This window comes from Equus caballus, chromosome 2, assembly GCF_041296265.1.
Source record: "Equus caballus isolate H_3958 breed thoroughbred chromosome 2, TB-T2T, whole genome shotgun sequence".
Classification (NCBI taxonomy): domain Eukaryota; kingdom Metazoa; phylum Chordata; class Mammalia; order Perissodactyla; family Equidae; genus Equus; species Equus caballus.
The window spans coordinates 35,085,265-35,155,196 of NC_091685.1; the positions used below are offsets into that span (position 1 = coordinate 35,085,265).

General features: G+C 56.0%; 1 protein-coding gene across 1 annotated transcript; it reads left to right on the forward strand.

Moving 5' to 3' along the window:
- Nucleotides 1-4,827: 4,827 nt before the first annotated feature.
- Nucleotides 4,828-29,341, forward strand: TAS1R2 (taste 1 receptor member 2). The gene is made up of 6 exons (XM_023635318.2): nt 4,828-5,009; nt 6,797-7,097; nt 9,402-10,175; nt 13,943-14,152; nt 26,547-26,670; nt 27,822-29,341. Exons 1-6 carry the CDS (start codon nt 4,828-4,830, stop codon nt 28,748-28,750), a joined length of 2,520 nt encoding a protein of 839 aa, XP_023491086.2. The 3' UTR covers nt 28,751-29,341.
- Nucleotides 29,342-69,932: the final 40,591 nt, after the last annotated feature.

Genomic DNA, 69,932 nt, shown 5'->3' on the forward strand with positions numbered 1-69,932 from the left:
GGCTCAGAGGGCCCATCTCCCACCTTCCTTGAGGTGCCTGTCCACCCCTGCCGCACCCTGAGCCCCAGTGGCACCGGGTTTCCAGCTGCCAGTTTCGTCCCCAAGGAGGCAGGACAGGTGGGAAAGAGACACGGGAAAAGTGGGCCGGGGGCGGGGGACAGAGAAGCCGATGGAGGGACGTGCTGATGGACACAGAGACAGACAGACTGGAGGGCATGATGGGGAGAGGAGCTGATGCAGCCCTCAGTCCCTGGGGTCGGCCCCTCCGGGGGTCCCCCCAGGCACCGGCCTTCCTCCCCCAACAGCAGGGGCAGAAGGACATCGAGGGCAGCCCCCTCCAGCTGAAAGCAAACGTGGCCCGTTCCTTTCCGTGAGCCCCGGGGAGCAGATGCCAGGCAAATGGGCAGCTTCTCCAGGGCCCCCCGTTTCCACGGCCTGCCCCCCGGGTACTTTGCATAGTCCTGTCCTGGCTCTCTGTCACCTTGGCAACCAGTGGCCACACAGGTGTGACCACGGGGCCCTGGGGACCTGGGCTGGGCCATGAGGGGGCAGTTGTGTGAGTCTGGGGCTCTGTGTGCAACCCGGAGGAGAATGGCGATGACGTGGGGCTCCTGGGCATTTGTCCCCAGGGCGGCCAGTGCCCCAGCCTCATCCACTCGCCCCTGTGAGGTGATGTCAAGGCCAGAGGGGACCGCGGGGATCATCTAGCCCAGGGTCCGCGGATGAGGCTCGGAAATGAGGCTGTGGCACCCGGCTCCGGGTGCGCAGCTGCAGGCGCTGGGTGTGCATCAGTGTCCGGGGCTTTGTCAGAACCGCAAAAGGACCCTCGCCCCTGAAATGTTAAGAAACACCGAGTCCATTTCACAGCGGGGGAGACTGAGGCCTGGAGAATGGGGTGGGTTGTTGGAGAGTAGCCTGCAGGTTGGAACAGAGCTGGACCAGAACCCGGACTCGTGACTCTCCATCCAGTGCTCCTTCTTGAGATTTTGGTCGTCAGAGAGCTGGTCCGTCCATGCTGACAGCCCACGCTGAGGAGCTCTCTGTTGAGGGGGACCCGTGATTCCCTCCTCATTGGGCCCTCAGTTGCCCCCACTCCCGGTAACCCCATTGCGGCCTCGGATTCCTCCAATCCACAGACTGGCCATGTGGCCTTGAATAAGTTACTGTTCCACTCTGAACTTCAGTCTCCTCATCTGCAAAACGGGGACATAATGGTAGCGCATCAAAAGGCAGTGAGAATAAAGTGGGACGATGGAGCACACAGAGTGCTCCGCGAAGGGCCTGGCGTGTAGCGAGCCCTCGGAACACAGTGACGATAGAAATAACGTGTGCTCCTTCTCACCGTCACCCTGCCATGCTACGTGGCACAGACCCTGCCTCCCCCCAGAGTTCTTGGCTGGCCGGCGTCCTCCGCCCCCCTCGACCCCCTCTCCCGGCCTGCGTGGCGTGGGGCATCGCAGAGCGGTCCTGACATGCCTTTGACTTAACTAGAGTGGAGAGAGAAGCAACCTGCTTTTCTGGCCCTTTGGCGACTGCCCCTCTCCAGACCTCAGTTTCCCCATCTGTAGAATGGGTAGGTTTGTGGATCTCGCAGGTGCTGGCAGCTCTGACGTGACACACCACACGATGATGGATGGCCCCAGTGCCCCAGCACCTTCCAGCGCCTGCTGCCCTCATGAGGGCCCTGATTTCTGTCTCTACACTGCAAGCCCTATGCCTCACTTAGTGTCACCGGCTGTCCCTTGTCCCACGCCCGGCCCTGCCACATAGCGGGCTCGGCCAGTGCCCGTGGGATTAGTGGCTTCCCCAGCCACTCGTGTTCTCCATCCCCACACCTCACATCCTGGGGTAGGGGCCACACCCCGGGGCTCAGGTTGATTTAGACGCCGTCTGTCTCTGCCCTCCCTGGACCCCTCAGCTTTGCTGAATAGCCTGACTCTGCTGGGGCCCCCAAAGCACCCAGGGCTCCCAGCAGCCGGCGTCTCTGTTCTCCCTCAGAACTGAGCCGGGCTGACGTCACGCCCTGGAACCCGTCCTTCCCCGACGTCTCGGACTCGAGGTGGGACCTCACTGCGGGAGGGCAGCCCACCCTCCCCACCGCCGGCAGCCGTGGCGGCGACAGCTCCTGGAGGCAGAACAGCCAAAGTTGCATAGTCCAGCTTCAGCACCTGTGAGCTGTGTGACTCTGGAAGTTGGCTAACCTCTCAGCCTCAGTTTCCTCATCTTAAAAACGGCTGCTTTGCAGGGTCGTGGGAATGAAACGAATGATGCATATGAAGTGACAGCACCGTCCTGGCGTGTGACGAGCCCGGAAAAGCTGCAGTGGCGCTGTTGTCCTTGCAGTTCCCGGCGTGTCTGGAGGGCAGGTGGCTTGATCTCAGAGGCTCCCAGAATGCCATCCTAGGAGGAGCCTCCAGGGACCACTCTCCAAGGAGGCCAGTGTGGCCGTGGCTTGGGCACATGATGGAGAGTAGAGTGGGCTGCAAGGGAGGGACAGAGGAGGACGAGCTGGGACCAGGCAGGGAGGCCTCGAATGCCACGACCAGGAGCTCAACCGTGCCCGTGCAGGCTGTGGGGAGCCCCTGGAGGCGTTAGAGCAGAGGAGCGATGGATGCGGGCAGTGCTTCGGGCATTTAAACTGTCCACGTGAGGCGGACAGAAAGGTCCAGAAAGGAGGTGGGGAGGGTCTGAGCTTGGGGTGGGCAGAAGCGGGGAGGGGTCGGAGAGAAGCTGGAGGACAGAGGGTGGACTGGGCTGGGGTTTGAGACTGGTTCACGCGGAGGGTGGATCAGGGCAGGCCACAGTGGGTCTCATCGTGCAAAGGAGGAAACTGAGGCACGGGAGGGGAGAGCCAGGCCCAGAAGCCACACCTCCAGGCACCTCATGCAGGGCTTTTCCTTTTGTTTTATGGGTTGAGTCTCCGTCTCTCTCCCACTGGTTTACATAGGCCCAGAGAGGGGCAGGGACAGGCCCAAGATCACACAGCCCATCAGGTGTCTCTCTGCAGGAGCAGGTGACCTCTCCCTGTCATTTACGTCTATGTCTGTGGGATGACTCCACCCCAGGAGAGGTCAGGGGCAAGGGAGGCGTGTTCCTTCCGGAGCTGCTAGAGACACTCAGAGTCTTCCAGGGACTTCGAGAAGCTCTGTGCTCTTTCAGCGGGACGCAGAGCCTGTGGGGCCCCCTGTGGCAGTTTGTTTCATTTCAGAAGGGACAATCTCGCACTTTGGCAGATCCACCTGTCTCCAGGGTCTGCTCTGCACCCCGTGATTGCACATGCCACTTTATTTAATCCCCACGTGGATCCGATGAGGCTGGAATTGTGGTCCCTATTTCAGTGGGGGGAGGAAACAGAGGCTCAGAGAGGTTAAGCAACCTGCCTGTGCTCACACAGCAAACAGAGCTGATGTCCCATCAGGTCAGCCAGAGTCAAGCTGCCTCAGGGTTCCTCAGGTGTAGATGCCCCATCAGTGCGAGCCAGTCAACAATGTAAGGCTGTTAGGGGGGCTCAGTGACAATACAGACCTGGCAGTTATTGCAGCTCAGAGCAGGGTGGTTCCTGTGAATTGGGGCCCAGGATGGCTTCTTGGAGAGGGCGAGGCTCAGACTGGGCCTTGAAGGGGGAACAGGGCTCTGCTGGGGTGGGGCCGAGGGAGAGCGCTGGGTTTTCAATCACTGTTTTGTACCATGGAGCCTCCCCACTGCCCGGGACTCAGGAGTACTTGGCAGGCCTGTGACAGACCATCTGAGCTGTGCGTTTTGTGACAAGTCCCCTAAGGCTCCCACTATGCCACACACAGTTAGGGCTGGAAAGGACCAAAATGGCATCACGTGGACAAGGGTCTCTGATTCAAGTGGGTCCCAAATTTGCTGGAGCTGCCTCCCTCCATCCCGCTCCTCAGGGGGTAGTCACCTTTGACCTTAGGAACTTTCAACTTTCCTTTCTGCTAACACCCCTGCCCCTGGGTACTGGGTCCCCCACGGGGCACCCTAGGGGCTCACTCTGCAGAACTTGCTGACTGATGGTTGCTGGTGGAGAGACGGCGGCCTTGGGAGGGAGGGAGGCCACCCCTCCTGCGCCCCCACCTCCTGGTCTCCCGGCTGCTGCTCTGCTGCTCTCAACGAAGCAGTGACCTCGCAGTGTGTAGTGTGGCGTGGTGATTCAGAGCCGGCCCTGGAGTCTGATGGTGCCACTTCCATCCCAGCGCTGCTGGTTGTGCAACCCAGGGCAGGTTTCTTAACTTCTCTGTGCCTCGGCCCCCTGGGGTTAGGAATTGTCCCGGTTACTGTGAGCATTCAGTGATGCCGAATGACAAGCGCCCGGCATGATGTCTGGTTCTTGCTGACTGTGGCCATTACTTTTGGCACAGCTACTGTGGGTCAGATGCCATGTGTATGTCACCACGTGCCAGGCCCAGATTGGTCGGGCTCTGAAACTTGGGGTCCATCTGCCAGCCTACTGTCTCCTGATGTGAGTACCTATGTCCTTTCCTCCCAAATGTTTGAAACGTCATGGGGACAAGACCTGTCCCCAACCAAGTGTCAGGAGGCTATGGTGTGGCCGTGTTAGCAGGACACCCTCTCTCTCCAAATGGGGTTCCCCCAGACCACCCAGGCCCCACGGTGCCCTAAGAAGGACCATCCTATTCCAGCCTCCTCCCCCTCCCGCAGAGCCCTCGAACCTTTCCACCTGTCGCAGGTGCTTTACCCGCCCCCCGGACAGTGGCAGGACCGTGCCTATGTAAATGTCTGTGCAAATGTCCTGGTGTCAAGCTGCCAGCTCTCCAGTGAGGCACAGCCATCTCCCGGGACCCCCACTTTCCAGCCATGGGACCCCAGGCCAGGGCGGTCTGCTCCGTCCTCTTCCTGCTGCAGGTTCTGGCTGAGCCGCCTGAGAACTCGGACTTCTACCTGGCTGGCGATTACCTCCTGGGCGGCCTCTTCACCCTCCACGCCAACGTGAAGGGCACAGTCAACCTCAGATACCTGAAGGTGCCCAAGTGCAAGGAGTGAGTCTCCAGCTGAGGCTGGAAGGTGGCGTGGGCTGGAGTGGGAAGCAGGGGCTGGGCCTGGGGAGGCCAGGCCAGCACCGAGGGCTCAGGATGCTCCTCCTTGTTCACCGCCAAACCCCCATCCTGGGTGCACCCCACTGGCCCCCAGGGAGATCCCACCCAGTCCACGTTACGGAAATCGTTGGCAATTGTATTCTGAAATGCTGAGACCTGATTGTCACAATGTCAGATCTCTTAATAAAGAGTGATAGGATGTTTGAGGCTAGAGGAGCCTTAGAGACTCTCAAAACCATCACTTTGGCAACTGGGGGCCTCCCAGGGGGCCCGCGTCAAGGCCCAGCCTGGAGACCAGGTGCCTTTGGGAGGCAGGATGCGCTTTTCTGCAGCAGGTCCTCGGACTGGAGAGGAAGGCTGTGTTTTCCCAGGGCTGTGGTTGGGTGGGTAGGAGTGCTGTCAGGACTGGAAGGGATTTCCTTCGGCAGTGCCCCCTTCCCCTGTGAGCCCCTTGGCATGGCAGCATCACTCAGAGATTGGGTTGGCCATCTTCCTGCACGCATGGGATCCCGGGATTAGAGTGGTGACCTCGTGCAGAGGGGAAGAAGGCATTCTGGGAGTGAGGCACAAGGAGGGAGAGTGGAGTAGATGGTGAAGGGCTGACTATAAGAAACGCACAAGTTATATGATGTTGGGGAAGGCTGTGTAACGGCTTGAGAATTGTGAGGGTGGTGGTGCCGGTGAAGACACTAAGCATGATGTTGGATGTTCTGATGCTTGCCATAATGGTGGGGAGTCCAACGAAGTGAGGGTGGTGAGGGTGATGATGCTCACCATGGTGATAGCAGTAGTGCTGGTGATAATGAAAATGGTGGAGAGTATGGTGATGATGAGGGCGGTGATGGTGGTGATGGTGAGGTTGATGGTAGTGATGGTGATGATGGTGGTGGTGATGGTGGTGACAATGATGGTGTTGATGGCAGTGATGGTGATGGTGGTGGTAATGGGAGTGATGGTGATGGTAGTGTTGATGGTAGTGATGGTGATGATGGTGGTGGTGATGGTGGTGACAATGATGGTGTTGATGGCAGTGATGGTGATGGTGGTGGTAATGGGAGTGATGGTGATGGTAGTGTTGATGGTAGAGATGGTGGTGATGGTGGTGGTGGTGATGGTGTTGTTGATGGCAGTAATGGTGATGATGGCGATGGTGGTGGTGATTGTAGTGATGGTTATGATGGTGATAGTGATGGTGATGGTGGTGTTGATGGTAGTGATGGTGATGATGATGATGATGGTGGTAGTGATGGTGGTGATGATGGTAGTGATGGTGGTGATGGTGATGGTGGTGGTGGTGATGGTGATGATAGTGGTCCTGGTGGTATTGGTAATGATGGTGACAGTGATGGCAGTAGTGATGATACTGGTAATAGGAATAGTAGATGATGATGGTGAGAGTGGTGATAATGATGATGGAGTGGGTAGTCGTGGTCACATTTGTGGCTATTGGTAGCGTGGTGATGGAGGTCATGGGTATGGTGATAGCAATGGTGGCCACAGAGATCCTAGTGTCAGAGGTGCTCATAGGGACGATGGTGATCCTAGAGACGTGATAATGGTAACAATGATGTGATAAAAATTCCAGAGTCTTCTGGAGTGGCTCGTTCTTAGGCAACGCCTTGGCCTTCCTATGACAGGCAGGAGGGGCAAGGTGACTCTCCCCTCCCCCGCCCTCCCCTCTCCTCCTCACTGTGGACTTGTCCCCACCCCCACCCTGTGGTGGCCCCCAGGTATGAAATGAAGGTGCTGGGCTACAACCTCATGCAGGCCATGCGCTTTGCGGTGGAGGAGATCAACAACCACCGCAGCCTGCTGCCAGGCGTGCTGCTGGGCTACGAGATCGTGGACATCTGCTACGTCTTCAACAACGTGCATCCCGTGCTCTACTTCCTGGCGGGGGAGGACTATTTACTGCCCATCGAGGACGACTACAGCTCCTACGCGCCCCGCGTGGTGGCCGTCATCGGCCCTGACAACTCTGAGTCCACCATGACCGTGGCTCACTTCCTCTCCCTCTTTCTCCTTCCGCAGGTGAGGCCCTGGGCCCGTGGAGCAGAGGCTGGGGATGGGGGGCTGAGGAGTGATTGTCCAGAGGGCTGACTTCCCCCCACCATCACAGGGGGTGGAGGTGGGAGAAGACGCAGCATCAGGACCACAACCCTGATCCAGGAAGGCAGCCTGGACTGTTGGTTCAGGGCTCCGGCTCTGGAGGCAGACAGACCTGGGTGTGCATCTTGGCTCCGAGTCTTGGCCATTGTGAGGCCTTGAGCAAATCTCTTAATTCTTCTGAGCCTCAGTTTCCCCACCTATAAAAGGGGATGCTAAGAGTCCTATCCCAGGACTGTCTGAAGATCAACATTCAACCTACGGAAGAGTTTGCAGGTAGGGAGTCCACACTGTCGTGTAAAGCATCTTGCACAAACACAGAAACTCAGAAAGTGCCCAATATTATCCTAGCTCGTTGTCTGCTGCATAGCAGGTCCTCAGAAAAGTGCCCTTAGTATTACTGCTCTTACTAGATTGAAATGGGCTAGTCCAGAACTGGCATAAAATATCTATTCATTAAAGAGCAGCTGGCACTGGACCCGGCACACAGCAGGTAGTTACAAATACTGTCATTTTCACTCTTGTATTTAGTGTGGAAAGCATCTGGCCCAGGGGCTGACACACAGTAGGTACTCAATAAGTGTTAATATTCTCATGTGAAGCATCTAGTCCGGGACTGAACTCGTTGTTTCATTGATCTCATGAGGATTTATTGAGCACCTACTGTGCCGGGTACCGTTGGAGGCACTGGAGGTGCAGCTGCAAACAGACCAACAGAAGTCACGGCCCTAGGCAGCTCATCTTGGGGAGAGACAGACGATAGACGCGAATGCATCAGTGATGGAGGATGTCAGCACGCGAGACATGCGATGGCTGGGAGGGGTTAAGCGATAAGGGAGATGGAGGGTGTCGGGGGACCTGCACGGGGGGAGAGGGGGACTGCAGTTCCAAACAGAGTGGTCAGGGGGTCTCACTGCCAGTTGCACAGAGACCTGAGGGAGGTGAAGGAGTGAGGGAGCCATGTGGGCCTCTAGGAGAAGAGCATTCAGGAAGAGGTGCCTGGTGTGTTCAGAAGTGGGAGCAGAGGTAGAGCAGGAGGAGATGAAGTCAGGGAGATGAGGGCTGGGCCAAGGACGGGGCCCCTTAGGGGCCACTGAAGACCTCTGGCTTTTCCTGAAGAGCTGTTGGAGGGTTTGAGCAGAGGAGTAACGTGACTGACCTGTGTGTGAGCAGGACACCGTGCTGCCACATTAAGGGTAGATGAGGACATTGTGGTAGCCCAAGCAAAGATGATCGTGGCTGGACCAGGATGGTGCGGGAAGGTGGCCGGCTCTGGATGGACACATTTTGAAGGCAGACCCAGTGGGATTTGTTGATGGGTTGAATGTGGCATGTGTGAGAGAGAAGAGCCGAGGAGGACTCCACAGTTTGGGGCCTGAGGAACTGGAAGGATGGATTCGCATCCACTGAGATGGGCAGGCTGTGGGCGGGGCAGGTTCGGAGGGACTGGAGTTCGGGTGGGATTTGTTGAGTTGGAGACGCCAGATGGGCAGTTGCAAATAGGAGCCTGAAGTTTAGGAGAGAGGTCCAGGCCAGGGCTGTTGGGAGTTGTCAGCATGCAAAGTATTTCAAACACTTTTAAACTACTGACTGGATGAGATCACCAGGGAGGGACAGCAGAGGGAGAAGAAACCAGGACTGAAGGCAGACCCTGGGTCCTCCAAGGTTAAGAGGTCACAGGGAAGAGAAGGAACCAGCAGAGGAGATCGAGCGACCAGCAAGTTGAGAAGACCAAGAGGGTGAGGGAGGAAATGGGACTAATCTGATGGTGGTGATGGTGAGGAGGAAAGCACTATGCTCAGGGACACACAGTAGGTGCTCAGTAAGTGTTACTAGATGGTAGGAATGACAATGATATGAATCATAGGCTGGGCCTGGCATGTCATGGGTTCTCATTAAATGCTGTGTGCTGATGACCATCATGATGATGGTGGACATCACCAAGACCAGGGTGCGGCACATAGTAGGTGCTCAATAAAATGTTACTACAATGATCATCATGATGATGCTAACATAAAAAACCTAGCTGGGGTCCGGCACACAGTAGGTTCTTATGAAACGTCACTACAGTGATGACCATGATGACGATGGGGTAAACCACCCACCCCTGGGCGTGGCTGGTACTCCGTGCTCCTTAAACGCCACCAGGACGATGTGGCAGGTGGAGCCCCCGTGGGGCCGTGGCCAAGTGGGGCCCTCACTAATGCCAGCGGCCCTCCCCTCCGGCAGATCACCTATAGTGCCATCAGCGACGACCTGCGCGACAAGCTGAGCTTCCCGGCCGTGCTGCGCACGGTGCTGGGCGCCCATCACCACATGGAGGCCATGGTGCAGCTGATGGTGCATTTCCGCTGGAACTGGATCATCGTGCTGGTGAGCAGCGACGACTACGGCCGCGACAACAGCCAGCTGCTCAGCAAGCACCTGGCCAGCCACGACATCTGCATCGCCTTCCAGGAGGTGCTGCCCATGCCGCAGCCCAACCAGACCGTGACGCCCTACGAGCGCCAGCGCCTGGTGGTCATCGTGCAGAAGCTGAAGCAGAGCACGGCGCGGGTGGTTGTCGTCTTCTCGCCGGACCTGGCCCTGCACAACTTCTTTCTCGAAGTGCTGAACCAGAACTTCACGGGCGCCGTGTGGATCGCCTCTGAGTCCTGGGCCGTTGACCCGGTCCTGCACAACCTCACTGAGCTGCGCCACACGGGCACCTTCCTGGGCGTCACCACCCAGAGGATGACCATCCCGGGCTTCAACGAGTTCCGTCTGCGCCGCGCCCAGGCCAGGCAGCCCGCACCCAACAGGACCAGCAAGGGGGCCACCTGCAACCAGGAGTGTGACACCTGCCTGGACACCACCTCATCCTTCAAAACCATCCTCACTCTCTCCGGCGACCGCACGTCCTACGGCGTGTACTCGGCCGTGTACACCGTGGCCCACGCGCTGCACAGCCTCCTGGGCTGCAACCAGACCAAGTGCCGCAAGGAGGTGGTCTACCCGTGGCGGGTGAGGCTCGGCCCGGAGAAAGCGGGGGCCCCAGGGAGCAGGCGCAGAGTCCATGGCCGAGGAGACCACAGGGTGCCTGCTGCTCTGCTCTAGCTTCTCCCTCCCTTGGCGGGTTCTGGATACACAGGTGGGAGATACCGTGGGGCAGGCCCAGCTCTAGACGCATGGAACCAAAACTCCCTCCTCGTGCCTTTTAAAAATACTAATTTAATCATCACCATCCAAAATAGTCTGCTGTTGGAGATTCGGGTGAATGACCCTTGAAGGAAGTCCCGCGGGCAGTGGGAGCCCCGGGTCCCCTGCCATCCCTCCAGGCCTGAGGCCCCGGCGGTGGGCTTGAGTTTTCCCATAAGCCCTCCCGGGCCGTGGCCAGGGTTGTGGACCGTCGCAGTGTCCCGGTTCTGCATCACCATGATTCAGACCCGGAATTTAAATCTGTATTTTCTTGACTTACACACACACACACACACACACACACACACACACCTACCCCGCCCATCAAATGTAAGCCTGGGAGAGCAGGCACCTGTCGGTCCTAGTCACACTCACCCTCCTGCGAAAGCTTCGGGGGTGTGGAAGGTTTTGCTGAGGACCGGGAGGAGCAGAGGGGATGTCTGTCAGAGGCGTGCACTTTGTACCTTGCTCTCTGGGCTTAAACAATTCACTGTCTTTTCATAGTTGGATGCCCAGCTGCCCAGGCTGTTGCTTGGCCTCTCCCCCAACCCCTGTGTATGTCCCGTCTTTATTCTCGCCTTCCTCCCTTTTGTGGGTCACCCCATCCCCAAACACCTGTTCACTTCCTTAACTTCGTTAGCTCTTAAAAAATCCCCTCCCCTTATTCTATTTGTTTGTAGGTACCTCTCCACCCCATAATCTCAGAGCCTAACCTTGCAGCCCTACATGCTTATCTCAAAAAGGTACAGCAGGCAGTCAGAGGTGCCACCATGCCTGGGGGGGACAGGGGCATCACCGGGTGGCAGGGGTCAGCGAAGGCAGGGTTCAAGGAGTGGGGGAGGGCAGACACTGCACATTCCAGGAGGGGAGGGGGGCCTGGACAGGTGGTCGGACCAGTGTGGCGGAAGAGTCGGGGGAAGGGGAGCTGAGGTGACCGTGGAGGGCATCAGGGCCGGAGGGAGCGGTTGGGGCTTTGTCCTGGATGCAGCAGGAGCCTGCAGAGAGTTCACGCTGAGCACTACGATGGTGCTGTTGAGACAATCCAATAAGCCAGCTTCGGCTTAGGGTGGAGGGCGATAGAGGCCAGCCCCGAGCAGGTGCGTGGCTCCACGAGCTGGGCGACCTGGGCTCCAGCCCTCCCTCCCATCGCCCTAGCTGGACCCACTTGCGCAGACCCACAACCTGTGAAACCGTACGTGGCGTCCTTATGTGCCCCCACCAAGGTTGGCTCATGCCAGGCCACCCTGTTTATTTTTGTCATAACACTGATCCCAAGTTGTTGTTATTGTGTTTATTTATTTGTGTCCTTGCCTGTTGTCTCTTCCCTACCCCGCCCTTCAAATGTAAGCCCAGGGGAGCAGGGACCTGTCAGTCGTATTCAGTGCTGTGTCCCTGGCTGCTGTCTCTGGGTCTGGCTCAGGGCTGACTCTCACTGAAGGTTTATTGGATGATGGATGGGGGAATGAGCACACAGTGTGCCCAGCACAGCGCCAAACCCCTTCCACGAACTATCACTGATCCCCAAGGACCCCGTGTGCAGACACTGTTACTTTACTCTTTCTCTCCCGTATGCAGATGAAACGGACATTCAAAGAGCTGCCGGTCACCCAGCTCGGGAGAGGCGGTGAAATAGGGGAGGGGCAGTGGGGATGGAGAGGAGGGCACCCCCGGGAGAGGCGAGGTGGAGGGAGAGGCCTCGGGGGAGATGAGGAGGCTTGGAGACGGAAGCTGGGAGGACGTGCTGGCAGGTGACAGCAGGTGTCCGATCAGGGGAGGCTGGGTAGACGCCAGCTGGCACGTGTGTGGGGGCTTCGGCCGTCAGAGGGAAAGTGTTCAGCAGGTTATTGAGGGTCAGAGTTGCGAGGTCCCCTCAGTATCTTCTGGTCCAATCCCTTATTTTACAAATGGGGGATGGGGTCCCAGGGACCGTAACAGGGCCCACTCAGCCAGCCAGGACCACAGCCGGGTTCGTTTCCACCTGCTCGCCGTCCTCGCTCGCGCTTCACTCTTCTCTCCGCCTCCCCCTACCCTTCAGACGTCTCAGTTATGACCCATCGCCCATCTGTTGGGAGGCAGCTGATGAGGAACTGAGCAGAGCTTTGGAATCAGGCAGACCTGGGTTCGAATCCCAGCTCCGCCACCATGAGCTGTGCCACCTTGGGCAAGTTATTTAATATCTCTGAGCTTCCGTTTTCTCATCTGTTAAATAAAAGGACTCGTAATACCCTGCTGGGTTGTTGAGAGGACTGACAATAACGTGTGCCCGTCACCTGGCTCAGAGCAGAAGCTGAGTGTCCTCTGCGTTCATTTCTGCCCCCAGTGTAGGGAAGACGGTGGGGCTGGGGGTGGAGCCACTGCTGGGGCAGGGCCGGGGCTAGGTGAGGAGGGAATCAAGGCTCGTGCCCCACGGGGCGCCTGAGATGCCCAGGCCCCTGCTGATGACAGTGCTGGCCGCTGCCCCCGCCGCACAATGGCAGGGACAATGTCTTCCGACCCCATGCCTTGGACCCCTGGAAGCCCAGGCTGCTCAGGCCAGCTTGGCCAGGTCACTGCAGGGGTGTGACAGGGCCGGCAGCCCTGGCTCTCCAGAGGCTCTGCCATCCCGATCCCCATCCTCAGGCCACCCACCTGGGAGGAGCCTCCCTCCTCTCCTCTCCCAGGACCATTGCCCTCAGGCCCAGCAAGCTGTGCAAATCCCAAAGAGGCTTCCAGAGCCAGGGGCTCACTCCCCGGGCGGGGCAGGGAGAAGGCTAGGGCTCATCTCCCTTGGCTATCTGTCTGTCAGTCCCCGAGGTGAGGTGAGCTCTGGGCCCCCAAGAGGTAGCGCAATAGACTCTCCCATTTATGGAGGGAAAACCTAGGAGCCAGATTAATGGGCTATCTAAGCTTGAAGCCCTTTCGGGATCAGCTCAGAGAGGTTCGGTGACTTGCCCAAAGTCACCCAGTAAACTGAGGACAGAGCTAGGCCTGGAATTCAGGCCAAAGGAGGCCCAGTCCAAAGCATGTTCTCGTATGTACCAGCTTCTGCATCCTGAGTGATGCGGGATGAGGTGGGGGAGACTGGAGAGAGTGCAGACTCTACAGTGTAGGGAGGCAGGAGGCACCCAGGGGGCAGGGCGATCCCAGCTGACCCTTGCAGGTGGGAGAGGCAGTGGACTCTGGACCCCAGGTATTGGGTCCCAGAGGGGTGGCCGAGGTGGCTTCCAGGGAAAAGGAACCATCAGCTCTTTGGTGGGAGGGGAGCGTTGACTATTTTTCAGGCACCTGTCTAAGCCCCAGAAATCTATTAACGCATTGATTGCTTCAGGGCCCAGAAGACAGTGTTTCTGTTTCTCCCACTTTGCTGAAGAGGAAACTAGGATTCAGAGAGGTTAAGTGACAGGCCCAAGGCCTCGCAGCAGGAAGTCTAAACTCACATGTGTCTGACTCCGGAGTCCGAGCTCCGGGCCACTGCCTCCAAACCCCACACTTTCAAAGCCTTACTGCCCCACGTGACTGATGTGGAAACCACGGCCAGCGGGAGGGTGGCATTTCTCCCAGTCTGACCCGACCTTGGACTCCAGCTCCTCTTTCGTCCCCTCCGGCCCCTCTAGCTGCTTCAGGAGATCAAGAAGGTCAACTTCACCCTCCTGGGCCACCAGATCTTCTTCGACCAGCAAGGGGACCTGCCCGTGTGCCTGGAGATCGTCCAGCGGCAGTGGGACCCGAGCCAGAGCCCCTTCCAGACTGTGGCCTCCTACCACCCCATGCTGCAGAAGCTGAGGGACATTCGTGAGGTCTCCTGGCACACCCCCAACAACACGGTCAGCTCTCAGCGGGGCTGGTGTGGGCGGGGCCTGAGGGCTGGGGGGGGTCTCTCTCTGTAGGTGTGTTGTCTGGGGGACTGTCCTTCCTCCGTTGACTGAGGACTGTGGCAGTCCAGGGCTTTCTCGCTCTTCAGGGTCCCCTGGAAAGGAAACGTTTGCTGTGTGCAAAGGACTTCAATTTTCATGTCGACCCTAGGAAATAGATGCTGCTATTCTCTCTGTTTTATGGGTTAGAAAACTGAAGGCACAAAGTGGTTGCATGACCTGCCGAAGGCCACACAGCTTGTCTGTGTCTCCGTATACACATTCAGGCAACATCCTATCAATTAATACTCACGTTTTTGGCACAGTAGCTGTGCCTTCCACTGTGTCTGACATCTGTCAGTCTAAAGCTCCTTCGTTTTACCCTCTTTAGACAATTAGCTGTCAGAATGCCACTGGTGCGGGGAGGGGTGGAGACCCAGCCTTGTGCAGTGAGGAGGGGCTCTAAGAGCTTCTCAAAGAAGCTTCATCTCCCCACGCCCGACTCTATCCCCAGTCCCAGAGGTACCCGGTGCTGCCAGCTCCAGCCTTCTCGGGGATTTTTATGGTGGAAGTGGGGTTGGGGTCAATTTGTTTGCTAGAGTTGCCCACAAAGTACCACAAACTGGGGGGCTTCACGGACGGACATGAAGGAGAATCCGTCCCAGCCTCCCCCTGGCTTCTGGCGCTGTGCTGGCCATCCCTGGCTCTCCCCGGCTGGTAGAAGCATCGCCCCCTCTCTGCCTTCACCTTCCCCCGGCGTCCCGCCTGTGGGCGCGTCTGTCTCCAGATCGCTCCCTTTTATAAAGACATCAGTTGTCCTGGAGGAAGGGTCCACTCCACTCCTGTATGACCTCGTCTTAGCTGATCTGCAATGACCCTATTTCCAGATAAGGTCACCCTTTTAGGTCCTGGAGTTAGGACTCCAACATTTGAATTTTGAGGGGGTCACAATTCAACAAACAACAGTATCTTAGCCTGGGTCTCCCCCAGAAAGCAGAGCCTGAGGCAAGGGTTTCTGTGCAGATAGTTTATTCCAGGACGTGATCCAGGGGAACAGGAGAGAGAGACCGGGGAGAGGTTGACAGGGAAGAGGAAAAGTCGGTACAAGAGAATTTTCTTAGCTGGACGCCGCTGTGAACAAACGGCACTCAGTCTTTCCAGGACCTTCTGAGGAGCCACGTTAGATTGTCCCCCAAGGGAGGGAAGAGGCTAGCACTGATTCACCGGCTCCATACCGGATCCCACCCCAGTGCTCAAGGGTTGCTCCGAGGGGCGTCGACTTCCTTGCACTTCCGGGTCGCACCTGGAGGAGAGCCCGGCAGCTTCCTGCGGGCATCTCACAATGCAGCGCCAGGGCAGACAGTGAAAGAGATCTGTAGCCGAGGGAGGTGCTGGCAGGTGACATCTGGGTGAAATTGGTTGTTGCAGCCATGGCCAGAATGAAAGGTGGGCCGAGAAAGTATGAGGGAGGCCACAGAGACGTCCATGCTTCATTTCACTCGTTGTGTCTGTGTCCTCCCTTCAGCCTGGTGAGTGGGAGCTTTTAGGGCCGGGTAGGGCCCCGCCTCTACCCAAGGGGACTGGAGTGGCCCAGCCACAGCCCTGCTGCTGCAGCTGGGCCCAGGTGTAACAGATATGCATCCTCTCTCCCTGCCACCATCCATTCTGGATTCCTTCACCCTCAGCCATTTGGCTGCTCTGGGTCACGGGGCTGGTGGGGTGACCCAGACATTGATCCCCAAGGTGTCTGAGCCCGTAGTCGCCTTTTCCTTGCTGGCCTGTGGTCGTGGCTGTTGTCCAGTAGCAGTAATCACTGGCCAGAAGCGCCAAGGGCTGCCTTGATGAGCCCCCTGAGATCCAGACCTACTCCTTCCTGCCTGCCTTGTGCTAATCCGCGTCAATTACCTTCTCCTTTCTTGGCCTTCTTGTTCACTGGCATGAGGCCCCCTAAATGACCAGCTGGTACCCATAGAGCCCACGTGAATGGTGGTGGGAGTAGTCCCCTCCGGAGACCAGAACCTCTATTCTAGCAGGGTCTAAGGTTGTGGGGACGAGAAGGACCAATTTGACAGCATGCCCCTGAGAACACTGGTAAGTGTGGCCATCTTCCTCCCTCGGGGTTGTTGGACCCGCATATTCTAGCTTTTGGGACCACAGCGCTCTGAACCAGCTTCTACTCAAGGCTTAGACCTCGTCCTAAAGGGCAGTGCCCCCGCCCTTGGGTCATCCCCAAGCTGGTGCCTTGCCTGATGCTCTAGCATGCCATCCTCTCATTTTATTAGGCTGGATACTTCCAGACGATGTGGCGTATATTGGGATCATGTGCCCATGTCACACCCATTCACCATAAAATGGGTCCCTTGTCTGAGGTGTTGTTACAGGGGACCCCATGTCAGTAAATCATGCCGTCTGTGAGCCCTTGCATAGCGATGCTGCGCAACTGTGAGAGAAAGCAAATCCTTGCAAGATGAGTCAGTGCTCCTGCCAGGGATGAAGGCATCTGATGTGATTCATCTGCCAGCAGCCGGCTGGCTGGTCGTCTTGCATAATGGTGTCAAACCTGGGGCTCAGCGTGGTCTCTGTTGCGGGCAGGCTAGGTGTCCAGCCATGGCAGTAGCTGGGTTGACCATGGTGGGAGGAAGCCCAAGATGCTGGGTCCAGGCCCATGGCCTCCATCCCTGGCCCTGTGGCCACTCTGTTCATGGCCGTTGTGCCAGCCCTGGGTGGCTGAGGACAGAGGCCAGCTGGTCCCTCCTGGATGATTCATCTCTTCTATCTGGCTTTTCATTCCTCTCTGTTCTCTGATTGGCATTCCAATGAGATGCAAAGATCTTCGTGCTTTGTGCTCGCTCCCACAGATGCATGCTCATACCTTTCCCCTCGAGCTATCTTGTCTCCGTTCTTCCAATCGTGCTCTTCCCGGGCCCCTGAACCACCAGCCCAGCCGTTCCTCACTGCCCAGGGGCCCCACTCCCCAGGCTCCAGGAAGTTTCTCCATCCATGCAGAGCGGTCAAGCAAGTGCCCTGCTTGCACCTGTCCACACGAGGAGCACTTTCCCTCCTTCCTGTCCCTCAGGGTCCCACCCCCCGACCCCCACCCCGAGAGGAGCTTACCAGGGCAGTCGCTCATTTTCAGCTCACATTAATCTACCAAGCTGCCTTCTCTGTGAATCATTCCTGAACATTCTCCACCTCTGTCAACTGGCCGTAGAGGATCCCTCCGAGAGGACTTAGCCGTGATCTGAGGCAGAGGAATTGTCACGACAGAGGTGGATGTTGTAAGAATCGTAACCACTGACTTAAAGCGTACTTGTAGCCTCTGGACCTGCTTTGGCCTGATCCCAAATGCGTCATTTCCATTGTGTGGCGACTTGCCACTCTTTTTGCCCAACCACATGACTCTGAATGTGGCAATCACTTGATGTCCTGAGGCCATGTGCTCCGTCCCCACGAAGGCCCAGCAGGACACCAGGAGCTAACTTGCAAACAGTGAGCGGTGCTTTGTTGCAGAAGGCATGTTGCAGTTGCCTTGTCGCAAACTCTCCCACTGGGCTTGCCCATCCTTACCCACCACAGGGAACCCTAACATCTCGGATCTGCTTGGGCATATGGCCCGAGTGACAGCATAGCTCACACTGCAGCCAGGACCTTCCTCAGAGTCTTTCTCTGGGCCCGTTACTCTGCCTTGAAGCTGGAAGCCATCTGAGTCACCTGATCAAAGTGGGTTGGGGCAGTATTTCCAAGAGCAATTTATGCTGTTTCCATCTAAAGAGGTTCACCAGCTGCCGTCCTTAATGGTAGGAGATATAAGATGTGGTGACTGGTCCTTTACTCTAGAATGGATGTCCTGGCATTCCCCAGACCACTGGACCCCTAAAAACATCACTAATGTGGCAGGTCCCCCTTGAATCTTTGTAGGGTTTATCTTCTACCCTCCAGCATTCCTGTCTTTGTGGCATAAAGAGTGCTCCCCAGACGCGGTCGGCAGGACGTCGTTAATATAGTGGACCAGCTGGATGACCCGCAGTGTCAGAACGATGAAGTCCCACGTGGCCCACACTGTGATGGCAGAAGAGTAAACTGAACTCTGCCGTAAGATGATGAATGCCCGTGGTTTGAGATCTTTCTTCTTTGTTACTATTGGCGTTTACAGCTAGACATTTCCCTCTAAGAACTGCTTCCTCGTAAGTTTTGGTATGTTTTTATCAATTTTTATTTTTAATTGTAAAAAACATAAAATTTACCATCCTAAGCGTTTTTACAATTTTTTTTTTACCGTGGTAAAATACACATAACATAACATTTACCATCTTGACCAGTTTTAAGTGTGCAGTTCAGGAGTGTTAAATGCATTCCCATTCTTGTGCAACCATCGGCGCCGTCCATCTCCAGAACTCTTTCATCTCACAAAATTGAAATTCTATCCTCGTTAAACAATGGCTCCCCATCCCCGCCTCCACGCAGCCCCTGGCAACCACCATTCTCCTCTCTGTCTCTGCTGTTTGGACTCTTCTAAGTACCTCATAAAAGTGGAATCGTGTGGTATTTGTCTTTTTGTGGCTGGCTTATTTGACTGAGCATAATGTCCTCAAGGTTCATCCATGTTGTAGCCTGTGGCGGAATTTCCTTCCTTTTTAAGACTGAATGATATCCTATTGCATGGATGGACCACGTTTGGTTTATCTGTTTATCCATCAATGGACCCTCGGGTGGCTCCCACATTTTAGCTATTGTGAATAATGCTGCTATGAATACGGGTGTACAGATACCACTTTGAGATCCTGCTTTCAATTCTTCCGAGTCTATACCCAGAAGTGAAATTGCTGAATCATATGTTAATTCTATTTTTGATTTTTTGAGAAACTGCTGCTGTTTTCCACATTGGCTGTCCTGTTTTACATTCCCAGCAGTGCACAAAGTTTCCAATTCCTCCACATTTTTTGCCACCACTTTTTATTTTCTGATCTTTTCATAGTAGCCATCCGAATGGGTGTGCGATAGTATCTCACTGTAGTTTTAATTTGCATTTCCCTAATGATTACTGATGGGGAGCGTCTTTCCACGTGCTTATTATTGGCCATTTGTGTATCTTCTTGTGAGAAATGTCTATTCGAGTCCTTTGCTCCTGTTTGAATCGGCTTGTTTGTACTTTTGTTGTTGAGTTTTAGGAGTTCTTTTTATATTCTGGATATTAGTGCTTATCAGATAGATGATTTGCAAATATTTCCTCCCATTCTGTGGGTTGCCTTTTTATTCTCTGGATAGTGTCTTTCGATGCACAAGATTTTAAAATTTTCATGAAGTCCATTTTGTTTCTTTTTTCTTTTATTGCCTGTGCTTTTGGCATCATATCCAGCAAATCATCGCCAAATCCAACGTCATGGAATTTTGTTCTGTGCTTTTTTCCCAAGAGTTTTTATAGTTTTAGGTCTTTCATTTAGGTCATGGATCCATTTTGAGTTCATTTTTGTATGTGGTGTTAGGTACAAGCCCAACTTTGTTTTTTTGGTTGTGGATTTCCAGTTTTCCCAGTGCCATTCGTAAAAATTATTTTTCCTCATTGACCTTGAGTATGTGTGAGAGTTTATATCTGCACTCTCTATTCTATTCTATTGGTCTGTATCTCTGTCTATGTGCTAGTGCCACACCGTTTCACTTACTGTCGTTTTGTAGTAAGTTTTGAACCAGGAAATGTGAGTTCTCCAGCTTTGTTCTTTTTCAAGATTGTTTTGGGTATTCAGAGTCTCTTGAGATTCCACATGAATTTTAAGATGGGCTTTCTATTTCTGCAAAAAAAAGTCATTGGGATTTTGATAGGGCTTGCACTAAATCTGTAGATTGCTGTCGATGGTATTGGCATCTTAATATTAAGCCTTCTAATTCATGAACGTGGCACGTCTTTCCATTTATTTGTGTCTTCTTTAATTTCTTTCTGAAATGTTTTGCAGTTCTCATTGTCCAAGTCTTTCTCTCCTTGGTTAAGTTAATTCCTAAGTATTTTATTCTTTTTGATACTATTGTAAATGGAATTATTTTCTTAATTTCCTTTTTTGACTGTTCATTGTTAGTTTATAGAAATGCACTGGATTTTTGTGTGTTGACTTTCTGTTCTGCTACTTTGCTGAATTAATTTAATGAGTGTAACAAATTTTTGTGTGTGTAATCTTTAGGATTTTCTACACATAAGACCATATCATTTGTGAACAGGTAATTTACTTCTTCCTTTCTCATTTGGGTGCCTTTTATTTCTTTTTCTTGCCTTATTGCTCTGGCTAGGACTCCCAGTACTGTGTTGAATAGAAGTCATGAAAGTGGGCATCCTTGCCTTGTTCCTGATCTTAGAGAAAGGCTTTCAGTCTTTCTCCATTAAGCATGATGTTAGCTGTGAGTTTTTCATATATGGCTTATTATGTTGAGGTAGTCTCCTTCTGCTCTTAGTTTGTTGAGTGTTTTTTTTTTTATCATGAAAATATGTCGAATTTTGTCGAATGCTTTTCTGCATCAATTGAGATGATCATCTGGATTTTCCCCCTCACTCTGTTAATGTGGTGTATTACATTGATCATTTTCCATATATTGAACCATCTTGCATTCCAGGAATTAACCCCACTTGGTTGTGGTATATAATCCTTTTTTTTTTTTCAATAGATTTTATTTTTTTCCTTTTTCTCCCCAAAGCCCCCCGGTACATAGTTGTATATTCTTCGTTGTGGGTCGTTCTAGTTGTGGCATGTGGGACGCTGCCTCAGCGTGGTCTGATGAGCAGTGCCATGTCCGCGCCCAGGATTCGAACCAACGAAACACTGGGCCGCCTGCAGCAGAGCGCGCGAACTTAACCACTCGGCCACGGGGCCAGCCCCTATAATCCTTTTAATATGCTGCTGAATTTGGTTTCCTAGCATTTTGTTGAGGAATTTAGCATCGCTATTCATAAGGGATGTTGATCTATAGTTTTTTCTTGTAGTGTCTTTGTCTGACTTTGGTATTAGATTGATGCTGACCTCATAGAATGAGTTAGGGAGTGTTCCCTCCTCTTCATTTTATTTTTGGGAAAAGTTTGAGGATGATTGGTGTTAGTTCTTCTTTAAATGTTTGGTAGAATTCAGTAGTGAAGCCATCAGGTCCAGGGTTTTTCTTTGTTGGGAGATTTTCGATTACTGATTCAATTCCCTTATTAGTTATATGTGTATCCAGATATTCTATTTCTTCATGATTTAGTCTTGGTAGGTTTTGTGTTTCTAGGAATTTGTCTATTTCATCAAAGTTATCCAATTTGTTGGTGTACAATTACTCATAGTACTCTTTTACAATCCTTTTTATTTCTGTAAAATCAGTACTTTCATTTCTGATTTTAATAATTGAGTCTTCTCTCTTTTTTTCTTAGTCAACCTAGCCAAAGGTTTGTCAATTCTGTCGATCTTTTTCAAAGAACCAACTTTTGGTTTCATTGATTTTCTCTATTATTTTTCTATTCTCGATTTCATTTATCTCTGCTTTGGTCTTTATTATTTTCTTCTTTCTGCTAGCCTTGGGTTTTGTTTGTTCTTTTTTTCTAGTTCCTTAAATTATAAAGTTAGGCTGTTGATTTGAGATCTTTCTTGTTTTTTTAACGTAAGCATTTGTAGCTATAAGTTTCCCCCATTAGCACTGTTTCATTGTATCCCATGTTTTGTAATGTTGTGTTTCCCTTTCATTCATCTGTAAGCATTTTCTAATTTCCCTTGTGATATCTTCTTTGATCTGTTGGTTGTTTAGGAGCTGTGTTTAATTTCCACAAAGTTTGCCTTCTGTCACTGATTTCTAACTTCTCCCCATTGTGGTCAGAGAAGATACTTTGTGGATATCTATTTGACAAAATCTATTGAGACATAATTTGTAGTCTAACACATGGCCTGTCCTGGAAAATGTCCCATGCACACTTGAGAGGATGTGTGTTCTCTTGTTGTTGGCTAGTGTTCTCTGTATGCCTGTTAGATCCAGTTGGCTTATTGTGCTGTTCAATACCTCTACTTCCTTACTTATTTTCTGTCTGGTTGTTCTGTCCATTAGTGAGAGTGGGGTATTGAAGTCTACAACCGTTATTGTGGAATATCATGTGATGAATTGTCTATTTCTCCCTTCAGTTCTGATGGTTTTTACACCATGTATTTTGGGGCTTTCTTGTTACATGTGTACGTGTTAATAATTATTATATCTTCTTGATGAGTTGATGCTTTCATCATAATAAAATGTTCTTCTTTTTCTCTAGTTACCATTTTTGTTGGTATTTTCCCCCTCTGGCTTCCTTTAAGATTTTATCTTTGTCTTTCTTTTGTTTGTTGTTTTGCAATTTGAATATGATATACCTAGGGGTAGGTTTTTGGGTATTTATCCTGTTTGGTACTTTTTGAGTTTCCTAAATCTGTGATTTGGTGTCTGTCATTAATTTTAGAGACATCGTAGCCATATTTCTTCTATTCCTTTCTCTCTTTCTTCTCTTTTGGCTATTTCCATTAGGTGTGTGTCACACTTGTTGTAATTGCCCTACAGTTCTTGGATATTCTGGGGTTTTTTTCACTCTGTTTTTCTTTGCTTTTTTGTTTGGGGTGTTTCTATTGACATACCTTCAAGCTCACTGATTCTTTTGTTGATCATGTCCAGTCTACAGAAGAGTCCATCACAGACATTCTTCATCTCTGTTACCATGGGTTTTTAAAGAATTTTTGCATTTCCTTTCGATTCTTTCTTAGAGTTTTCTTTTCTCTGCTTACATTTCCCATATGTTTTTGCATGCTGCCCACTTTTTCAATTAGAGCCCTTAACATATTAATCATAGTGATTTTAAATTCCTAGTCCACTAATTCTGGAATCTCTGCTCCTTCTCATTCTTGCTTGAGTGCTTGTTGTGTCTCTTCAGGCTGTTTTTTTCAGCCTTTTTAGCATGCCTTGTAATTTTTTTGTTGAAAGCTAGATATGATATATTAGGTAAAAAGAACTGAGATAAATAAACCTCTAAAATGAGCTGCTGTATTTACTTTTTGTTCCAGCTGTGATGTCAGAGACTAAAATTGCCTCCAGTGTCCTTTTTTTGTTGTCTCCCCTGCTGTCTCCATGTTTCCCTGTAGACTCCTTCTTAAACAGAATCTGAACTTTGCAGCTCTTTCAGTTGTAACCCTCCATTATTATATGCGAGCCTGAATGATGCAGTGGCAAGGTGTGAGAGGAGGGGAAGCATTCTGAAATAATCCTGGAACTAGGTCTCACTCACACAGCCTGGCCCCTAGGCTGTGTCCTTCATAAGTGCTTCTCAGCTCCCCCACCTTAGGTGAGACAGGAAGGCTGGAGGGGGCTGGGGTTGGGCCCTTCCCCTATGTCAGTTAAGCTCTGATAAAATAGATCCCCCCCATCCAGGGCAGGCCTTTGTGATGGAGAACAGAATGCTCTGGTGTACTTTAAAATGTTTACTTTTTCTCCTCCCCTACTAGGAGTGTGAGGGGATCTTTCTTCAATATTCACCCTGAAAGCCTGATGAGGCTCCTGGAGGTTAAGGCTGTGCCCCTGGAAGTCTCTCTCTGAAGCTGGTCCCAGCTCAGTCTCCAGCAGTCACTCTCTTAGTCTTCCTGCCAGTTGCTGCAGTTTCCATTCCTGATAAGCTGTGGTTCTTTATATTCACCTGTCTCTCCAGTTTTGGGGTCTGTGCTTCTCTGGGACCCCAATTCTCTGATGGAGCTAAGAAGAGTTGTTGATATTCAGTTTTTCAGCCTTTTCTTGTTGTGAGGATAGAAATGACGAGCCCTAGCTCCTTACACACCAGACTGGAAACCACTGGTCCCCCGGTCTCCCTGGAACCCACTCTGCTGAGACTTTCCTCCACACCACCTTTCTGAAATGGCTTTTGTCGAGTCACTGATGTGTGCATATTGCCATTCCAATGGTCATCGTCACGGTCAGCCCGTGAGCAGCTTTGACACAGCTGATCACGTCCTCTCTTTGTAAATAATATCTTTACTTGGGTTCCAAGCCATTCTCCCTCTTGCTCCTCGCGCATCCGTGACTATTCCTTCTAGGTCTCCTTTCCTGATTCCTTCTTCTCTCCTTGACCTTTAAACCTTGGGGGGGGGGTACCAGAGTTCAGCCTTTGGACTTGTTCTCTTCTCTGTCTACGTGGCTTGAAATATCATCCATATGCTCACAGCTCCCAATTTTATATCTTCAGATTGGACTTCTCCCCTCAACTTCAATTCAAATGTTCACCTGGCCACTCAGACCTGCTCCCCTGAGGTCTTCTCATCTCAGTAAAAAGCAACACCACCTTTCCTTTGTTCAGACCCCAAACACTGGAGTTATTCCTGACTCTTTTCTCATCTGGTCCAGCAGTAAGCCTTGTTCAGTCTACCTCTAAATTACATGCAGAATGTGACGACTTCTCATTCTTCTGCTGCTGTCTCCCTGATCAGAACCACCACCGTTTCTCACCTGGGCTGCTGCATAACATCCTCCCTGGTCTCTTGCTTCGGCTCTTGCCCCTCACAGTCTATACTCAACACAGAAAACAGGGTGATCCTGTCAAAACGAAGTCAGATCCTGTCACTCCTCTGCTCTCAATCCTCCAGTAGTTTCTCATTTCACTCAGAGTAAAAGACAAAGTCTTTGAACCAATCCACCACTCTCCCTCTTGCTCATTCTGCTTGAGTCACACTGGCCTTAGTGCTCCTCAACTATGCTGAGTCTCACCACCACATGGCCTTTGCACATGTCATTCCCTCTGCCAGAATAGACATCTTCATGACTTCCTCCCTTGCAGCCTTCAGGTCTCTGATCCAATGTCACCCATCCCATTTGAAATTGCAATCAGCTCTCCCGTCATTGTCCACCCCCCTTGCATGGCTTTATTTTCCTTCATAGTATTTATCACCATCTGTCATATCACACATTTATATGTGTGTTGTCTCTCTTTTCCATGAAAATATTCATCCCTTAAGAACAGAGACTTTGCCTTATTTGGTTCCTTGCTGTATTCGCAGCGCCTGGCATCAGTGTGTGCTCAATAGCTCTTTGAATGAATGAATGAGTGAACAGCAGGTTGAGGTTCCATGAGTAAGAGGTCGGATTAATCTGGTTACTTAGGGGATAGTGAAGAGATGAGTTTGGAGCGGGGGAGGGAGGATACATGGCAAGGGAGTGGGGTGTGTAGGTCTGGATGAGGGGTGTGTGTGTGTGCTTGTTGGTGTGTCCATGCCTTCACCTGTGTGTGGTCCCCTGGGAGGCAGAGAAGACCATGGGGCCTGGGAAGGTTGGCAGGGGATCAGACTGAATTTTGGTTGATGGAGAGTCCCTGAGGTTCTTCCATGAAGGAGTTTCTGGGAGAACGAGACATCTGGAGATGCCGTCTGATAGCCGTGTGCAAGAGGGACCATGGGGGTGGAGTGGAGGGCAGGAGACCTCTGAGAGGCAAGGAGAGAGGGGCACTGGGGTCAAGTGGTCCTACAGGGTGTCCGTTTGTCTGGGCCTTTGGCTCTTCCTATGTGTGTTCTTGCAACACTTCCCTAATTGGTCATCAGAATGATTTTTATGCAGCCTGAACATAATCAGGCTGCTCCCTCACTCAAGAACCCCATGGCCGCCTCCCACTGCCCTCCATTTTTAGTGTGCCGTTGACGAGCCTTCAGAACGTGGCTCTCCCACCCTCTCCTCATGCACCCTGACTCCAGCCAGGCCCAGACGTGCCCTCTTCCCAAAAATGCCACCCGCTCCGCTCCTCTACCCCGTTGCTCTTGCTGTTTCCTTCACTTGGAATTCTTTCATTCATTTCACAAACAATCGTTGGAGGCCTCCTGGGTGCTGGAGACTCTTCTAGGTTCTAGAAATATAGCAGTCGAAACAATAGATGTGATCCCTGCCTCTTCTCTCCTGCCCCTCCACGAAGCCTGGGATAATTAGGACTCTTGGTTGTAAGCGACAGAAAGCAATGTAAGCAAAAAAGTTAATTTATTGTCTCACATTATTGAAAACTCTACGGGTAGACCTTGAGGCTTCAGGCAAGGCTGGATCCAGGATCTCACTCTCTCCAACTCTCAGAGCCTTTGTCGGGCATGCTCTCCCCTTGGAGAAAGATGTCTGCCAGCAGCCCCGGAGTCACACCCTGTCTCCTCAGGACCTCAGAAAGTCCCCATCTCAACAGTTGGGTGCTGTTACCTGAAGGAGGTGGCCTGGGTCTTGGGCAGGCAAAACTACAAGGGTCCCAATTCCAATGGCAGTCCCGGCATCCCTGCCCACCCCAGCCAGGGGCCAGGCTTCCCTCCCCTGAACATCCTGCTAGCTGGGGAGAGTAGGGGGCCCCAGAGGGTGGGGAAAGAGGGCTCAGGGTCTTTGGCCCTCCTCCCTCCAGGTCCCCGTGTCCATGTGCTCCAAGAACTGCCAGCCCGGGCAAAGGAAGAAGGTGGTGGGCATGCACCCGTGCTGCTTCGAGTGTATCGACTGCCTCCCCGGCACGTTCCTCAACCAGACTGCAGGTACGGCTCTCAGGCCCATGCCCCTGCCCTGCCCTGCCGCTCTCCGGGGCCCCTCCCCTTTGTCAGGCTCTCTGGGGTCTCCCCCAGGGGACATAACTGTCCAAAGGCCAGGGACCATGTCTGATTCCTCTTGGATCTCCCCAGTTCCTGGTGCGGAGCAAAATCCGCAATGCCTCCAGGAGGGTGGAGAAGGCACAGCCCTCACCCAGGCGGGGCCGTGACTGACCCCCGCTCCACACACACCCCACCGAGGCCCGGGGCCGTCAGGCCAGGGAGGGTCCAGGGATGAAGACTGAGGAATGGTGCATGGCTCTGCCAACAGAAGCAACGTTTCCGGGCGGCAGGGACAGTACCTGACCTCTTCTTCTGGCCTCCCAAGTGCTTAGTTCGGAGCATATGCTGTTTACTCAGGCAATGTTTACTGAATGACTTCCTCTGCTGGAAGAATTAACATGCCTCCCTAGAGGACGCAACCTCTGGAACGGTGGGGACAGCATTGTCTCTCTGTCCACCTTAGTGTTTAGCATAGTTCAGAGTTGGGGCTCAAATCTCTTTTCATGGCTTTGCTGACTAGTAGATTAAGTGGATGCAAACGTCCAGCAACCCGAGGACTTACTCTGTGCCCAGCAGAGCACAGGGCGCTGAGTGGGTGCTCATCTGGCTTGTCGAATCATTTCACTGGCCGTCCTCCCCCGGCTGGTCCATAGCCCGGAGGCAGGGGCTGGGTGTTACCCGTCTCTGTGGCCTCTCACTCCGGGTGCCTATGACAGTGATGGTGCTCAAGAAATATTCGTCGAATGGAGTCTTTGAAGAAATGGGTGACTGTCTCTCCCATCAGAGGCTGGGGTCTTGGAAGGAATGAATCACAGTTGTGAGGCTGTGAGTCAGGGAGACCTCAGTTCAAGTCCTTCCTCTCTAACTTACCGCCTTTGTGACGTTACCTCGCTGAGCCTCGGTCTCCTCATCTGTGAAATGGGGCTGCCATGAGGAATCAATGAGCCGGGGTGTAAGGGACCCATGAGTGTTGGCCATGATGGCGGGGGCTGCCCGCGTGTCTCTCTCTCCGCCCCTGGGGATGAGCCCAGGGCAGCCCGGAGCAGGCAGGTGCTGGGAAGGTGGCTTGGCTGACGGGGTGCTGTGGGCTCTTGCAGATGAATTTGACTGCCAGCCCTGCCCGAGTAACGAGTGGTCCCACAGGAACGACACGTCCTGCTTCAAGCGGCGGCTGGTCTTCCTTGAATGGCAGGAGGCGCCCACCATCATTGTGATCACGCTGGCCGCCCTGGGCTTCCTCAGCACCCTGGCCATCGTGGTCATCTTCGGGATGCATTTCCAGACGCCCATGGTCCGCTCGGCCGGGGGCCCCATGTGCTTCCTCATGCTGACGCCGCTGCTGGTGGCGTACATGATGGTCCCCGTGTACATAGGGCCGCCCACCGTCTTCTCCTGCCTGTGCCGCCAGGCCTTCTTCACCATCTGCTTCACCATCTGCATCTCCTGCTTCACCGTGCGCTCCTTCCAGATCGTCTGCATCTTCAAGATGGCCAGCCGCCTCCCGCGCGCCTACGCCTACTGGGTCCGCTACCACGGGCCCTACGTCTTTGTGGCGTTTGTCACGGCGCTCAAGGGGGTCATCGTGGCGGGCAACATGCTGGGCATGACCACCGAGCCCTCCACCCATGCCGACCTCGATGACCCCAAGATCATGATTGTCTCCTGCAACCCCAACTACCGCAAGGCGCTGCTGCTGAACACGAGCCTGGACCTGCTCCTCTGCGTGGCGGGCTTCAGCTTCGCCTACACGGGCCGCGAGCTGCCCACCAACTACAACGAGGCCAAGTTCATCACCTTCTGCATGACCTTCTATTTCACCTCCTCCATCTCCCTCTGCACCTTCATGTCCGTCTACGACGGGGTGCTGGTCACCATCCTGGATCTCCTGGTCACGGTGCTCAACCTCCTGGGCATCGGCCTGGGCTACTTCGGGCCCAAGTGCTACATGATCCTCTCCTACCCGGAGCGCAACACGCAGGCCTACTTCAACAGCATGATTCAGGGCTTCACCATGGGCAGGGACTAGCGCTGCCACTGCACAGCGGGCCTTGCGTCGGGAGGCGGGGGCCAGAGGGCTCGCTCGTTCAACTCCGGACGGATGAGGGAAGCCATCCCTGACTTTCCACCCATCCCTGGTCTCTGATTTGGTGTCCCTCCAAGGTTCTCCGCATCCTGGCCGTTTTTACCCACCTGGTGATGGATGCCTAAAAACACACACACTTTGTTCCTTTCCCTTGAGTTGTTTAGCTTGCCAGGCACTAGAAAAACGGCCTGAGGTGACCCATTGGTCTCCAAGGACAGAGTCCGATTGAGTGGCCTACAGTCGCCATCTGGTGGTCACAGCGGTATCTGCACGTTGGCTCACGCCCTTCGCTCCTGGTGGGGGAAGAGAAGCCACTCTGGTGGGTGGGCCGGGGGAGCTGGGGTCGGTGTGGGAGGAGGTGAGCTCAGCCAGTGCTGCCCTGGCCTCCTTCATTAGCTGCGCGCACACCTGGGGCTCCTCTCCCGGCTTCTCCCAGAGCTCAGACCCCAGCTCCTCTGTTACCTCCGAGCAACGGCTGGGCACCGTGGGCGCTTCATAAATGCTCGTAAATAAACCTCACCTGGGTGAAATGAACAAGTTTCCTTCTTGTTTCCAGGGGTCCCCTGGGAAAGAACTTGTGGGGTCAGAGAGACCTCCGTTTGGGTCCCCACGTAGCCTCTTCCGAGCTGTGGACCTCGGATAGATTCTTTGCTGCCCCCAAGCCTGCACTTCCCCTTCACTAAAATGGGGACCAGTGAGGACATTTAAGGGTCAGACGTAATGTGTATAAAGTGCATACAGTAGGCACTCAATAAATGCCAACCACTGCAAATCCACATGTCCCTGGAACCATCAGGGACAAAATAAGATTGTGTTTCCTTTGTACACCCCGATGACCACGTACATGCTCTCGTCCACGGCGCTCGTCTCTGTTGGAAACTAGCCCCATGCCAGCAAATTCTGGGTGTTGTCTTGGGGTCCTCGGGCCTCACTCATGCTCCAGAGCCAGCATGGGCCATGGCCTTGTCACCTTGGCATGGCCGAGCCTCGGAGACGCTGGGCTGCCGGGCGTGGCTGTGCTGTGTTGACCCTGCCACTGCCAGGATGGGTGCCAGCAGCAGGAAGGGCTCTGACTTCCCTGTCCGGGGACCAGACCTGGCCTCTCACAGACCCCCAGGGAACCGGAACTTCAGTGCTGAGCCCTCCAAACTGCTGCTCAGAGAGGTTGAGCGGCCAGTGCAGGTGCACCCAGCTCACAGGTGGCAGAGCTCCCGGCCTCAGGCGGGGGGACAGGCTCCCTGAAGACCCGTTTCTGTGGTGCCGTGGCCGCCTCAGGGCTCCCAGGAGTGGTTTAGCGTTTGGCCGGCCCAACTCTGCAGGAGCAAATTCCAGAAGCTTATTTGCAGTGGGAGGGCAGGACTGGCTCCTCCTTGTCCTGAATTTACCTCTTTCAAGCTTCAAGGTGGTGGGTGGTGGGATCTCAGCTTGACTCATCTGGGATTTGGGGAACCGGCCTTCCCATTTTTGGACCACTTCTCCATAACGGCCGGGATGGTCCCTGCGTCTCCTCCGTGAGCCTCTCTCCAGAGCCGGGCACGCGGCGGTGCTCCGTGCGTGTTGATGGAACAGCTGAGGCCCCGTCGGATTCCTTCCCCTTCTCCCCCACCACCCATCCCCTCAAACCATCACCTCCTTCATTCAGTTCACTTCTCACGGCCTCGGGTGCCGGACGCTGAGAGGATTCAGAAACACAGAACAAATATTTGTACTTCCAGGCGACGAGGACAACGGCCAACACTTGCTCCCCTCCCAAGCACTTGCTTGCTTCATCTACTCAGTCCTCACAGAACCCTATTAGTCGGGTAGCGTCAGCATCCTCTGACACAGATAGGGAGAAAAAGGGGCGCCAAGAGGTTGTGAAACTTCCCCAGCCCCGCGCAGCGCACCCGCGGAACCGCGCCCTGCTGTGGAGTAAGACCCGGGCCGGCCTGGAAAGCTGCTTCAGGGGAACCGCGGTCACTGTGGGGAGACTTGGGGTCCCCGCCGAGGCAGCGTGGGGTGCTGGGGGCTTCAGATTTTAGGGAGGTGGCTGGCGGCTGCGGTGACCAGGGAAGACGTTGGGGGAAGCCAGGATTTGGAAAGAGCCTGGAAGGGCTGAGAAGTGTTTGGGAGGCGGGAGGTTTTAGCCGGGAAGGATGGCAGGGGACAGCAGGAGCAGAACAGGGGTACGAGGAGGCCCAGGGCAGCTCGGACAGGAGCCCGGGGCTGAGGGTGGCCAGATGGTGAGAGGCAAGCTTGGAAGGATGGCTGAGCTACACATGGGGGACCCTAGTCTTCCCTGGTGGCTGCTGCAGACGTCTGTGCACAGGCTGGCTTGCCCTTCTCCTGGGGCACCCAAGGTGATGTTCCTGGCCTTCCCTCTCCTGTTTGACCAGCCTCCTCTGGCTTGGTCCTCTTTCCACAGTCCTGGGCTTTGTCCTGGCCCGGTAGGCTGGAGACTGCCAGGAGAAGACCCCAAGGACAGACTGTTGGTGTGAGCTTCCCTCCTCCACGTGCTTCCCAGGGGAGCCCCGAGCCTCGGCTGAGACCCCTCCTGGCCCCCAGCTTCCGGGGAGCGGCTCTTTGTCGTCTGTTCCCGGCTGTGCCTGTGTCCCGTCCCCCTCACCCTCGGGACCAGATTGTCAGGCTCAGGGAGTTTTAAGCTCTTAATTCTCTTTTCTTGCCTGCTTCTGACGCCCTGGTTTAAATCTTTTTTTTTGAGAGATAATGACCTCATTTTTCTGGTTCTGCCTCACGGACCGCCATTAGAGAGAGAATCCGGAATCCCGCCGACCTCAGAGGCTCCACACCTCCTCCAGCTGCCCTGAGCTGAGACCTTAATCCTTTCTTGTTCCCCTCCAGTGACGGGAGACTCATTGAGGACAATGCTAGCTAGAAAATTCTTCCTAGATTAAATCAAAACCGAACTGTCTGTGTCTTCCATTTATGGCCACCAGTTTTATCCTTTGGGACCACAGATTGAGTCTCTTTCCTCTTTCTCATGATGGGCTTTTGTATGTCACAACAGAAAGAATAATTGCCTTCCTAGGAGCACCTACTGTGTGCCAGGTGCTCGACTCGCGTTATCTCTAATGCCCACAAGGACCCTGACTGGTGGGTCCCAGTGACCCTGGTACCCAGTGATGGGTACCAGTGGCCATGTGCTGATCCTCCCAGCATCCCTTCCCTCCCACCCTACCCAGCAGCCCTGCCTCCCAAGGGAGATCTGTGGGTGCCAGGGGAGCTGACTCCGTGTCCTGGCTCCAGGGGGCGGAGCAGGTGACCTGGGCCAGGCCAATCAGCACCCGCCCTTCCCTTGGCAGCACTGATTGGCTCAGGGGTGGGCACGTGACCTGAGTTGGTCCAATCAGAGAGAGGGACTCTCAGGACTTCTTCCTCTGGGAACCAGCAAGACTACAGATGCAGGAGCTGAGGGTGGCTCTCGTGGGACCACAAGCAAGTCAGCTTCAGAGGAGAGCTGGACCTGGCAGGAGGCAAAGTGGAAGGGTGGGACACCTGGGTCCTCGGAGCCTTTCTGAGCGGATGGCTCTTGCCTGCAGGCAGCCTGACCTCTGACGTCTTCCGTTTCACAAGGCCAGTAATATCCACTGTTGCTTCAGATAGTTCGAGCTGGGTCTTCTGCCACTCGCAACCCCAAATGCATCCTTATCCTACTGAAGAGGCTGCTGAAGCTCAGAGATGTTCTGGAGCTCAGAGAAAGGAAAGGGAGGTGGAGGGAAGGAGGGAGAGAGACTGAGAGGAAGAGAGAAAGGGAGGGAGGAGGAGAGATAGAGAGATGGAGAGACTGAGAGAAGGAGAGACAGAGATTGTCCAGCTGTGTGACTTGGGGTGAGATAATGTACCTCTCTGAATTGCTGTTTCCTTATAAAAAGGGGTGATGGTCATGGTCCTGGCCCACAGGGCTGCCTGGGGATCACACGGGACGCCCCACGTGAAGCACTCAGCAGGAAGCCGGGCGCAGAGCGAGTACTCGGCAATGTCAGCTACAATCATTGTAAGGAATTGGACTTCGTCCTAAGAGACGAACTTGGAGGGCTTTTGAAGAGAGGAAACCAGCAGTGTGGGTCTGAGAGAGGACGCAGGGAGACCCCTCGACTGTCGGCCACCAGGTCCAGGTGAGAGAGGATGGTGGCCTGGCCCGGTGGCAGCCGTGGAGATGGGGCAGCATCAATACTCTCTGGTGACAGACTGGCCCTGGAGTGAGGACGGGGACCCTGGTTTGGGTGGTGGCTGGCTGGGACAGCTGTCGGCTGGGTGGGTGTGGACCACCTAAGAGTCAGACGGGACCACCAGTTCATTCACACCACCCTCGAGCCTCTGTGCAGCCCTGGGCCCGGCCTCGTGTGGGGCTGAGCCACTTTATAAAGGTCTCCCGGGGTGGGCCCAGGAGCCCTGGATGCGGGGGGCTGGCAGGAGCTTGTAGACACGCCGGGAATTCAGGGCCAAGTGGGTGATTCCCAGCCCGCCTCTCTCCACCAGCAGGAGCATCGTCTCCTCCGACTCTCTGGGAACTGGGGATGAGGCTGAATCTCCACGGGCCTCAGATCTCCCGCCAGGCCCCCTGAGGAGGCCCTCGGACCTGCCACCGTCCCCTTCTGCAGGGCAGCGGGAGGTGCAGGGCTTTCCATGCATCGAGGCGTGGGCCCATCTGCTTCCAGTTAGCAGCTCCGGGGGAGCCTAATTGGCAGATCAAACCCTTCGATGTTCCGTGTTAGGTAAGTAGTTAGAGCAGCCCCCGCGGAGGCTGACACTTTTGGACGGAGCCCAAGCCCTCCGTCGGACCACCTCGGGCCTGGGGCGCTAATGGGAACCAGACCTCGCGCCGGAAGGGGGAGGATAGTCACAGGTGTCAAAAAGCTTTGAATCGCCGGGCAGATGCGGCTCTGGCCCCGCCCTCCGGCCGGGGTGGGTGCGGGGCCCCTGAAACTCAAGCCTGAACGTTGAGGAGGAGGGAAGAGCTCCCGGAGGGCGGTTTCCTCTGAGACATCCATCCGAGAGCTGGCGGGTCCGGCAGAGATGGACATAGCGGGAAGCTACCGGGCTCCGAGCGGAGAGACCTCAGTTTTTGCTTCCTGGAGGCCCTGCTGTGGGTGGCACGCCGTGAAGGGCTGGCTTTCACTGTGTGACTTTGGGCTGGTGGCTTTACCTCTCAGAGGCTCAGCTTCCACATCTGTAAAATAGGAACAACCCTTGTCCATCACTCAAGGTGCACAGATTCGCTTCAGACCCCAGCTGTGCTGGTTACTGCCTTGGGCGTGATACCCAACCTGTCAGAGCTTTTCTAACGTCATCTGTGAAGCAGGTGACTGACAGGAACCATCCCCTTGGGGCTGCTGTGAGGGTTAAATACACGGAAAGTACTCAGAACTGTGACCGGCCCAGAGTCAACGCTGTGTGAATGCCAGCATGTGTATTGGTCAGCGTTTGATAGGTTATGCTACGTGACAAACATCCCCCAAATGCCAGTGGTTTACAGAGCGAAGATGAATTCCTTTCTTGTGTCACAAGGTGGCCGTGGGCTGCCTGCAACTCTTCCCCATGTGTCTTCTTTCCAGGATCCAGCAGAGCGAACAGAGAGATGGCAAAATCTTTTAAAGCTTCTGTGTGGGGTGGCACACGTCACTTCTTTTTCAGGTGGCATACGTCACTCGTGCTCCCATTTCATTGGCCAAAGTGCATCACGTGACCCAGCCTGATGTTGATGGGATGGGAAAGTAAATCCTGTCACCTGGAAGGGCAGTGAATGTGCAGAGGACAATGCGATCGACCACATGTGACTGATTAACGAGGGGCCAAGGAGACGTGGGGGGTCGTTACCCAGATGTTCTGTGCTCAGTTTGCTTTGAACTGTGGCAACATGGTGAGGTTTTCAAACTTTGTCGCTAATGTCCCTCCCCTCTGTTTCTGGGGCTCTCGCTCGGTCTGTCCCGTCCCTCCTGCTGTAGGCAAAGGCCTCAGACGACACTTCCCCAAAGGTGAAAGTCTGGGTCTCTCCGGGAGGAGGGCTCTGAGCTCAGCACGCAGCTGGTGGTGGTGTCTCAGGGGCCAGCCAGAAGGGGGACAGTCTTGCCAAGGAGGCCTTCCCAGTCCCAGCAGGGAGTCCACCCTAGGAGCATGGATCAGCCTGGTTACCCCCCACGCCCGGCCTCAGAGCTGAGCCGTCAGCGACGTGAGGGTCTTACGGAAGGTCACCCCCTTAACTTTGCTTTGGACCATGAGCCGCCTGTCCCAACCAGAGACGGTCAAGACCAGCCTTTCGGGGGACCTCTGATCACGGCCTGTTCTGTGGCTCCTTTCTCAGTGCCCTGGAAGCGTAGGCTCCTGGGGACGCGGCAGGCTGGCCGTCCCGTGGGTTCCGGACGGCACTGGTCTCAGTCCCTTCTCCCAGCCCCGGTGGCTCCCGCCTAATCGTGGTACCCGGCAGGTTCCTTGAACACAAGTCACGAGCCCCCAGCAGCAGGTTTGTCTCCGGGCCCAGGGAGGGTCTCGTTCACGGCTTTCTCGTGTTGGTAAACTGAAGGTGTTTTAGGAAGATAAACAGCGACGACAGCAGGTGCCATTTATGAGCGTTTCCTGTGAGCCGGGCCCCGTGTGTAGCATTTTACACACGTCGTCCCATTTGATGCTCACAGCCACCCACTCGGGCGCTGTCGTCACCCCCATTTCACAGATGGGAGAACCGAGGCTTGGGGGCGGCCGGGTCGTTCATTTGGTCATGGATGGAGTCGGGACTGGGACCCAGGTCTGTCGGACTTGCAAGTAAAAATGGAAGCGACCCTTCTAGTCATTAGGAAGGGGATCACCTGGTGGTGGCCTTCGTCACTATGCCGCGATAACGTGTCACGTGACAGCAGTCCCAACAACAAGGGCCGCCATTGAGGAGGCAGCTGTGGATTCACAGGGTGGGGAGGCGCGAAGAAGGCAAAGCTCGTGTTGATGCATTTTGTTCCTCTCATACAGATGCCGTTTTGTTTAACCCTTTGGCAACCTTGCGACATATACACAATTATATATTTTCAACTACATATTTTCTGAAGAGGAAATTGAGGCCCCAAAAAGGTGTAGTGAGTTGTCCAAGGCCTTAGACCAAGTGCGTGGCAAAGCCGGGATTGAACCTGGAGTGGAACTTGGTGACGTGGACACAGTGGTCGTCCTGTTGGCAGGATAGTGATATAGGTGGTGGCTTCTCTATTAGGGCAAAGGAGAGTAGGCAATAACAGACTCCTGAAGTGCTTAAACATGGCAGAAGTTGCTTCTCTGTCGTGTAAGAGCTGGGCATATACAGTCGAGAACTGGTGGGCAACTCTGCCTGAAGCACCTAACTCTGGACCTAACGTGGCTGCTCCAGCTCCCACCCTCACATCTGCATCCCAGCCAGTGAGAAAGAGAATAGAAAGGAGAGTACATGCCCATTCCTTTTCAGACACACCCTGGAAGTGACAGACATAATTTCCTCTCACATGTCATTGGCCAGAATTTGACCATCTGGTTACACCTGCCTACAAGGGAAGGTGGGAAGGCGATATTTAGTGGACGCGTGTTGTGGACACTGTAAGGCATCACCCAGATCTCCCTTTAGGTCTGAAGGACTTCTTCTCCCAGCTGCTGGGAGGGCTCTGGCTGAAGGTCCTCAGGCTTCTCCAGAAATGGCTCTTGGCCTGAGGGAGCTGTCTTACCCAAGGACATGCCCCCATCCAGTGGGGCAGCTCATTGACTGGAAGCTGCGGGATGTCAAGGCCCTACCTCTTAGGCACAAAACAGGACAAGTGCGAGGAGCCATCCAACCTCCAGGGGTTCTTGTGGGGTCGGCCGGAGCCCTTGTTGAGACGGCGTTGCAGCCCAGCTTCTCCCTCCGCCCAGTCCCGCTTCTCCCCCTCCCCTCCCGCAGGTGTTGGCTCTGGGGGCGCCCCCCAGTAAACCTGCCCGTGAATCTCCATCTCGGGGTCTGCTTCCCGGGAACTCAGCCTGCAACGGCATCCACCAAATGCACAAGGAGTTCCGTCATTAAAGGAAGAAGGGAGAGGGTGCCTGATGGACAGCAGAAGCCTGCTTCAGGCACGGTGGGATCATGGCGGGATAACTGTGGGGATGTGAGGTGTTGACAGCTCTGGTGTCGGTGTGTGAGGCTGGTTGTCCTGGTGATGGGGGTCATGGCCATGATAGAGAGTGGGAAGCCATGATGGTGCGATGTTGATATTCACTCACCAGGGTAGGCTTGCCTGCCTGCCGGACCCCAGCTCTGAGAAGCTGCCTGCTGCTGGCCTTCACCTCATGGTAACACTCCTGTAGGGGCTGTTTTCTTCCTTTCTCGAACATTCCATGTGGACAGCTGTCAGCCTGCATTCTCCTTAGTCCCTCTCTCCTCTGGCCAGCCTGAAGCCTGCGCTGGGTGGGGTCTGTCTACTGCTTCTGACCTCCAGGCCCAGTTCAGGGCCATGCAGTCCACCCAGCCTCACTTCCCTGCTGACTAACAGCTGTTGGGCCTCCCTGGAGGTTGAGAGCCAGTCCACTCTCGCTCTCTTCAGCTGGGCTTCCGGGTTCAGTGTCAGCTGCAGGGGGTCCCCTTGGCTCCCTTGTGCAACCCAACCTAGATGGGCTGAGTGATGGTGGTGGCAAGGGTGGTGAGGTGTGGATAGTGGTGATGGTGAAGACGAGGAAGATGATGGTGCTGATGGTGCTGGCGGAGAGGCTGGTGGTGAGGATGATTATCAAGATGGCATTTATGCTGGGGGTGAAGGTGGTGGTGGTGGTAATGACACTGCTGGCAGTGTTTGAGTTAGTGGTGCTGCTATTGGTGGTGATGGTGTTGGTGGTGATGGTGGTGATTGAGGTGGTGATGATGGTGTTGGTGTTGATGTTGGTGATGGTGGTGGTAATGGTGATGATGGTGTTGGCTGTGATGGTGATGATAGTGTTGTTGGTGATAGCGTTAACTGTACTGGTGATGGTGATGATGGCAGTGCTGGTGGTGATTGTGATGGTGTTGGTGATGAAGTGGTGATGGTGATGGTGGTGATGGTGGTGGTGATGATGGTGGTGGTGATGGTATTGGTTATGATGGTGGTGATGTTGGTGGTTGTGATGGTGGTGGTGGTGATGATGGTGGTGGTGATGGTATTGGTTATGATGGTGGTGATGTTGGTGGTTGTGATGGTGGTGGTGGTGATGGTGGTGGTGGTGATGGTATTGGTTATGATGGTGGTGATGTTGGTGGTTGTGATGGTGGTGGTGGTGGTGATGGTGATGATGATGGTATTGGTTGTGATGGTGGTGGTGGTGGTGATAGTGATGGTGGTGGTGGTGATAGTGATGGTGTTGGTTGTGATGGTGATGGTGATGGTGGTGATGGTGGTATTGGCTGTGATGGTGATGGTGATGGTGGTGATGGTGGTATTGGTTGTGATGGTGGTGGTGGTGATGGTGATGGTATTGGTTGTGATGCTGGTTGTGATGGTGATGATGGTGGTGGTCGCAGGGAGGAGGATATTAATGCTGATCCTTTTCTTTCTAGCTGAATGCCTTCATTAAGCCTCTGATTTAGAGGTCAAAGGCCAAGGTCACTTCCTTTGTCCTCTCTTATACCAGCACAGTGTAGACCTTGTCAGATCTGAGTCATCAGGGGATCCATCCAGATTCTGGCTGGAGTGGAGCAGACCACAGGGTGGAGTGGAGCAGGGAGGAAGTGGGTGGACAAGGCTGTGTTCCTTCCCTGCCCCTCGCCATAACCCCCTTCTCAAGAAAAGGGTGGGTGGGGCTGACCGTCCCCCTGACACTCTGTCGCCACAGTCCTGAGGGCAGGCCTTGGGCTGACGGAATGAGAGAGACAGAGAGAGCACTGGATTGGGAGCCAGGAGACCGTGCCCTGGTTCTGGCCCCGTGAGTGACATGACAAGTCCTTTTGCTGCTCTGTGCCTCGGTTTCCCCACTTGCATAATGAGGGGGTTAGACAAGAGCTGAGGGTTAAGCTGTTTCTCACAGTGGCTTGAGGACTGCTTCCGGGGCAGCATGGAGGCAGGAGGTCCACACCGGGCTCCCTTCATCACCCTGCCGAGGCCTGCCATCAGCCAGCCCGGCCCCTCTGCCCCGTGTGTGGTGGGCTCACCTGGGGACCACGTGCGAGGGAGTGAAGGGTCTGTTGTAGCTGGTCCTTTACAGCTGAGGGGGGTGTGAACATGTGTGTGTGTGCACACCTTCAACACAGGTCACAAACACCCCTCCCCCAGCCTGCCCCCTTTAGCTGTCCCTCCCTCCTCTCACCCCTGGATTTCCAGGCAGCCCCTCACGGTCTCCCAGCTCCTGCCCCCTCTATAGTCTGTTAGCCACAGTGTCCCAGGTGCCCTTTGAAACCTGCATCAGACCTTGCCACTTCCCTGCTCAAAATGGCTCCCCCCTCCATCGGCGCGAAAGCCGGAGTCCTGACTGGGGGTCCCCTAGGCCTCCCTGATGCCCCTGGGCCTCCTTGACCTCACCTCCTCTTGCTCTCCCCCCTGCTTGCTCGGCTCCAGCCACACTGGCCTCCTCTCTGTTTCTTGAACATGTTAACCATGCACGGTCCAATCTCAGGGCCTTTGCACAGGCTGTTTCCTCGGCCTGAAGGGCACATCCACATGGCTGGTTCCCTCACCTCCATCAGGTCTCTGTTCAAACATTCTCTCCTCTCTTACACCTCCCTGAGCCTCCTTCCATTTATAGTCATGCCCCACCCCCTCCTACATACTCTCTATCCCCCCTCCTCGCTCTGTTTTTCCCCACAGCCCATAGCACAATCTGGCTGGGTGTGTTTTTGCTAATGCATCTGTTTCCCTGTCTCCCCAGTAGAAGAGAGTTCTGTCTGTTTCATCTCTGCTGTGTCTCAGCCCTTGAGACAGAGCTTGGCATACAGTAGGTGCTCAATAAATGCTTGTCGATGAACTTCCGTGGGTTTTCACACCCGTTTGCAGTGGGGCACCAACACTGCTGAACACGTTCCAGGACGCGAACACTGCCCCGCCCGCGTCGGCAGTGGGGGCAACGAGAGGGGCTCGGGCTCGGGGCCAGTGTCCCAAGGGCGAGTCCCGGTGCAGCCGCTGGAGACGGTGTGACGTGGGGTCCATTGCTGCAGCTCCGGAGTTTGCTCCCCTCCCCTGAGTGGGGCAAGAGGAGCCCTTCCTGCGGGGAGAGGCCCAGGCTCCTTAATACGCAGTCGCTGCTGATCAGATCACTGCTGTTAGGAAGCCCTCGACCTCGAGGGGTCGGTGACGTCTACGACTGCGTAGCAGGCAGGCAGAGGTGGGGGTGGCCAAGGGCTGGGCTTAGGAACCTGGCAGAAGCCACCTTGTCCCCAGGCTGCCGGCACTTTCAGGCTCCGCGAAGCCCCTGGTTCTAGGAGGGAGGCCCGCCCGACCCTTTTAGGGCCTAACTCAGCCACGCCCACCGGGAATGTGAAAAGAGCCCCCATCCCCAGAAGGGTCCTGCGGCACCAAGGGGATGAAGGAGCCAGGCACGGGCAGTGCGGGACCCTGCTGGGGCTCCGAGGACCTGGACCGGTTCTTAGCTGATCGTTGACTCCTGTGACCTCGGGGGTCACTCCTGGGCCTCTGTCTCCCTGTCTGTAAAATGGAGGATCAGGTCGTCTCCACTCTCAGGCTGCTTCGTCCTGCACTCAGCGGCGGTCCAGCCCGGTGAGACTGGAGCACGGTGCCGACCCAGCCGGGCCGCCTTCCCGTCGGTGTGGCCCGGCCTTCCTTCCAGCCTTCATCCTTTGGGGTTTCTTGCCTGCGCCTCCCCCTCCGCGGCCTCTGTCACAAGGTGTCAAGTGGGTGCACATCCGTGTGGGTGAGCATGACCGGTACCGTGAGCCTCGGGTCCAGGGCCGGGCCCGGTGTGTCTCCTATCGCTTCACCCCAGGCTGCCCGCCCCCCGGCGCCACCACACAGCTCCCCCAAGTGTCTCCTGCCCGTCAAACACACTCGTAAGATGAGAAGCGAAATGAGGAATTTGAGAAAACATTGCATTTGTGAAATCGCCACAGCCTTCTGGGACAGCCAGGGGATCCTGTCGCTCCCTGACTCTGGGCCTCAGTTTCCCCATCCATGAAAGGACAGTGGGCCCCATCTTGGGTACAGATCTTCCTGGGTGGTTCTGATGACGAGCCTCATTCTAGATCATGGTACTGGGGTGTCCCTGGGGCCCCAGCTTGTTCCCTGGATCATTCCCGTGGCCCTGGGCCTTCTGGAAAGCCAGTTGAGGGCCGCGGTGTCCTTGCTGAAGGGCACGTCCGCAAGCCGACAGCAGATGGTGCTGTTGACCCCACTCCTGCGCGAGGGGCGGCCCGGAGCTCCAGGGCCCTCAGCGCTCCACGGGGCTTGGCGTCCCGTCTCCTCTGCACTCGAAGCCAGACTCTGCGCACACCCTCCGTGGCCCGTCACTTGTGCTGGGGAAAGGCCCCCGGGTGGGAGACACGGAAAGCGGGATGCACAGCTGCGCAGATACGTGCACACAGGGACAGAGGCGCACACAGGCTGTTAGCCTCCATCTGCGTGGGGCCACATGCCTGGCATGCGATTTTCAAGGGTTGTGTGTGCGCATCCGTGTAACCCACATGGTGTGGGGTCGGCCAGGCTGGGTGCGGAGGGAGTGGAGGGACCCAGCTGCGTGAATCCCTGTGGGTAAGCGTGGGTGCACACACACTTGTGTCTGTGGCCCGTGTGTGTGCATGTGCACACCTGAAGGGTGCAGCACACGGATGTGGGTGCACAAGTGTGTCTGCGTATGCACACACATGTGAACGGGTGTTGTAAGCACCCCCACACCACGTCCCTCTGGCTGTGCCTATGCAGCTGTGTGTGTGCCGATGTGTGTGTCTATGGCTATTCATACGTGTATCTGTGCCTGTGTGTGTGTGTGTGTGTGTGTGCATGCACACGTGTTTGGGTATGTGCACCTGCTTGTGTGCACATCACAAACTCCCTGCAGCCTCTGGGCTGGGCTGGTGGACAGGATGCAGAAGGAACCGGGAACGGTGTGAGGAGTAGGCAGGGTGTGGACAGACAGGCCGGGGAGAGGAGCTAACGACTTTGTTAGGCGAGTGAGGCTCAGGCTGCAGACCCGGTGTGCAGGCACTGGACCCGGATCAGGGGGACGCAGGTACCCCTTCCAGCTGGGAGGCAGCCATGTCACTGTGATTACGAATTTAATGAGTGTGCACTCTCTCCCAGGCCCTCACATCTGCTGTCTCACCTGACATCCCCGTATTGTCCTCCTTTTACAGATGGGGAAACTGAGGCTCAGGGAGGCAGAGCGTGTCTTGCCTGTGGTCAGACAGCCAGGAAGTGAGGGAGCTGGATCTTGAACAAAAGTCCGGCCCGGGGCCCTGTCCCTCAGCCACCTCCACCCCAGCAGGCCTGGCCAGCGGGCAGTTACGCCCACTGGTGAGAGCCGGCCCGAGGCTGGGGGTGGGGAGGGCAGGTGTCAGAGCCAGGGCCCCGAGGGAAGGGAGGCCCTGACTCCGGGGCTGAAAGGAGGCAACCGGGACTGCGGAAAAATCTGGCCTCAGAGCATCGGCCCTGCCCTCAGCGTGGGGTCCGCCTCTGAGGGCCTCGGTTTCCCCGTGTGCCGGGCCCTGACCTGGTGCAAGAAGCCTTGTTGGGCCCGCCCGCCCCCTTCATTCCACAAGTGTTCACAGCACAGCTGTGCGCTGGGCCTGGTTCTGGATGCTGGGACGTAGCAGTAACACTCGCTCCCCCACCCAGGAAACAGCTCAGGACACAAGGGAGACACTACATAGAGAAGAAAGCACAGATGAGACCCCTTGAGACCCAGGTAGGTGCCAGGAGGAGGGACGTGCGGGGGCCGAGGGACAGGTGGCGGAGCCAGCAGGGCCTGGGGGTGTCCGCGAGGGTCTTGGTTCATTCTCAGCCCCCCGGGGACGCCACAGGAAGCTTTGCCAGGCAAGGACCCGATCCGAGTTGCCTTTTAAAGTGGCCAGGATGTGATCTGGAGAATTCCGCAGAAAGGGACTCCTGGGCGGCAGGGACCCTGTAAAACCCACCGTGTGTCACACGGGCGGCCTGGGCAGCTGGCGTTTGAACTTTGGATCCCAGAGCAAACCCTCCTCCTGGTCACGTCCTTCCCTCGGTCCGTGCGTCCTGTGACCCCCGGCTCTGTCCCTGAGCCGGAAATGCTCTTATGCCCCGAGTGTTTTCTTCGCCACTGTGGATCCTGGGAGCGAGGTCCCGGGTGGAGACCCTCCATCCTGGCATAGAGTTTGACTCCCAGCTCGTCTCTTATTGGCAAGATGACTTTGGTCAAGTTACCTCTCTGAAATCCTCAGTTTCCCCATCTGTAAAATGGGGATGGGGATGCGTCTTAGTGCATCAGACAGCGACGAGGATGAAATGGGATGGAGCGTGCAAAGGGCCGGTGCAGGGCCAGGAGTTGTTCCCTTAGTGACCTGGACGGCCCGCCGTGGGCCACTTAGCTCCAACCCGCAATTTCTCCTCCTGTGGGATCACACCCACTTTGAAGGTATAGCCGGAAATTCAGACGAGAGGTGGGAGAGTTCACGGCACAGAGCAGGCGCTGGGCATCATGATTTCGGGGTGCTGCCCCGGCTGGAGACAGGCACCGGCTCTGCAGAGAGGTGGCTTCTGGGGCAGGGGCACAGCCAGGAGGGCGTCGGGGTCAGCAGGAGGGCCCACAGGCCTCCTCCGCCTCCCTCGGGCTCCCACTCCGGCCCTCCCTCGAGCTGCCACCGTCACCCTCCACGTGCCCCGGGAGTCGGTGGGACTGATTCTCCCTGTGTGGTCGCTGAGTACCGCCATGACATTTCATCAGCCCCCATCGGCCCTTCCGGCCACTTCCTCTGGGCCTCGTGCTGGGCTGCCCATGCCCTCTTTTCTGGGACTGGGCCCTCTCTGTCCAAATCCCAGAAAGAACTACCCCTTGTCTCCTGCCTCCCACCACTACCCTCCTTCCTCTCCCTATGAGGCTGGTAGGGGTGCCTCAATTTCTGGTCACCTTCCCTTCCCCTGTGCCATCTTGTACCAGCCATATCATGTTCCCTTCAGCTCCCCTAAGAGGAGGTGCCTTTTCTACCTCAGCACCTTTGCACATGCTGCATCCTCCACCAGAACTCCTTCCCAGCAGCCTCAACATATTCTCCTTTTGCCTAGCTCACTCCCACTTGGCACTCAGGTCTCGACTTAATGTAACTTCCTCCATGAAGTCCTCTTGGATTTCCCAGGTTAGGTTATTCCATTCCACTCCTTTTTACCACCAGCCCGTTTCTTTGGTGCTCCATCCCTCCTGTAATGATTTATTTGACATCTGTCCCCCCCACTCCATTTCAGTAGGCCCTGTTTCTGTTTTGTTTACTCTGTATCCCTTTGGCTTACATGGTGGTGCTCAATAAATGCTGATTGTATTGAATGAATGATTCAATGGATGCTCACTGAATGCAGTTGTTCAAACAAAGGCCCTACCTTTTGGCCCTGAAAATTTCCCTCCCTACAATCCTGAGGAAAACAACTGGTCCTCTCAGGGCATCCTTTGCACAGTGAGGTGGGACGGCTGGGGAGGAAGGAGTGGTGCTGATGATGGGCACAGACGAGGCCAGGGCCCGGGTTACTCCTCCGTCCTTGGCTAATGTCGGCTGAGTTGAATCTAAAAACGATGATGGGGCTGGTGGTGATGTGGAGGTGACGCTGGGGAGGTTATTGGCGACAGGTCTTGGCAGCGATGGTTGTGGTGCTGACGATGGAGTAATCACAGTAATGATGCTGATGGTGGTTATTTATCTGGTGGTGGAAATGGGGGCAATTTTGCCTTGGTTTGTGGGTGATGGTATGAAGCGTCTTTAAGAAGATGGACCCCGGAGTCAGACAGCCTGGGTTCCACCTCGTCTCTATCGCTTCAGAGATTCAAGAAACCCTTCCGTGTCCCAGTTTCCTCATCTGTAAAATGGGGACAAGAAGAGGACCTATTCCTTAGGGGCGGGGCCCAGAGCAGGGCTGTTGCGAGGATCAAACGGGACGATGCGTGGAGAGCCCTCAGCGCGGTGTCCGGCCGGCTTGAGGTTTTGAGCAAACATGCGTGGAAGGACGTCATTACGGCGACGGCCTGTGGGGACAGCCGCAGGGCTGCTGCCGTTGCTGAGGAGGGCGACGGGAGCCTTTGAGACAAAGGCGATGCAGGTGGCAAGGTTCTGCCTTTCCTGCTTTGGGGGGAGTTGACGGTGGCAAAGGGATGGTGGTGATATCGACGGTGGTGATGGCGACAGAGGGGATCATGACTTGTTAATTCACTGTGTCAAACAGCCAGCACGTGTTTTGTGCCAACAAATTTCGGGGGGAAAATAAATATAACCCTTGACTTTCAAGAATCATCAGTAAAATAGCAACTATATCTACACACGGTCTAGAGGCAAGTGGCAGGTGACCCGCTGTCAGGCGCATGTTCTTTTCAGAGGAGATGCAGGGGCTGGAGGATTGGGGAGGCACCGGGGGAGGTGGCTCCGGGGCTGGACCCTCCAGGTGGCTGGGAAGGTGTGAGCACAGGGACGGGCTCAGAGGCTCGGAGAAGAGTGAGCAGCAGGCAGGGGAGGAGCTGGAGAGGGAGAAAGAGAGAGAAGGCTGGAGAGAGAGGAGCCGTGGCCAAGGTGTGAGGGGCGACAGCCTCTGTGTCCCCATGACGTACCTGGGGCCCCATGAGGAGCCCGGCCTCCAGCTGGAGCTCCCATTTTACAGATGGACACACTGAGCGCATTTGGACTCGCGCTCCAGAAAGCAGGGGGTGGCCTTGCGGGAGGCCCCCTCGGAGGCAGCGGGGTGGCTCGCAGCAGCGAGGCTGGAGAGCCACCGAGGGGGCTGCACGGGGATGTCTGAGCATCCTTCCCCTCTTCCCATCTGCATGTGTCAAGTGTATCTGCAGATGCATCTCGGGCGGCCAGCTTCCCTCCCCGCTCTGTCTGCATCTCTGGGAGCTGAGCTTTCTGCAAGCACAAGAGCCCAGAAGAGTGTATCCACCCGGCTCCTCCACTCCAGTGCCTCCCATTCTGATGTTAGTGTCCACGATGGGAGTCATGACCAGAGAGGGCAGCGCCTTGCCCAATGCCACACAGCTCGGGAGGCAGAGCAGCAGCTCAAAGATCACGGGTGAAAGCCACAGTGTGACCCCCACCTTACCCACAGTTCTCCCCACAATGGATGGACCACAAGGGTGGGGAGCAGCTGAGGGCTGGGGAAGAATGGATGAAGGGAACTAACTCTTATCCAGCAGACACTTTAGTGTAATCAGTCCTGTGGACTTCAGAGCCAGAAAGGCCTGGGTTTGGTTCCCAGCCCTGAATCCCATGTACTAGCTGTGTGACCTTAGGCAATCCACTCAGCCTCTCTGTGCCTCAGTTTCCTTGTCTGTGAAATGGAGATGAAAATGATGGGATCCACCTACCTCAGAGGATTAAATAAGTTCGTATGCAGCCCCTAGGACGGGGCTGCATGCAGTAAGGCTGGCGATGATTATGTGCTGCACTTGCTGTCTACAGACTGCCTCTTTGCATCTCCCCCTTGAGGGGAGACTGATCCCCATTTTGCAGGTGAGGAACTAAGGCTCAGGGAAGCGAGGCGGGAGACTCGCCTGGCCAGGCTGCACGCCCGGGCCTGGCTGGCTCCGTGCCCACTGGGCCGCCCTGGCAGCGGGATGTGCAGGGGGGGCCCGGAGAATAGGTGGGGGCCGGGGGTCTGGAGCGGGGGTGGGAAGCAGCAAGCCTGACATAAGGCCCTCAAGAATGTGATCCACTTCCTCCTGGGCCCCTGGGAGCCTGGTAACCCTGGGGCGGCTGGGATGTGGGGAGACAGCTGTGCCGGGGATGGTGGGGTGGGGGGGGAGGCCTCGGGACCCTGGCCCCCCTTCTCTGTTTTTCCTCCAGGGCTGAGGGCTGTGGGCCAATTAACCCTGGCAGGGCTGGAGCCAGGAGATGGGAGAGGAAGTGGGGAGAGGAGGGCCCGGGGTGGCGCAGGAATCGGCTGGGTCTGAAACCGGCCTGTGGGGGAGCCCTCCCCGGGCAGCCCGGTCCCAGGTGTGGCCAGCTGGCCCTCCCTGGGAGGCGCGGGGAGACCAAACTTCTGAGCACGACTGAGGGGGCTGGGCACGGGCTTTGAAGAGGGTCACAGCTGGAAGGGCCTTTGGGGGTCATTTTCCCAATCCCCTCGCTTTACAGAAGGGGAAACTGAGGCCCAGAGAGGAGCAGCAACTGGATCAAGGTCACACAAGAGTCAGTGACTGAGCTGGGAACGGGCGGAGGGCTCCTGGATCCAAAGCTGGGGCCTCCTCTACTGTCCGAGCTGCGCCCCGGCCCTCCACCCCGTCAGGGCAGGAGTCCGACTAGACGGTGGACGTGGGATCCATTATTCCTCTTAGAGGCACAAGGGGCCTCCTGCATGGTGTCGCGGGCCGCCCGCAACGGGGAGCCTCTGCTGAAATAGTGATCTTGATGATACTGAGGCTATTTTGTAGGCTTTTGACTTTAAGAAGTTTGTTTGTATAGTTCCTGTTTTAAAGTATTTCATGATTTACGGAGCCCTTCGCATCCTTTATCTCATACGGTCCTCACCACACTCCGTGTGAGCACACGTCCTCGTTCCCATCTTACAGATGTGGACACTGGGCCTCCGAGAATCCAAGCGGTTCACTCAGTCCCACGGTGAGTAATAACCGTACTGGGCCTGTGTAGACGCTTGCTGAATGCAGGCTCCAGTCTGCGAGCTCTTGCTCAGACCCAGCGGCTCCCGTCCCCCCACCCGGGCGTGGCCCTTAGTTCCTCCCTTTCCTGCTCCCCCACATCTCGTCTGGGAGCAAGTGGACGAGGCCTCCTGCACGTTTCCTGAATCTCAGCGCCATCCAGAGGCAAAAAAGGTGAACAAAACCAGCATCCTGCATGCCAGGAGCTTAAAACCTTGAGCATGAGATAGATGGGGGTTCCAGCGCAGGCGAGGGTCGTTCACCGGGCGCCTGCGGTGCGCGAGGGGCTTGCACACGGGGTTACACCGATTCCTTGTAGAACCAAGAGCTGTTCGAGGGAGGGCGGGGTCCATCCTCGCAAATCCCCCGCACGGGGGACTCCCGGCCTCCATTTTACGGATGGGGAAGGCGAGGTGCACAGAAGACAGTGACTTGCTCAAAGGCCCCCAGCCGGTGGGTGGCCGAGCTGGACTCGAATCTGGGTCCATCAGACTCTGAGATCCGTGCCTGCCAGATAGCGGGAGGGCCAGTCCTACCGGGGTGGGGAGGACGCAGCTGAGCCGAGTCCAGAAGTGGGGAAAGGTTCGGAGGGGGGGCTGCGGCGGGGAGGGCAGTGCTGGCAGGGGTGCAGCGAGCCAGGGCAGCGAGGCAGGACAGCCGATGGTCGTGGGGTCAGAGAGTGTTCCTCCCGGGGGACGTGGGGCAACCTGAGGGGGAAGGGAGGCAGAGGAGGGAGCAAGGTGGCCTGGCTCAGGCCCTTGTCATTTGTTTTAGCAACATGGTGACATTGTGGGGTGACCAAGGGAAAGTGTGGGGCTGAAGTTGAACCCCAGCAAGTCTGTCCAGAGGGCCAGATGCTGGAGGAGTGGAAGCTCAGCACCCCTCCAGGGAGTTTGGGGGGGCGGGTGGGGAGGAAGGGAGAGGCCAAGAAGAGAGCGGGGTGAGCTGGGTTAATTTGGAGACTTAAGCTTCGAGGCTGAGAGGCAGTGGCGCCGGTACTCCGAATGAGAAGGGGTGGCAGCTCCGGGCCTTGGAGCCGCTGGCCTGGGCTCGCGTTCCAGTCCTGCCACTTCCGGGCCGTGGTCGTCGCGGCCAGACGCTCTCGGAGTCTGGCCTGTTGGTTAATAGGGCAACAGGAGTTCCCGTAGTGGTGGGGACAGAGGGTCTTAAGGCCCGGGATGCTCCCAGAACCACGGCTGCCCCAGCGTTGAAACGCTCAGCGAAGGCCGGTCTCCACGCTCCCCGGCCCCCTCCCCGCCCCAGGGCGCACCCTGACCTTAAGGCTTGTGGACAGAACTGCCAATGAGGCCAGGCCGATCCTGTGGGTGGTTGGGTGGAAATACGGGAACTATGCAGCCTGAACATTTTCTTCAAGAGAGGCTGGAAACACAGATTTTAAGGTGCAACCTCGCACAGCTACGGTGCGGGGCCCCGTCTCCTCCCCAGTGTGATGCCCATAGGTCCTGAGCCCGCCCGTATCAAACACTCCATAGAGCGCCCGACTGCACAGACGTTCTGAGGTTGGGGTGCGGACTGTGAGCTGACGATTTAATAAGGGAGAAAGGCTTCGTTGACCCGGCCAAAGTCACAGTCAGAGCAAGTCACTGGAGTGAGGTTGGGATTGAAGGACGAGGAGACCGTGCAGGAAGCAATGAGGCCTGCGAGCAGAAAGCTGAGCATCTGGTCTTGGGTCTGGATCAGACTGCTGTGTGACCTTGGGCAAGCCCCTCGCCCTCTCTGAGCCTCTGTGACAAGAGCAAACAGGTTCTATCAAGAGTCCTGGCTTCCCAGGCTTTGTGTGGGGCGTGGGCTGAGTCTCTCGCCTGGAGCAGAAGGTGGGGGAGAACTCGGGGGAGAGAGTCCCACCTCCCCTCTTGGATCCTGAGAATAGCACGAGATCTAATCTGCTGTTGACATCCCACTGGCTCTGGGGGCTTGGGTTTCTCTGGCCTGTGTGACCCGCTGGCCCCTCGCGGCGGTGGGCGCTGGGACGGAGCATGTGCTCTGTGTCACTCTGGGGTGGATTAGGGACCGCGGGGCCAGGGGATTGGGGGTGCCGAGATGCGGGGAGCTGGGGGCGGGGCTGAGGGCCAGCTGCTGGCTGGGCTCTTCTCCCCTCGTAGTCTGCTTGTTGGGGTTGCGTCTGACAACCAGATGGGGCCTTGGAAATAACGATGCTAACTGAGCACCTACTATGTGCTGGGGAAAGAGGAAGTCAATAGTCTGCACCACCTCCTCGTTACGATCCCCATTGAATGGGGGGAAACTGAGGCTCGGGGAGGGGAGGTGACTCGCCTAGGGGCCTGTGGTTTTACGTGATGGTGGATTTGAATCCAGGTAGCCGGGCTCTCAAGCCTGTGTGTTTAATTCAGGTGCGGTCACGGGGATGGACGCTGATGGCAGAACACAAGAGGGATGGGTGCCATCGAAGGGGCGTGGCCTGGGCTCGAGGGCGGGAGAGAGGTGGTTCAGTGTGTCCTGGGAGGGGCCCCCTGGGGGAGCTGGCGTTGGAGTCCTAGAGGACTTCGAGGAGGAGTGGGGGGCGCTGAGGGGTCTCCAGTGGGGTCTGGTTTGGGTTTGAGGAGCTCTCTGCCCTCTTGGTTGCTGGGAGCAGACCTGACCGGGGCTTTCCGATGCACTGGGTGGGTTCCCCAGGCCAAGTCTTGCTTTCTCGGGCGCTGGCCCTGGTGTCCCCACGCTGGGCTCTGAGTATACTCGGCTGGCTGGGGGCGAGCCGAGGAGCGGCCGTGGTCTCGAGACTGTTTGTCTCCGAGCTGCGCCTGGTGCAAAGGCCCCGGGGCTGGCTGGGAGCCTCGCCGCCGCCTCCTCTCCCTCCTCCCTTCCTCTTCCTCCCTTTCTCTTCCTGCCTCCTGGGTACTTGGTGCTCAGTGAGTGAGAGGAGGTCCCAGAGATGAATGGCACCCCTCTGCCGCCAAGAAGCTCCCCACGGACTGGAGGGCAAAGACGGGACCTCCTTCGTGAAGTGGCTGGTCTCCCGTCGAGGCTCACAGGAGGAGGGGATGCCTGCAATGCCCCGGCACCTTGCTTCCTGAGCCTCAGTTTCCCCACACCCCGCCATCACCATGGGAGTTAAATGAGATATCCTGTTGGAAGCACCTAACGCAGCCTGGCACCCCAGCTTCATCATTCATTCATTCATTCATTCACATAGAGTGCCAGGCCCTTGCCCAGGATCTGAGATCTTACAGCGACGTGAAGTACTTAATCGCTCAGCGCCAGGCCCGACGGGCGAACTCCATGCTTGTTCCTTTGTCGGCACCAGCCCAGAGCTCCGAGTGATGGGTCCACCAGCACGCCCACTCCACAGGTGGGCATGGAGAGGTCAGCTCCTAGGTGGCAGAGCCAGGGTTGGAGCCCCGGGCCCCAACAGCCCTTGACCCTCCATCCTGCACACCGTGGGTGGGAACCAAACCTCAGAATCGGTCTTTTCTGGGCCAACTAAAAGCTCAGTGAGGCCAGGGACCGTGTCCAGCTCTGCTCACCTCTGGAGCCTCTTCATCAGGCACTTAGTCAGTCTCAGGAAATGAGTGAATGAATGAATGAATGAATGAACGGCTGCCCAGGCCAAGGCTCCCTGGAGCGCTGGAGGGGGTCCTGTGAGCCATTCTCAGGGCAGGCGCTGGGCCCAGAAACCCTCTGCCTGCGGCTGCGCCGTGAGGACAGTCCACCTGGCCTCTCCGCTGTGCAGCCTCCCCCAGGCTCACGGCCGTGGGGATGGGCCCGTGCTGGGCTCCGGGGGGCTTCGGATAGGATGTCAGTGGCTGAGCCCTTGAAAATCTGATCTTGCCCCAGCCCGCCTCCCCGGGGTTCCCCCAGACCATTAATCAGCAGCAAGACACGATTGTATTTTATAGCCAGGCCGACGTTGGGGGGGCATGAAACCCAAGCCCCCTTCCGCCTGGGGTCCTGCCTGCTTAGGAGGATCAAGGCAGAGCCGGGTGGAGCCTTAACCCCTTCTGATCCAGTTCCCACCAGCTGGGGCACAGCTCGTCTCCCACAAACCCTGCCAAACTAGATCCCTCAGGGGTGACAGAGGGACTGAGGGGGGCCGTGGGCAGGTGTCCTGGGGTCTTGACTGCTCCCAGGGACCTGCAGGAAGGCCTGTGGATTAGAGGACGGTTCTGGCCCAGCACTCAGAAAACCTGGCTCTGGCTCAAGGTCTGCCCATTTGCGGCTGTGTGACCTCAGACAAGTTGCATGCCCTCTCTGGGCTGGAGTCCTCAGCTCTCATCTGGGACTCCCAACAGCTTCCTGCTTATCTTACTAGGGGTAGTCCTATTGTCTTTAACGTGTGTGAAATTTGATTCTTGGCCTTGGGCCCTGCCGTCTTTATACCAGGGTCCTCTCCCCTGGGAATAGTTTAACCACAATAAGAAAGTCTCACCTCTCTTAGGAATTGGTATTTTCGTTTTACAGACGAGGAAACTGAGGCCCCCACAGGAGTCTCTCTTACCCCGGATCACAGCATAGAGTTGCGCTGGAGTTCCAGTTTTCTGCTGCCAACCCCAGGGCCGGGCCTCTCCTCCCTTCTCCCTTCCTCCCTCCTGTCGTTGGAAACAGACCTGTGGACCGTCCTGGGCCTGGACTGCCGTCAGGACCAAGACAGACAGACGGATGTCCAGCCGCGCCTGGGAGCGGAGGTGAGGGATGGGGTTGAGGGCCTAGGGGAGCTCAGAGTGGGCCCGAAGGCGCCGCCCCAGCTCTGAGCCGTCAGCAGCCCCGGGGGAGGAACTTGTTAACGTCACGAGGGCAGTCTGGTGCTGCAGCGCTGACACCCCCAGCTTTGGGGTGAGCAGGACCATGAGTGGAGCCTTGGCTGGGTGACCCTGGATCCCAATTTTATCACCCCTCAAATGAGAAGAACGTATCTGATTATCTTAAAGCTTAAATAAAGTAATATCCACTCCCAGTTGCTCCGCACTCAGTGGAACCGAAGTTATCATCAGGCCTACCTGGGGAGAGGCTGAGCACCCCGTCACTGGGGGTATTCAAGCAGACCTGTGGTTGTGAGGCCCGGGAGGCATCTTGGGGGAGGGCTGAACTAGGTGGGCCTCTTGGTGCTGATGGAGAGGGGGCATCGAGGGGGGAGCGGCAGGGGACGTGCTTTCTCGGGGCTCCGGTTACCAGCTCCTGGAATCTCAGAGGTCATTCGGAAGAGGCAGGAGCTCCAGGAGCAGTTTCCTCAGGGGGACAAGGCTCTGGGGACATGAGTGTCACACCAACAGCTGGATGTGCCGGATTGATGGATGGCCGTTAGAAAACCAATTTTCTGAAGCCTAGTCAGTGGGGCGGGCAGGCCGGCCTTGGGGGGCCTCGGCTGGCGTGGGGAGGGGCTTGGTGCCTGCAGGTGGAGGGCAGCCCCCTCCCCTGCCCCCAGCTCCAGAGGCCTCGTCATCTCCCTCGCCTTTTCACCAGGCTGTGCCTCAGGCTTGGAGACCCTCCCCTGTCCCTTTCCTGGCTCCCAGGGAGGAAAAGAACCCAGGTCCTGGGTGGGGGTCAAGCCATTTGGTGCCCAGTCCCGGATCTATTCTAACTGGCCGTGTGAGCTCTTTGGGCCTCAGTTTCCCCATCTGAAAGTGGACAGAGTTGGGCTCAATTTCCCCTGCTTCCCAGGGAACAGTGAGCCAGGCTGGCTCCTCCTTGTGTTCGGATCTCAGTTCAGACGTCACCTCCTCAGGGAGACAGGCCTCCGTTCCCGCCACTGGCGGCCCACGTCCCCTGGCTCGCTCACTCACAGCAGCCTGCACACCTTTCCTTGGTGCCCAGCACGAGCCCCCGCGACTTTATCTGTGCCTGTCCCTCCCACGAGGACGTAAGCTCTGTGAGAGCAGGGCTGTGGCCAAGGAGACACCGGTTGTATCTCCAGGGCCTCCTCAGTCCCTGGCACATAGTAGGTCCTCAATAAATGATTGCTGAATGAATGGATGATCACTGGCAGGCCCTCTGGCAGCTGATGGGGATGGGCTGGCGGGGTCTCTGACTCCTGGTCCCCAGGGTTTTACAGGAGAGTTGGCGATGTGATGGCTGAGTGGAAGCTCCGCCCTGGGAGCAGGGCCTGGGGTAGCCGGTCCCTCCTGCCGGGTGAGAGGCTCCCGGCTGTCACTCAGAGGCTTTGCTGTTACTCGAGTTCTTTCTCCTTTGGAACGCCGCTGGACGAGGCATAGCATACGGCCCAAGGTGCCTGGGTTCCAATCCCGGCTCTGCTGCTCAGGTGCTGGGTGACCCTAGGGGCAAGCTCCTAACCCCCTTTCACACCCCGTCTGCACCCCGACCCCACAGGGGCTGTGTGCCACGGCAGGAGGTGCGTCGGGCCCATGGTCAGCCCTCAGCAGGCCCACTCGATGAGCAAAGGGACATTCATACCCATATCTCAGTGGGGAAAATTGAGTCTCAGAGAGCTCCTGCATTTATTTAATGTTTAACAAGTGCCTGACCAAGGCGCACGCTGAGTCAGAGAAGCCCCTGGAAGGTCCTCGCCGTCTTCCCGCTCAGCCTCATCTCTCTACTTTCGACTAGACTTCCCAGAAACTCCACTGGGATCCTGCCTCTGCTCTTGATAAACCCAGGCTTGTAGAAAACAGAGCTGGGAGGGGCCCCTCTGAACGTCTGTGGCCCATGGGTCCGTCTGGCAGAGAAGCAGGTAAGGCTCAGAGGGCCACACCCCCAGGTCAGCAGCCCGATGGAGGCAGAGCAGGTCGCAGACGAAACCTGGGCAGGAAGCCACCTCGGGGAGCTGGCTGGTGTCTCCTGGCCATCCCGGCGACAGGCAAATGGAGGGGGGAACAGCACTGTGGAAGGTTTTTCCTCCTTGTTTTTTTCTGCTTTTCTTCCTTAACAAAAAAAAAACCCAAAAAACAAAAACCCCGGATCTCCCACGACTTGGAAACATGGCCCGAATCCTGTGTCTGGCTCCGGGACGTTTTATGGCCCTTTCCAGCCAGGGATGTGAAGCCCCAGCGACATGAGCTCCCCACCCCGCGGCCCTGGCCGGGGAGGGCCCATCCATCTTCCCCAGCTGGCGGCCGCGTGTGGGAACGGCCCCGCCGGGGCGCAGCACCTGTTGCTCTCACTCTCCCTGAGCCGCTTGGTCCAAGTCCTTCCTGGAGGCTGTGATGGCGGAGGCCTCTGGGGGGACCTCTGTCATCGTCGCAGGCTCTGAGCACCCCTGACATGGCCCAGGGTGACGAGGCTGTGATAGGAGTGAGGGTCTGTCCAAGGCCTGGGCTTGTCGGCCACTGTGCTACAATGCTCTCCTCCCAGAAGAGGTGGAAGGTCCTGGAGAGTCCCCAGAGGGGAGAGGAGCTGGTCCTGGACTGTTAGGGGAGGCAGACATAACGACCGGCAATTACAGAGCGGTGTGGAGCACAGGCAGTGAGGGGAAGAGCGAGCTAGGCAGAAGGAACAGCATCCGTGAAGGCCCAGAGGCACAGTGGGGCAGGGCGTACCGGGGAACCCTGTGCGGGTGTGAGGCGGGGAGCGGGGCAGCCCCAGCAGGCGTGTAGGTAAGGGCCTGGGTCACGGGGACAGGGCCCTGCCCTGGGACTCATCCTGAGGGCGACGGGGTGACCGTGGGTTCTAAAGCCGGAGAAGACATGGTCGGATCTTCTCCCAGGGCCGGGGCGGGGAGGGGGTGGGATGGAGGCGGACAGCAAGGCAGAGACGGAGGGACCCGATGCAACATAGATGAGGCCAGAGATGCGCTCCAACTCGAAGGCCGTGAGATGGCGTCGACCGAGGACAGGCTCGAGGGTCAGACACATCTGGCTCACACCCAACCCTGCTCCTCCTGGCGGTGTCCCCTTGGCAGGTCGCCCCCCCGCCGGCCTCAGTTTCCCCATCTTTGTAATGAGGGAGTCGGACAGACAAGGTGTGGGGGACCTTGGGCCAACCCAAGCTACTACCCAGCTAGGCTGTTTATTGATGATGGGACCAAGTGGATTCACCTCTTTGAGCCTCAGTTTCCCTATTTGTAAAACGCCAAACTCACAAGGGAGTTGGGAGAGCCTCTGCAGGGCGCCGAGCAGGGAGCCCGGCAGTACTGGGTGACCCATGACGGAGGGCTTCGTCTGTTTTCAGCCCCTCTCAGGTTGGAACGGCACTCTTTCTGTGATTGCTCTAATTGGGGTTTGCTGGGAAAACAAGGGGCAGTGATGAAGGGAAAAGGGGCCTGAGGGAGCCCCGGGCAGGGCGGAGGGAGAGGGCCGGGGTTCTGCAGGGGCCACTCAGGTTTCAGAGAACCCGGGACCCACAGAGCTCCTAGGAATTTTCCCAGGCCGCGAGGAGGGCAGCTGGAAGCCATCCGTCCCAGCGAAGGAGAGGGGATCACCGGTCCTGCCAAGGTCTTTGCTGGGAACAAGAGCTCAGGGTGGGGCGGGAGTCTCCCCTCCAGCCTGGAAAGACGAAACCCTTCTGCCCAGGCAGCTGCTCATGAGGATGCCAAAAACCCGAACAGCCTGGCCTCTGGGCTCCCCTGGGGCTGTGACGGGGAAGGGGGGGCCACTTGGAGCCCCGACAGCCCCGGGGGCCAGGAGGGCGGGCCTGGAATCTGCCACCCTCTGTGCCTGCAGCCTCTGGCCTCGACTCGCCCTGGAGGGGGGCCTGGGGCTGTTGCTCCGGGGGTGCTGAGGTGTCTCCTGGGTCGCCAGGGCAACCTAGCCTGGGAGACAGGGAGGTGGGGGCCCCGTGGCACAGCAAGGGCCCCAATTTGGAGCCGGCCAAAGTGGGGCACCCAAGTTCAAGTTCATTTCAGGGTTGGTATTATCTACTCTGCAGGGTTGTTGTAAAGATTAGAGATAACATATGGAAGCACCAGCACGTAGTAGTTAATAGTAGCTCAATAGATGCTAATTACATTACTGGAGGGGACAAGGCTAGTGATGGAGAGCACAGGCTGAGATTGACCGCCTGGGTTCAAATCCTGCCTCCGCCACTTCCTGGCTTGGTTAATTAATTACCATTAATTATCATGAACCTCAGTTTCCTCGTGGGCCACACGCTGCCTGGCAGAGCAGTGGGTCCTCAGTGAGCACTGGCTGTCATTATCGTGATGGTTGCCACAACAGCCTCTGAAGACTTTGGATCCTGATCTACAGAATGAGAACCTTCTTTTTTTCTTGCCAATCTTGATGACAATAGCAGCTGCCACCCACGCGGTCCTCCTGGGTGCTGGGGGCCCTGCGTGATGACTTACATGCGCGCTCGGGGGTGTCTGCCCCCCACTCGGGTAGAAGGATTAACTGTCCCATTTTGACAGGTGAGGCAGGAGAGAGCCCGAGATACGTAGAGACTCACCTCCTAGCCGGTGACAGATTTCAGGCCAGCCTCACAAGGGACCAGTTGCCGCTAAGGGAGGGTTTCTGGCAAAGGAGACAGGCAGGGGCAGAGGGGAGAGCACTGGCCTGGGAGTCAGCAGGCAGCATTCCTGTTCTATCGCGCCGTGGGTGACCTTTCTGAGCCTCTGTCTTCTCATAGTTACGGCAGAGGGGACCACGGTAGGTGCCACACGGAGTCGGGACGAGCCTGGACTGAAATCCCGTGTGTGGAGTGCTCAGCACTGAGTGAGTGCTGCTGGCGGTGGAGAAGGGCAGGGGGCTTATGCTGGTGGTGTTAACGGTATTGTTGGTTTTACTGTTATGGTAGGAGTTGGGGGTGGCGAGCTGATGTAGCGGTAATGGCTGTGGTTGGGATGATTGTTGCTGCTCTTGTTGACGGTGGTGATCTGGTGTTGGAGACAGTGTTGGTGGCAGTAATGGTACTGGTTACTGGTGTTAGAATTGGTGCTGATGGTGCAGGCAGTGTGGCCACGGACGGTGTTCGTGTTAATATTGTTGCTGGTGGCAGTGTTGCTGGTGAGGAGTAGTGTGGCGGTATCGGCAATGCGGAAGTGATGGGTGTCGGTGTTGAAGCTGTCATTGGTGAGGGGGGTGGTGTTAATGTCTCTACTGGTGATATCGGGGTTGGAGTAGGGGCTCTCATTGTTGTAGTAATTGGTGGTATTGTTACTAGAGGTAATGTTGAAGTTATTGGCGTTGGTGTTGAGGTTGTTTTTCAGTGTTGTTGGGACTGGTGATGTTAATGGTGGTGGTGTTGGTGCTAATGTTATTGCTGGCGGTATTGGTGGTGGCGCTGACCTTATTGCTGGTGGTGTTAGTGCTAATGATATTATTAATGGTATTGGTGCTAATGGCGGTGATGTTGGTGTTAACATTGCTGCTGGTGGTGTTGGTGTCGATAACGGTGCTAACACAATTATTGGTGGTGTCAGTGTTGTTGGTTTTGGTACTAACATGATTACTGGTGTTGGTGTTGGTGTTAATATTGTTACTGATGTTGTTGATGTGGATGTTGATGATGGTGGCGCTAACATTACTGGTGGTGTTGGTGTCAATGGAGGTGCTCACATGGGTACTGGTGGTGTTGGTGGTGATGGTACCAACGCAATTACTTGTGGTGTCAGTGTTGGTGTGGATGGCGGTGCTAGCATGGTTACTGGCATTGTTGGTGGTCCTAATATTGTCACTGGTATTGGTGGTGTTGGCGTTGATGACGGTGGTGCTGACGTGATTACTGGTGGTGGCGGTGGTGGTGCTAACATGGTTACTGGTGGTGGTGGTGGTGGTGGTGGTTTGGGGGGTGCTCTTGCCTTTGGGTCCAGCACCCTGCCCAGCCAGGCTGAAACACCATCCTGGCCAACGACCCTTCAGCCGCTCCAGCCAGACTTTCCTTGAGGAGCCTCTGCCCGTGTGCGTCACAGCTGGCCTGTCCCGGTTTTCCTTTTGAAAACCTCCAGCCTGGGCTGACGGTGCGTTTGCCCACAGCTCGGAGGGTGAGGGAGGGGATCGAGGTGTCCAGCAAGGCTGGGAAGAGAAAGAGGGGACCACGGGGTCGGGGGAGACTGGGCAAGGCAGGGCCCACGCAGCCTTTCCCATGGGCTAACCCCCTCTCCCTTCAGACCCTCCCTCTTTCTGTCCACACTCTTTCGTTCTTGAATTCACTTATTCAGCAAAGACTCACTGGGGACCCTCAGTGCCAGGCCCAGGGGGGCCCCGATGTACCACAATGAACACAACACCGTCCTAGACCCTGCGTCCCTGAGAGCAGGGAGCTTGTCTGACTTGTTCCTCACGGGATTTCCAGCACCTGTTGAATGAGTGAATGAACGAATGAATGAATGAATGCACAGATGGATCAGTGCCGCCCCTTTTCTCAGGGAGCTCACAGCCTGGCGAGATGATCAGCAGATGCAGTAGGAGTGGCACGAGGGCTCTGGGCCCCCGAGGGAGGGAGGGATCAATTCTGCCTAGGGGGTCTGAGGAGGTTTTGCTGAGAGGTGACAATGTGACGGTTGTCACCTTGAGAATGTGACGAGGGCATTAAGGGACCATGAATGTCACGGAGAGGAGGGAAGTGAGAAGCGCCCTGTAGCTGAAGGAACACCTTTACGTGGGCCACCCGCCCTCGCCCTTCCTTCCCCTCCTCCCGAGACCGTTGGTGGAGGCCTTGGGCCCGAGGGCTGCTGAGCTGCATCCCTGGGGTGTATAGGCTGGGGACTCGGTCCCAGCCTTGCTTGTTTGTGTCACATGGGACAGAGCGCGGCTTGGGGACGTCCTAAAACCCTCACAGAGCCTAGAATGTCAGTGCTGGAAGGGCTTCCCAAACTGGGTTCTTCAGAGTCGTGGGGTTCCCAGAGGGGCGTCTCTGGGAATGCGAGGGCGCCAGGGGCACCGGCCTCAGGCCCAGTGCACCTCTCGTGTCTGCTCCATCCATCTGGGTTCCGGGCAGGAACTTCCCAAAATGCAGATCTTATCACCGTCTTCCACGCTACTGGATGTTCTCGAGACAGAGATCGACATCCTGACCACGGCCTGCGGGCTGACGTCCCGCCCCGCACAGCCTGTGATCCTCACCCCAGACCAGCTGCCGGGCTCACTCTGTCCTCGGAGGGGGTCATGCTGCTTCCTCCTCCAGACCCCAGCCCAGCTCCTACTCCTCTGGTCTTCGCTTCCTCAGGGGAGCCCCCCAGGTCCCCCAGGGAGGTCCTGCCTCCCGTCAGTCAGGCCTTCCCTAGCGTCCTTTCAAGGCTGGCTCCCACCTTCCTCAGTGAGGTCCTTGGACGTCACCTTCCCCTCAGGCCGCCAACCTGGGAGCAGGGAGAGGGCCTGTGGCTTGCTGCTGTCCAGGTCCAGCCCAGGCCCAGCTCACACTGGGCACTCAGTGAGGCCTGGGAGCAGCCATCTCGTCCAGCCCTCTGGGTTCGGTTGTGGATGGAGGAGTGAGGCCCAGGGAGGGAGTGACGTGGGGTGGCACAGCGGGTCAGCGACAGAGGCGACTGTGGCCACGTCTTTCCCACTGTTCCCTGCGACCTCTCCGGGGCTGCTCGCCCATCTTCCCTGGGTGGATCTCCTTCCTCTCTGCCTTAATCCTCGCGCTTCCCCAGAGCACGCCCTGGAACATGTGCAAGCTAGGATGGGCATGGGAAGCTGGCCGCGGCCTCATCCCCGGCCTTGGGGCAGGAAGTCTCCCCACACCCTGGCTATGGCCGCTTGGCCTGGACTGCTGTCCTCTAAGCCCCGGCCTGGGAAAGGCTCCCTGGCCCCGGGGTGGCATTCCTGGCCCAGCCTTGCCAAGGGCCTCAGCTGGTGAAGGCCAGGATACGGGGTGGTGGGTGGGGTGCTGGCATCCAGACCCACAGGGGGTGGGGGTATTTACGGGAACCAGCTTCCTGCCCCAGCTGCCACCCCCGTCTCAGTCGTGATGGAGGCCCCAAATGCAAGAGGCTGGGGAGGGATTGGCCAGGAGGTGGTCGGCAGCCACAGCGAGATGAATAATGACACCAGAGAGGCCAGACCACTTCTGGGAAACACCCTTGAAAATCGATTCTCGGTGTGGAAAACCAACGGGTGAAGCGGGGTCTTTCGGGGTCTTTCGAGCTTGCGGGCTGTGGCATGTTCCCCTCAGTCCTCTGGGGACGGCCATTCCCAGGGAGGCTCGGTTCCACCCGGGTCCACCCGTTCCCAAGGCACCACGCCCGTCTGAATGCCCAGGGCTGCGGCCAGCTAGACGGAGACAACACTGCCACCAGCCCGGGGCGTTTGCCTGGCCATTTCTGCCCCGCTGGGTTCTAAGTGGGATCCGAGACAGCTCCTTAAATTTGCATCCCACTTCAGGAATGACCCAATGCTCTCACGTAGTAGGTACGCAATAAATATTGGTGGAATAGTCTGTCTTATTCTGTTGGGTCTTCATAACAGCCCTGAGAAGTGATGCCGCTCATTCCCATTTTGCAGATGAGGAAACTGAGGCTCCCAGGTTAGAGTCTTGCCCAAGGGCTCCGAGCTGGCGTGGAGCAGACCGAGGACTCCCACCGCAGACCCCGCTGTCTACGCTGTGGGGGAGTGGAGGGGGGGACACAGGCCAGAGCGCCCTGGGGCGAGTCCCGTCACGCCCGCAGCCAGGATAGAGTGTCTTTGAGACAGAAATTGCAGACTTGTGGTACGGCGGGCTCCAGAACAAACAGGCAACCCACCAAGGAACGCTGTCTTGGGTTTGCTTATTTTCCCTTCTGATGATTGCAGTAAGACACGCTTATTAGAGAAAATACAGAGACGTACAAAGAAGGAAACAAACACCACTGCCCAGTGGCCAACACTACTGAAAAGGAGGCAGTGAGGAGTAATTGAAAGCCAGACATTCTGGGTTCAAATCTCTATTCTGCCCCGGGGACGGGCACTCAAATTCCCTGAGACTCAGTTTCCTCTTCTGTAAAATGGGGATAACCCTCCCTTTCGACATCACGGGAAGGTGGTTGTGGGAAAAAAATAAGATGATGTTTGAAAAGTGCCTTCCGTGGAGCCTGTGGTCAGAGCGCAAGGAGCTGACCAGGCTGTGATTATGGAAGGATCACGCTGTGTTATGAGGATCGTGCTGTATATACTTTGGGATCCTGCTTTCAAAAACTTATAATTTTGAAATAATTATCGGTCCACGGGAAGTGGCAAAGATAGTAGAGTTTCTGTGCACCGTTCATCCGGTTTCCCCTGACAGTTGCATCTTACACAACCATGGTTCAACGTCATAGCCAGGAAATTGACACGGGTGCAATGTATTGTAAGGTCCTGTGTCACTTTATGTCCCACGTGTCGATCTGCATAGCCACCACTGCAACCAGATACAGAACACGAGGCTCTCCCATGGGCTACCCCCACCTCCCTCTCACCCACCGGCCTTAATCCCTGGCAACCACTAATTTGTTCTCCATCTCTATAATTTTGTCATTTCAAGGATGTTATATAAATGGAATCATATAATATGTAACTTTTTGAGTTTGGCTTTTTTTTTTAACTCAGCCTAATTCTCTAAAGATTCACCCACGTTGTTGCATGTATCCATAGTTCATTCTTTTTCTCTCCGAGGAGTATTCCACGGTATGAGCGTGCCTCTATTTGTTTAACCATTCACCTATCAAAGCACGTTTTGGTTGTTTCCAACTTTTGGCTGTTACAAATAAAGCTGCTAGGAACATTGGTGTCCAGGTTTTTGCGTGGACACCAATTTTCATGTCTCTGGGATAAATGCCCAGGAGTGCAATTGCTGGGGTAGACAGAAAGCATCTGTTTAGTTTTTTAAGAGACTGCCAAACTATTTTCCAGAGTGGCTGCTGTACCATTTCCCGTTCCCACTAGGAATGCACGAGAGATTCAGTTTCTCCTCATCTTCACCAGCATTTGGTGTTATCACACTTTTTTATTTTAGCTGTTCTAATAAGGATGTAGAGCTATCTCGTCGTTCTCTTAATTTGCATTTCCCTAATGATTGGGGACGTTAAACATCTTTTTGTGTGCTTATTTGCCACCCTGAATCTGGATTTTTTTTACTCAACATTCAATGTTAGCCTTTGCTGCCTGAGTTCTTGCAAACTGTCTGTAAACATCGTTTGTGATGACTGCAGAACCCTTCATCATATTGAGTGCCAACGTTCTCCTCTGGTCCCTGTTATAAATAACGCTGTGAAGATCACCACTGTGATTAAATCCTGGTCCGCATACCACATCGCTCCCGCAAAACAGATTCCTAGAAGTAGAATTCCTGCATCAAAGAGGGTGGACCATTTTCAAGGCTTTGCCACACATCTCCAAACTGTCCTATGGGAGGTTCCATCACGCCCCCCGATTTTCCTCTAACCCCTTTGGCAACAACTAGCTGCTTTGGAGCACAGGGAAGCATATAACATTCTCAAAAGGAGATCATATCCTGGGGCACACTTTTGGAAGTTAAGTCCTAGCTCCACCATCCACTTACTGTGCAACTTTGGGTAAATTACCTAACTTCTCTGAGCCCCACTGGCCTCCTTTGTACAATGGGGGTAATTAAAGAACCTTCCTTTATGGGGTTATTGTGAGGGCTGAATGAAATATTCGCAGAAAGAGCACAGCATAGTGCTTGGCATGTACAAGAGGTTTAACAAATCAATATTTACTATTAGTATCATCATCGTCCTCTGCCGTGCCCTTTGCCAGGCACCGGGGACACAGAGATGGATGCTGTCACGACTGTGATGTGCTCGAGATAACGGTCAAGAGCAATGTGATAAACTGTCATGGGACACGAAGGGCCGTGAGAGCCCAGGGGAGGGAGTGATTCTGTCTGTCTGGATCTGGGGAGCTGAGGAAAGCGTGACACACAGGCTGAGGGCAGAGGATAAGGGGGCGCCCACCAGAGAAGAGGGAGGGTGGGGGGACAGGGGGCAAATGCAGGGAGGTGGTGCAGGCAGGGCAGAAGCGGCATGGGGGGATGGTGGCAAGAGACGAGGCAGCAGGGGAGACGAGGTGAAGGCCTGGACATGGGGCGATTTGGACCCTGGCTGTGGTGTGGAGGCCGGAGTGATGGGAGGAGGCCGGGAGACGGTGGCAATGTCCAGACAAGGTGTGGATGCAACCTCAGAATGCCTAAGCTGGGAGACCCCTAAGAATGTCCCATCCCCTAATTTTGCAGCCATGACTGAGGCTCTGAGAAGGCAAGTGTCCAGCCCAAGGTTGCATAGCATGGTGGTGGCAGAGCCAGAATTAGGGCCAAGAAGGGAGAGGTTGAGTGAGCTCCTGGCCCCGTGACAGGCGGCAGGGGCAACAGGGACCCCAGGGAGGCCACTGAGCCCCTAGCTTCTGTACCCTTCCTCTCCCCACCCAGCCTTTCTGCCAGAGCTGGACGGTCACACCCCTGGGACCTCCCAAGCGGCCTGGTCCACCGGCCTCTCTGGGGACCACCTGCTTGGCCATCAGCCAGACTTCACGGCTAAAATCTGAGCGACTAATGAAAGCTGATGGCTGCAAGGCCTCTCTGCTAATTGGGGCCTAATCAGAGGCGGCCGCAGCCACAGCTGGGCGGTGGGACGGTGCAGCCCGCAGCGCTGGTCCCCCCGGTTGCCCTGCTGCCACCACCACAGAAGAAGAGGCCGAGTCCTAGGCAGGGGGGCTTCATTCATCCCACAAAGATTTACTGGGGCCACTACGTGCCAGCTGCCGACACAGCGCTGTGACCAAGACGACGTGCAGCGAGCGGACAGCCGGCCCTGCCTTCGTGGAGCTGACAGTCCGAACGCGGAGCCAGAGGTGAGCCGGCAGACAAGGTGAGCCAGCTGGGGGCAAGGGCACTTGGAAAATAAAGCAAGGAAGGGGATGGAAACTGCTGGGGAGCGGTGCTAGAGAGGACGTGATCAGAGAAGGCGACGTTTGAGCTGAGACCTGAAGGATGAGAAGGAGGGGGCCGAGCAGAGATCCGGGGGAAGCACATTCCAGGCAGAGGGAAGAGGATATGCAAAGGCAGGACTTGGAACCAGGAGTCAGAGATCCTGGGGTCAAAGCTGGACTTGGCCACCACTTGGGGAGTGGCCATCGCTGGCCTGATGGGGTGGGACTTGCTCAGTCTTCCAAGCCTGAGCTTTCGTAGAAGTGGAAACTGGGAGGGCCACACGGGAGGGGCATGGGGAAGGGGAGGCTGGGGTTTCATCCGGGAGCTGGCGGCTCTGGCAGAGGTGGAAAGTCCAGCCGGAAGGTGCCGGCCGGCCCCGGGGCGCAGGCAGGCGGGGCGGGAGCTTCACACGCCCTGGCGAACTGAGTGACCTCCCAGCACTCGAGCCCCCAGTGCCCCAGCTCCAGGATTCTCACCTCCAGCCGACTGCGGCAGCAATTTAGGAAAGGGTGTTTCATTTCTCCAAGGCCGGAGAAGGTCATCCGGCAGGTGGGGCCTCGGAGGAGGTAGACCAGCTGTCCCTAGACATGGCTGGGCCTCAGATGAGACCTGGGGTGGGGGCGGGGGGGGGGGATAAAGGGCAGGCAGGTGCAAAACTGGGGTGAGAACCAGTGCTCCCCTCTTGTCCTCACCCCAGGAAGTCCCCAAACAGTGGGGAGAATCAATCCCTGGTTTGGGGGGGCTCTCTGACGGAGGAGACATGGCACCCTCCCTGGGGAAGGTGTCTGATGGGGAGGCAGAGCCCCTCCCCTGGGAGAGCGTCCCGTCTGATTTTAAAACACCAAACCAACAAACATAAAAAGACACACCAAGAGATTTATGCAAGAAACCCGAGCCGGCTGTGAGGGCTCTGAGAGAGCCCTGCAGTGCCTGTGTTCCCAGAACTTTGTGGCCGGTTCAGAGATGCGGTAAGAGAGCTGGCTTGGGAGCCAGGCTCCAGCTCCCAACCCCATGTGACCTTGAGCGTGTTATTCGACCTCTTGCACATCAGCTGCTTTCATCAGATGGGATGGTGGGTGGGGCTTACGTGGGAGGTGGGGGTGGGTGGGGGGTAGGGGGGTGGAGGGGGTGGGGGGTGGAAGGGGTGGGGGGGTGGAGGGGGTGGGGGGGTGGGAGCGTGGCCTGAATTCATCCAGAGCTTACAACAGTACCTGGCCCATACTCAGCACTTGGTGGGTAGCTCTTGTTTTGAGTACTGGTACTCTCCCCAGTTTGCAGCTGAGCAGACAGGCTCAGGGAGGGGCAGACATTTGCCTGAAGTCCCTCAGCCAGCTGGTGGCTGCTGGAGACTCGACTCAGACCTCCTGACTCTATGTTGGGTCTCCTTTCCACTGCTCCCCCATCGCGGCCACGTTAACAATTGCCAGCATCCTCACAACCGCCCTGGGGAGTGGTCCAGGCAGGATCTGCGTTCTGCAGATGAGGAAACTGAGGCCAGAGAGCCTTGACTACCCGAGGCAGGACACCCATCTTATTCACGGCAGCGTCCCCAGGCCTTGGCACATGGTGCGTGACCCGACCACACTTGCTGAAATGAAGATGGAAAGAGGAAGGAATTGATGGGGGCGAGGTCACGAGCTTCATTCTCCTGGGCTGGAGCTGAGACTCCAACCGGGATCTTCTGCCTCCCAGGCCAGCATCTGTCTTCCCACCTCGCCACCCATCCCAGCTTCAGACATTTGAACAAGGGTCCCACCCAAGGCCCCTCTTCTGGCCTGGTGAGTCTCGCTTGAGCCTGTCTCCCTAAGCTGGGGGAAGTTTATGGTAAGGTGGTGGGTGGGGGAGCCTCTGGGCCCTGCCACTGAGACCCCGTGGCCACGGCCCTGGGAAACCTCACACCTGGCTGGGGAAGATGACAAACACAGCAGAACAGCGTCTGTGACATCCTGTGAATTAATCTGAGCATCCTGGGCCTCGGGCAGTACAAGCAGTGGCAGCAGGGGCATGCTGTCTCCAGCCTTGATTAAATCCGAGTGCTCTGCCAGTTAACACAGCCAGGAAGGGAAGCTCAAGAGGAGGGATGCGGCTGACTCGTGAGGAGAGAGGGGCACCGGGGTTGGGGTGCAGGGCGAGGCAGAGGCTTCCAAGCAGCCCAGAGAGGGCAGGAGCAGAGAGGGGCTCTTCGGTCTTGGGGTCCCCATCTGGACAATGAGGCTGCTGACCCCCAACCACCTTCACCTGGTGATGCAAGCTGCCCCTGGGGCTCCCAGGTGAGCACTGGCTGGTCCACTTAGTCTCTGCAGACCCCAGAAGTATTCATTATTCTGTGTGTGCAGAGGAGACCTCTTGAACTGGGTATTGTCGGCTGAGTAGGAGTTTTCTTGGCTCACCCTCACTGCCCTCATCTCTTGTTATCTCCGTGGCTGGCTAATTCACACCTCTATGGCTTGCACATACTGTAGTCTCTGCCTTCTTCCCGCCCCTACTGTGCCACCCGGCAAACTCCTCTGCATTGTGGAAATAAGCGAGACCAAGCAAAGGAGAAAAGCAAAGGCTACTTATCCTGAGCTTGCTGTGGCAGGGAGTCAGCCGCCCCCACTGTGCTTTGGCGGAGACTGAGGCAGGCAGAAGTGGGAGAGCCCTACAGTGGTGAAGGGCGGGCGTCAGGCGCACCCTGAGGAGGCCACTGACACAGAGAAGCTGCAGGTGGGCCAGCGGGATGGGGCATCCTACATGATTGGTCGGGGGTGCAGGTTTGGCGTTCTCTGCTTGGTCCTAAGCTGGAAGTGGGGATAAAAATTAGGGAAGCTGTCAGTTATTAACCAAGTCCTGGCCCTTTAGGGCCGACTGTTATAAAGTTCCTGTTCAGCTTCCTGGATCATCACTAGAGGTGGCAATCTGGCTCCCTGCAATGCTGGCTGATAGCAGGCTGGCTCCCGGGGTTGTTCGTTGTAGTTAAGGGGTTGGTTTCCTGGGCAGATTGTGGGGCCACCTCCTCCAGGAAGCCTTCCCTACACTCTACCACGATCAGCGTCGGTGTCCTTCTTCTGTGCTCCCCGATGCTCCACTCTGATGGAGGCATCGCGGCTCTTAGCTCAGACTATCAAGGGTTTGAATCCCATTTTCCCCACCCCTTAGCAGTGTAGGTCCTGAGCTAAGTGACGCAAGCTCTCAGCTTCCTCGTCTGTAGAACGGAAGGTAATAATAGTCTCTCCCGAAGATGAGGTGAGATAATAAATACACAGTGCTTAGAGCACGTCATTGTTCTCAGGATCATTCTTATCCCCACCACCCAGCAGGCAGTAGGGCTGGGGATCGTCAGCTTGTGAGTCTCTCCCCTCCAGCCTGTCGTTTCCAGGCCCTGACTCCCAGGGCAGCCCAGGCACAGAGCAGGCCCCTCTGCCTGCCGGCCTGATCCCTACGGAGCTGGCAGCCCCTTGAGGGCAGGAGTGGTTTCTTGTTCATCTCTGTTCTCAGTGCCTCGCTCAGGAAGGGGAACCGAAGCCCAGAGGTTTGCTGAATGCACAAATATGTGAGCAAGTGAATGAACGCACAGCGTGGTCCTGGAACGACCTCTGCCTTCCTTCTCCCACCCACATGCCAGAGCCGTCTTCCCTGGCTCTGGCAGGTGGTGTGTGTAGGGGGGCTGTCTGGGACCCAGGCCCCTGGGGGAGGTGGCTTCTGGAGGGGGGTTGAGGAAAGTGGAGGAGGAGAATGGAGGGCGGGGGGCGGCTCCATCCCAGAGCAGCCTTCTGACAGCTGGAGCTCGCCAAGGGGCAGGCTCCTGCCAGAGGGATGAGTTCCCCATCACTGGGGGTGTGTCATCAGTATCACAGAGGCTCCAGAAACTTTGTTTAATTCATTCACTTATTTTATATGCCCTTGTTCATTTATTGAGCACGTCTGTATGCCCGATAGCGAGGTGGGCTCTAAGGATAGATGGTGAGCAACATGGGGTGGAGAACATCAGGTCAGCGAACCCCAAAGTGTGGGGTACGTGGAATGAGAACCCACTTACCTATCCCCAGCCAGAAGTGTCCACAGCCTCCCGCTGAGCCCACGTCACAAAGTATTTCTGACAGAGCCCTCCCTCTTTCCTCTGTCTCTCTCTCTTTCCAAATCACAGAAAAAAGGAAAATGCCATTCTCAGAAAAACACACCCCTAATGACAAAGAAAGCAGGTTCTCACTAAAACCTCAGGTACTGGGTGTTTGGGCAAGCCGGTGTCACTTCAATGTGCCAACGAGCTGGCTAGCTGAGCCCCAGCTGTGAGTGGCCAAATTTTGACTTTAAAGTGAATAAAACCAACTCTTATGGAAGTGTGACATAAATACAGGAAACAGCACCAACCGTAAGCCTACAGCTGGAAATCTTTTCACCAGGTAAACACACCTGTGTAGCCAGCACCCCGATCAAGAAACAGAACGTCACCAGCTCCCCGAGGTCCCCCTCAGGTCCCCTGCCGGTCACCACTCCCCTCCCCGAAAGGTACCCACTTCTGTATGAGTGGGATGCTGCAGGACACATCCTTGCTGTCTGGTCTCCTCTTACGTGATGTTCTTCTGGACTCACTATTGTGCGTAGTTGTGGTTCATCCGCCCATTCCTATTGCATCGTAGCGTTCTAGCCCGTTGCAGGAACATGCCAGAGTCTATCTGTTGTCTGGGATATTTGGAGAGCGTCCACTTTGGGGCTCCTACGAGTGGTCCTGCCAGGGGCACGCTAGCGAATGGCTTTGGGAGAACACCAGTGCTTGTGTTGGGCGAATACGTACAAGAGGGACTGCCGGATGGTAGGAAAGGTGTATGTTCGGCTCTCTAGACACTGCCAACACTTTGCCAAAGAAGCTGGCCCGTTTACTTCCCCGGCAGCGTGTGAGAGTTCCAGCTGGTCCACACCCGCGACAACACTTCCTGTCTTCCCCCCGCCTCCATCCTGGTGTGCAGCTTTAATTTGCATTTCCCTAACAATTGATGAAATCGAGCACCTTTCCACGTTTAACAGCCATTTGGATATTTTCTTCCGTGAAGGGTCTGTTTAAGTCTCTTGACCATTTTCCTATGGGTTTCTCTATTTCTTATTTATTTGTTGGAAAAAATTTTTAAAAACTGTTCTGGATATGAGTCCCTCGGCAGACAGAGGCGAATATCTTCTCCCCCTCTGGAGGCTGCATTTTCACCTCCTTAATGGTGCCATTTGACAGATAGAAGGTCTCAATTTTGATATAGTCGAGTTGATAATTATTTTCTTTTGTGGTTAGCACTGTTTGTGACTTGTTGAAGAAATTCTGGCCTACCTCGGGGTCACAAAGACGTTCTCCTGTTTTCCTGTAAAAGCTCATCATTTCACCTTCCGCACTGAGAGCCGCAGACCCTCCAGAATGGTAGAGGGTGTGAGGACGGGTTTCGGATTCGTTTTTCCTTACGGGTTTCCAGTTGTCCCAGTGCCGTTACTGTAGTGGGGGAGGGCGGTGTGGGTGGGGGATGTGTTAGCGGGGACAGTGGGCCGCATCTCCCGAGCAGTCTCCGTGGTCTGTCTGTCCGTGGCGTCTGTCTCCTAGACCTCGGGATACTGGGTTTGTCCTTAAACGACTCCTGGTCAGAACCCTAGGGAGAAGGCTATTCTCGCATAGAAACTGCCACCGTCCCTCCCACACTGGTGGAGCTGGCTCGAGCCCTGGGTGCGTGAATGCCCTGTGCATGCC

Bases quoted from the DNA above. Each gene is read 5' to 3' on its own strand.
- TAS1R2 (XM_023635318.2), top strand. From the start codon at position 4,828: ATGGGACCCCAGGCCAGGGCGGTCTGCTCCGTCCTCTTCCTGCTGCAG. The intron at 14,153-26,546 runs GTCAGCTCTCAG...TCCTCCCTCCAG, and splicing joins GGCACACCCCCAACAACACG to GTCCCCGTGTCCATGTGCTC. The intron at 26,671-27,821 runs GTACGGCTCTCA...GGGCTCTTGCAG, and splicing joins GTTCCTCAACCAGACTGCAG to ATGAATTTGACTGCCAGCCC.